The 72,089-nt window shown below is 27.2% G+C and overlaps 3 protein-coding genes across 3 annotated transcripts; 2 read left to right on the forward strand and 1 right to left on the reverse strand.

Moving 5' to 3' along the window:
- The first annotated feature begins 25,814 nt into the window (after window positions 1-25,814).
- LOC145835164 (uncharacterized) lies at window positions 25,815-36,579 on the forward strand. The gene is made up of 12 exons (XM_082942717.1): window positions 25,815-25,931; window positions 26,011-26,155; window positions 26,557-26,716; window positions 27,601-27,730; window positions 28,045-28,187; window positions 28,793-28,908; window positions 29,465-29,588; window positions 31,795-31,907; window positions 32,642-32,823; window positions 33,594-33,753; window positions 34,178-35,451; window positions 36,152-36,579. Exons 1-12 carry the CDS (start codon window positions 25,841-25,843, stop codon window positions 36,253-36,255), a joined length of 2,742 nt encoding a protein of 913 aa, XP_082798843.1. The 5' UTR covers window positions 25,815-25,840; the 3' UTR covers window positions 36,256-36,579.
- Window positions 36,580-54,327: 17,748 nt separating this feature from the next.
- LOC145834264 (U3 small nucleolar RNA-associated protein 25 homolog) lies at window positions 54,328-56,733 on the forward strand. The gene is made up of 2 exons (XM_082941646.1): window positions 54,328-56,089; window positions 56,336-56,733. Exons 1-2 carry the CDS (start codon window positions 54,504-54,506, stop codon window positions 56,598-56,600), a joined length of 1,851 nt encoding a protein of 616 aa, XP_082797772.1. The 5' UTR covers window positions 54,328-54,503; the 3' UTR covers window positions 56,601-56,733.
- Window positions 56,734-63,502: 6,769 nt separating this feature from the next.
- On the reverse strand, window positions 63,503-64,165 carry LOC145833096 (kelch-like protein 7). The gene has a single exon (XM_082940296.1). The coding sequence runs from the start codon at window positions 64,163-64,165 to the stop codon at window positions 63,503-63,505; it is 663 nt and encodes a 220-aa protein (XP_082796422.1).
- Between the last annotated feature and the right edge of the window lie 7,924 nt (window positions 64,166-72,089).

Consider the following 72,089-nt stretch of genomic DNA (forward strand, 5'->3'; position numbering starts at 1 on the left):
TTGTTTTTTTTGTCGTTCAATAGACAATTTAATTTAACTTATAAAGTTTACTTGTATATAAATAAAACAGCTTTTAAGAAGTATGGTTTTTGCAAGTTGCTGATTTATAGTTTAATTTAATGTGTATTAAAGTGCTTATCAAAATGAGTTTATAAGCTAAATAATATATTAAATCTTATACAAACAATTGCAGCCATAATCACTTTGTAGTGTGTAGTTCTAACTAATTCAAGAACTTTTATGCAAAAAAAAAAAACGGGTCTAATGTTTTAAAAAAAAACTAACCGTCTTTGCACTGTCCGTTGCACAGCTCTTTTAGGAGTCGCAGACCGACTTTCAGAGGGAACCCGGATCCGGTGGCTCGGATCAGCCGGGGATCGGGCGTGTTGTGGAACTGCGAGATGATTGCTTTTGACGTCACAGTGTTTAATTTCATCATGTACTTGTGCAAGTTTTCTATTGGCCGATTCGCCGCCGAGCACAGAACCTGATTGGTGCTCGGAAAGTAAGCGTCGTTGCGGACTGCGGAGTTGTAAAACAATTTAATCGATTTTTTTACTCTTCGTGAAAAATTTACTAAACTTGTAAAAATGATAAAAAATTGTTACTCTCAATAAGCTTAAGCTTATTAAATGTTTAGTAAAGCATTGAGAAGACTTTAGCTTTAGCTAAACTTTAAAACTCACACTTTTTCATTTCTTCTTGATGTTGGAAATTTTCATTTTCTGATACAAAACAGCTTGAAAGTCCGAGCCTAGATTTTTCATCTTTTTTTTTTTAACTTGTATTTAAATCTAAGAGTATGATAAGATTAGACCAGGTAAGGGTTTTTAAGTAAGGTCAAAGTATAACTATGTCAAAGTAAACTTGAAACTAAAAAAAAAATAATTACATTGAATGTGTATAAGTGTTTATGTTGGTTGTTGTAGGTTGTTTAATTAGTCTCATTTATTTGAAATTCTAAGTATTTAAAGTCAATCAATTAATAGTATAAATGGAATTGCCATTTTCTTAAGAAAAAAAAAAAAATTACATATAAGTCGGAAATAAAACAAAAACAAAAATTTTACGATTACAAAATGATAGAAGTAGTTTAAAGGTTCAACAATTATGTTTAAATGTAACTTGTAAATAAAAGCATTAGATATGAAGATGAAACAGATTTAACAAAAAATCATTTTAAGATGGATTCGTATATATTAAAAAGTGTTAATTATAAAACTAAGATTTTTTTTTTAATTTAGTATTTGTTTAAATTTTTTGATAAGTATTTTTCAGTAAAACCACTTTTAAGTTATTAGTTTTATAAGTGTTTCTAGTATTTTTAGATACTTTAGTAGTATACTTCACTGTTCATTAAACTATATGAATTACACGTATTTATTATATAAACGTAGTTGTACTTTGATATACTTAAAAAATTATAAAACGATAATAAACATTTAAAACAGCTTTGAATATTAAAGTTTAAAAAAGGCACTTCTTTAGTTTTAAAAACAGTTATATAACATTATGTATATTTGATAGCTTTGGTAGTGAGCAAACACTTTTATTACATAAAAAAGGAATAATTAATAATTGAAGTAAAAGCTTATGATTCAAAACTAGATTATTAAAACTAAAATTGTTTTTAAAAATATATATAATTCTTTCTATGTGGGAAAAAAATAACATCACTCTAAGGATTTTTTGAATTGTACAACAAAACTTTTAGAATTTTTAAAAATAGAATGTCCATACATTTTCAATCAAAAGTATCTTACTTGTACTCATAGTCAAAATTGCCGTCTGAAATATTTTTGGTTTTTGTGATGTAAATATTGCTTGACTTTTTAACATTTCTGGAAACCTGCACCCATTGGTTGTTTACGACATTGTCTAAAACATTATTGAAATAATTAAATTGTTTATAACTTGTAGATAAAAAAAACTGTATTATTAGTCAGTAAATTTTCAAAAGTTTAATGAATAAATAAGTAAAAAAGAATAGAACAGTTTTTAATATCCTAAAAGTATACGATTTTACTTTGGTAAAACACTTTAAAAAAATTCACTTAGTCGTTTTAAAACATCAGTTTTGATTTATTTTAAACTAATGAAGCAAAATTTAAATTATGAGGAGCACGAACTTTTTTCAACAAAGGTTTTCCCGGGATCGGACTTTGGAAGGATGCTGCATTGAAAACAAGTGTTGCTGTCCTCAAGCAATCCTTCGCAAGATTTCTTTTACGTACAAGCTGCTTCGGCTTGCCTCGTAGTGACGTCATCTAATTGTAGTAACGTCAGTAGATTTTTTGTAATATTATTTTTTTGAAAAGTATTTTTTATAAAACAGCAACGACCACAAAAGAAAATGTAGCGACCAAATGAACAGTTTCAAATACTTAAAAATTCTAAGTGCAGATATGTAAGACGTTTTCGTATAAACTATTTAGTGTTAAACTTTCAAACAATTAAATAAAACTTAGTTCCATTCCATTTTGTTGAGATGATTATAATTATGATAACAGTATTTTAATAATTCGATTTGAAAACATTATTTACTTAGCGACCAAAATTTCTTAATAAAACTTGCTACATTAAAATATTTTATGCTTTATTAAAGCATCAACCAACTTAAATGTTATTCAAAATTTTTTCAACAATTTTGGAAATTTGAAAAGGTTTACAAAATGATTAAAAAAAAGGAGTTTGCATATAGTTTTATATTTACAAAAATAAAACACCTTTTGTCGTTGTACTAAATGGAAATGTGGTTGGAATTTCATTTGGTATATTTGTTGTTGTAGAAACTGAAATCGTTGTGGGCTTTGCAGTAGGAACTGTTGTTTTTGTTGTTGTTTTTGTTGTTGCAGTTTTTGTAGATTTTAAAGGAGAAATTGTCGGAGTGGAAATTGTTGTTATAGTAATTGTTGTCGGTGTTGTAAAGGGAGCTAGTTCTATTATTGTAGATGAATGTGCAGGAATTAAGTTTGTTGTAGTTTTTGTTGAAGAAGGAACTAATGTTTTTGTTGGATGAGTTTGATTAGGATATGAAACTTTTGTTGTTGTCGGAATGATTATTGTGTTATTATCTAAACTTAGGTAAGGCAGTCGTAAATATCCAAAGATAGCGAATCCCAAAAGAAAAACTACAACAGGTAAAATTGTGAAAATTATTTCAACTAAGCTTTTGTATATTTTATAAAAATGTGTTTAAATTTAGTTTTAGTTTTTGTCACTATAAAAGTAAATAGAAGTAGCGTTATAAAATTGATTGAATTAACAAAACAAACTATGTCATTTCTAAAACTTCTTATGAAGTAATAAAAATATGTTTTCACAATACATAAGTACCGTTAATTCAAATCGGTTTTTGCAAAGCATTTTATTCTTTTTGCTTTTGTTTGAGGTCACATATAATAAACAAATCTACTCTTCTTAAAATTTTGTATAAATATTATTTTTTATCTAGGATAAGAGTGTTTAGAAAATTTCTACACTTTAACTGATAAGAAATAAACAACAAACTTATAGAACTTAATAAAGTGTTTTTCCATTTTTTTAATAAGTTTGATTTATGCTTTTTGAAAGAATTAAAACCCTGGAATAGTATATTAGGTTTGGTTTGAAAGCTTTCATTTATATTTTCTTTAGTTGCTGTTATTGAAAAATAATATTAATGATTTAATCAGTTAATTAAAAAAAAATTGCTTAACCTTGTATAAAGAGTTTTTTTACAAAATGGTTGCAGTATTTTTCATTTATTACTAGTCTTAATATTAATAGTATTACTAATATAATTTTTAAAACTGGTAAACAATTTAATTAAAAAGGATTACATGACTACTCGGACAACACAAACTCTTAAAAAACGTTCGGTAGGCCATTCCTCTAAAAGTATCATTTTTTTTTTATATTATAAAAAAAATTGTTTTTAGATTTTAATAAAATTATGATGTTAAAAAATAAACTAAAACTGAAACTATTAAAAGATGAATTTAAAATTTACTAAAAATATGTATATTTTAAAACTTATTTTAGCTACATCTCTAAAAATATTCAAAATTTGCAAAAAAAAATCAGTAGGTACTAAATATACCTACATACGTACTTCTTATTCTTTAGAATAAATTTTACTTTATAACCTGTGGCCGTTTATATAAAAAGTTCTAGAATTTGAATTATCGTATTTGAAATTTCAGAATTTAAATTATCGTGCACCCCTTTAAAAGTCATCCTATTTATTATCATACTTGCTAATTCAAATTAAGTTATATAGCAAATTTATGACCGTTTAGCTGTTTTTATGTTAATAAACTTAACAATTAATTAGAATGTATTATTTCTTTGTTCAGTATGGCTTGAAATTTAATTCCTCGTAAAAAAACTTTGTTTTTTTTTAATTCATGTTTAAAATTTTGACGTACATTCGTATTAGTAAAAACTAATAGATCGTATTTTATCTTTAAAATATACTTAAATAACTTTGTCACTTATGTACTCAAAAGTGGAAAATTTAAATCAAAAATTTTAGTAAACTTATCTGAAGTTCAAAATAATTTAGGTGTGACGTCATTATTAGTGCGTATATTAATTCTAAAAAGCTTACTCCTTAACACTTATACAAGTTTTTTGTTTTCGTAGTCGTCCTTAACACTTATACAATTTTTTAGGACTATCAGCAAGCAGTTTTGGATTGAAAAGCTTGACTGTTATAGCTTTTTTTTTACTGCGGCTTCATATTTACTTCATTGATCGACTTACAGTTTAGCAAGAAAGCAAAAAAAAATATAAATCAAAGAAAGTATATTTGGGTTTTATATTTGTTCGTTTAATCACTCCATAATTTTCATACTGTTTGGGCTATCATAAAGTTATAAATTAAATTTTAGACCAGTTTACAGCTAAGTTAATTAGCGTTAAAACAAAGTCATTCTAATATAGTTAGTGGTACAACTTAAGCAAGTCCCTGTTTGAAACTTTTTGTAAGTTTTTTCTTTTTCTTTTTTCTAGGTTGCGGAACAGCGTTCTACCTCACGCATCGCCCCTGGTAGAAAGCAAAACTAAGAATATTTCTATTACACTTACATTGAGTTTCTTCAACCATAAACGAGCTGCTGTTGTAAGATTCTTTTGTATTGTATACGTTGTGTCCATTTCTTTAAGAGTTAACTTTAGTATGCTTATATGTTATAAAAAGCAAATTTTTGAATATTGTTAAACAAAAGCGGAAAGCAAATACAGACATATTTTTTCTTTCCTTACTAATAACTATACGTACATAAACTTCAAAGCTAGAATACTAATAAAAACGTTCTTTAGAAAAAAGACTTTTTAAAAAATCTGAAACTTTTTTATATTAGATGCAATTTTACTAGGAGACATTTGTTTAAAGTTGATTTTAATATTCATCTTATAAGATTAATTTATTTTGTTTAACTTATTCACCTTCCTAATAGTTAAATATTTATAATTAGTGTAGTTAACTAACTATTATTAAACAACTTTAAATATTTATTATTTAAAAGACGTACTTTTTAGATTTAAATATAGCTTTTAATATTCTACACATGTTTTTATATGCTTTAATGATAAGATAAAATTTAGTTCAAGTTTAATTGAAGTTACTTGTTTTGTATTAGTTGCCAAAAAATATGGTATACAACTTTTTAACAGTAAAGTGATTATTGTATTATAAGTTTTCTATTTGTCGTAAACTCTCAAGTTAATTAAAAATTTATAGTTTTTTTGTAGTAATGTATTGACGGAAAGAAAATTATAGATATCAAAATACTAAATTAAAAATATACTTTTCTTCAGAGTTAGCTGACTTTAAAAATATATAGTTATATCAGTAAAAAGTTATACAATTATTATAACTTTAGTTTTTGATGAGACACTCAAAAAATAATAATCAATTTTTTTAAATGAAAGTTTAAAAATATTTTTTCGGAAAAAAGTTCAGTCTTTCATTTTTAAAAATAGATCTTTTCAAATAACTAAACTTTTTAACCTTTTTATGTCTTTCTAGGCTAGCACTTAATAATTTTTTACTTGCACTGAACTAAAATAAATAGAAATTACTACAGAGTTTATCGAAAAGTTTATTTATATCAAATATTTGATTGAAATTATTTTTAACTAATTTGAGAATAAGACAATTTCACAAAATTTTATTATGATAGGAAAAGTTAACTTTAGATAAAAACTGCAAGTTTTTTTTATACAACTATTCAACATTATAAACGAAAGTGCTTGTATTTCATATAAAAAAGAATCTTTTTTGACTCTGAAATACTCGTAAAACGTAGGTGCTTTTGAATTATACTGTTAATATAACATACTCAGTCTTTTAATGCTTTTTTAGAGCTACTTAAGATACCTAATCTTTCAAATCTTCTTGACATGCGTAGTCTTCTTTTTATACCGTAGTTCTTTAAAGCTCTACTGCATTTAATTAATTTATTTTAATCAGTTGAATTTTTACTGATCTATATACTAGTTTAAAAGTTGAGCTTTGTTGATATCACTTTATTAAGTGATAACATTCATTTTAAAAAGTTTGTCAGTGATTGTTGTTCACTGTTGTACGTAAGTGTTTAAAAGATTAATTATTTGTAAGTCACTAACTAACCTTTTTTAAGACAACTTTATACTTAGTTTTAATTTTGTTTACAACAAATTGGGTACTCTTTATTTTATTAAATAAGATCTCAAAAGTTAAGTGAATAATTCAAGGTTTATTATTAAGGCATTCTTGTAAATGCTAAGCTGTTAGTTTTGATATTTTTACTTATTAACCATAAAAATACAACCATGTTATAAGTAGTAGTTTAAACTTTTCAATTTTCTTCGACTCAAGTGTTAAGCAACATTTTGCAAAAAAGAATTAAATAGATTATTCGCTTATAATGTATACAAATGCAAGTTGTGAAAATGTAAATATAATTTCGACTTTGACTGAAAACTAATGCTCATCAAATATTACTTGTTAAATTTACTATTATAGAATAGAAAATAACTACGTTCAAGTATAAAACAAATGCAAAACAAGATTGATTATATGCAAATCTTTCAAAAAAAAACAAAACAGTTTTTTTAACGTTTTTGTAACGCTGATCTTCTTGACAAGTTACCAGGTATTTCAAGGAAATCGCCACACAATTACTCAAGCGTGATATTCTGAGAAAAAACAAGTTTATTCAGTATTCAGCATCCTTCACATATAGACTTCTAACAACCCTGTTTGTTTTGTTCAATAAAATGATTTATTTTAGGTTTGGCTGGTTTCTTGAAATATGTCCTACCTCTGAAAAAGAAAATTTACTATATATTATTTACTGAAGTTTTTTAAATGAAAAACATAATTTAACAGATTTGTTCGAGCCTTGTTTTCTTACTTCTTTTTATATTGAATGTTGAATACTTGATATACATAATTTTTAGTTTGTGAATCTACATGCATGTTTTGTATTTAGTGTTAATAACAGTTAGTACTTTTATAACAAAAATTAAACCTTTTATTAGAGATTAAAAAGAAATATTTATTTATGTTTATTGTATTTTAAGCTATAGTATACAAAAATTGTCAGCACGAAAAAAACACAGTTCAAATTACAAAACAAGTAATAGTTTCAAAAAACTTAATTGCTTGTTACAGCACTAATTTCCCAACTAACTTAAAAAAACACATTGTTATTTTTTGTTATAAAACTAGTATACTCAGCAAAAAATATGCAATTCATAAAAATTTTAAAAACTTTAAGTTCAAATTACATATATGTAAAATTTTTATACAATAACTTTTTTAATGCGTAGTTAAAGCTATTTACAGTTTTTAAATTTGTAGCCTGTAAATACATTAAAATATGTTCAAATAATGATAAAAGTAACCTTTGTTATAGTTACCATTATTTTATTAGTAATATGTCTCATTGATACACCTATTCTAAATTTTTTAACATGGTTTCATTTAATCAATTTTATTTATAATTTATTTATAATTAAGTTTAAAAAAGTTTAGTTTTGCTTTAATAGACAGTTGTTTTATTATTTAATGTTTTTTATTTAAAGCAGATGTTTTGGCAAAATTAAGACTAGAAAACAAAAAATAATACATCATCAGTGTTTTAAATTTTTTTTTAATTATTTATTTTATAAAAAATAGTTTATTACAAATATCATTGTTAGTAGTAAAATAATTGCCAGTACAAAAAAAAGTATTTACATAAAGGCTCATGTTTTAAAATAGTTTAAAGAAATGATCAAATAACATTTTACAATTAGCAATTAGGGTGAAATTTTTTTTTATAAATTTAATTTTCTTAGCTTAATGAAATCTTAAAGTTCTTAAGTTGCTACTATAAAATATTCAAAACATAAGATATAAAAAATATTATGACAACTTGGTTACTGCATAAGTTTGTTAAATCTTATTTAGTAGTTGTACAAAGTTATAAAATAAATATGCTTGTAAAACAAAAGTTAATAACGATAATTGAGTTACTTGCAACAATATATTAATTCAATTTTCATTATTAAATTTTGTTTTACTAGCATAAATTTTCAATTATTTTGTAGAACCACATCATAACTAGTTTAAGTTTTTATTATATAAATATTCAAATTGTTTAACATTTCATTTAAGTTTTGAAAAAGAATCATTTAAAATATAAAATACATTTATGTTAAGTTGCAAATGGTACTTAAATTGTTGTTTAGATTTTTTATATTTTTCATTCTTGACTCTATTTTATAGTTTATTTTGTCAAAGTAACAGCAAGCAGTTGATATCATTTGTTTTTGCATAACTAGCAAACATTAGTTATTAAAGAGTAAATTAATTACATTAGACATATAATAGTGTATTTGAATTAACATGGATTCTGAAGAAACTCACAACAAATCTGAAGGAATGAAATCAACGAACCAGTTAGTGTTTATCAAAAATGAGCTTTTGCCAGATATGAAGGCGCACAGATTCAGCTGGCCGTTCCGAAAGCCCGTAGATGTAGTTGCACTAAACATTCCAGTTAGTTTTTAAAAGTATTAAATAAATGTTGATGTCTACATATCAATATTAAATGAAGTATAAATCAAAATTAATGATAGTAATAATAATGATAATAATAACAGTTATAATGATAATGATAATAATGATAATGATAGTAATACATTCAAATTTTGATATAAATTAGTAAAACAATGTTGATCATCGATTGAACAAAATTTGTAATTTCTTTTATATAAACATGCAATAGTACATTAGAATAATATCTTAAATCAAACTAGCTTTTATGTTTAAAAGAACAAAAAAAAGTTTAAAGCTATCAATTTAGAAAATCATATTATTACCAGATTAATTAATGTTAAGGTTGGAAAATTTAAGCTACCTAGCAATACTATGATTTTTTAAACTTAAGCAAATAAATATATTTACATCTAGCAGGCTTGTAAAATGTTTGAACGAATAAAACAACTCAACTTCTGCAACTAAAACACTAGTCTTAATATCTGCTTTTACTGTTTAAAAAATGTCACCTACAGTATTGAGACGTAATTACAAGTTAGGCTTATAAAATCTAATAGCGCTATGTGTTTGAAATTGTAAAATTAATTACTCTTTTTGCTTTTTATATTTGCTTGTAGAAGTTAAAATAGTTATGTACTTATCAAGTTTTCCTAAGTCTTTAAATAAGCTTATTAAATGAACATAAGAACTTATTATATCGTTCCTTTTTAAGAAATTTCCCCGTCAGCGTTCGCTACTTCCATTTTCTCGTAGGAACAGGTCATGCAGATTCTCTGTGGATTCCTTATTTCTCCAACTTGATGTAAAATGTTCTAGTAAATGTTGTAATCAGTATTATTGTTTTTAAATTGCAATGTGTATTTCGACGGTACGGTGCTATTTTCCTTGTGGACTTTCAAATCTCTGATATGGCCATAACACCTTGATTTAAAAGGTCCCCCAGTGTTTCCTATGCATTGCTCAATTTTTTTTTGTGGTAACCATAGCAAATTACATTCTTGGTGAGGCATTTGTTTTTGAGTGGGCATAGGTTAATGTTTGTGCAGTTGCAGAGTGACTCTTCTGTGTCGGTATTTTCGTTTTTTTCTATATTATCTAAAGTTTAAACTTTCATTTTTATAACGCTCATGCAACTATACGACAACTTGCAATTTATTTTATTTGTTAAACTAATTAGACTGTTGTTTTGTTTTAAATGCTTGTTTATTAATTCAAAAACTTTTTTTTCCAACATTTGCCTTTACTGATTCGCAAAATGGTTGATTGAAACAAACAATTTTTCTTAACCTATTTCTTTTATTTTTCTGTTTGTTAAAATTTTCCGTTTAAGTCAGTGTGTGTTTAAAATCTGATTTTTCGAACACGTTTTTGTATGTGCATTTATTGTCGTCAAAAATGTGTTTTTTTTTAGACGATTTAATCAGTCTATTTTCTATCTTTACGGGTAGTTTTTATTTTTAATAACTTTAGAATGATTGTATTTTTGTTGATGCATCTATATTCTGTTTTTTTCTTTTTTGTACGGTTTAAATACATTGTTTGTAATGTCTAATGTTACGTCTAGAAAGTTGCATATAATTGCATAGGTATATAAAGTTACTTTAAAAATAATGTCTTTGAATATTTTAATAGTTATTTTCTTTATGTTTTCAAAATGTTGCTTGTTTTTTGGTTTTATAATAACAAGATCGTTGTCTCTATATAAATCTATTTCTTTAAAATCTAAAAGATATTCAAGCTTGCTTGGTGCGCACAGCCCGATTAGATGGCTAACTTGGCACCGAAGAAGAAGCCCATGGGAACGTTGAATAGATTGCTGTTGGTTTTTTAAGATAAAACTTTTTCGTTAAAGTTAAAAATTGTTATACATGTCTGCTAAATTAATTTAATGCCCCTCTTCTCTAATGTACAGTATTTTTTTTTACAAAATTTTTAGCGTTTATCAAATGGTTTTCAGTTATGCCGGGTTAAAATTAACAATCACAAAATTTATATACCTTATATTTTGTCTTATTTTGGGTATTATCGAACCATTCGATTATTTCAAATGAGTTTTCCAGCGGACCAATCTTGACGCGTATCTTATCTTCCTCACAGCTCTTTCCAAAATATTTTTACTTATCCTTCCAAGTTCGTTTTTGTCGGGGTAAAGAAAAGGTACTAAATAAAACAATTAAAATGGAAGAGATCAAGAAAATTGAACTTAAATATAGCCTAAATGACATCCTGTTAGCAAGCAAGAAACCTGTTCAACTGATGATCTCGTTTTATTTAATTCAAACGAGTGAAATATTGTTTTGTTAACAAATGATAAAATTTGAACTGATTATTCTCCATACTATAAAGTCAAAAACTTTTATTGTGATCTATAAAGTAAATAGTACATAATAACAATCAAAATAATAACAATAACAACAGTAACAATATTAACAATATTAACAATAACAATAATGACCTGAAAAACAATATCAATAAAAATTATAGCAATAACAATAATACCAATAAAAGCAATAAAAGTAATAGACTTTAAGATAAAAATAATTAATACTTCTAATATATTATACATATTTAGTACAAATCTAATATAATTAGACTTAATTTTAAGCATTAAAAGTTAGTTCTATTTAAGTAAATTTTTATGTTGTACATGTTTTTGTACGTTTTATAAAAATCATAAAACATACAAGTTATAAAACTTAATTTACTTAGATTCTTCAGCTTATTATTTTATTTCTAATTCATATTACTGTTCTACACATAAGTAGCTGGTTTATCCAAGTACTTTGAATACTTTTATTTAAAAGTAGATTAAAATATTTATTTATTTTCTAAACTTTTGTTCATTCATCTCATAGGATTACTACACCATCATCAAAAGGCCCATGTGCCTACAAACGGTAGAAGATAAACTCAACAGAAACCAGTACAAAAAAGCAAATGATTGTATTGAAGATATTCAACTGATATTCGATAATTGCCACGCTTACAACCCTGTTAATTTTTTCATTTGTATTTAAGTGCATAAAGTTTTATTAGCCTGCTTAGTAACAGAAAGGTAAAAAAAATTATACTGTATAAAAAGCTTGATGAACAGTTATCAAATAAAAATCTGTTCAAGCTTAACCAACTGTACTGGTATAAGTCTTTATATTATGATATTAATTATAAAGTATTTAAAGTATACTTAAATAATAAATACATTAGGTAAATACCAAAGTTTCTGATTTGGGACACAAACTAGAAAGTTTCTTCAACAAAAAGATGAAAGAATTACCTAATGTCGAAAAAGAAATAGCAGTAGAGAAAAATAACGAAAAAAACAGAAAAAGAAAATTTGATCCATTAAAAATGAATGAAAAAATTAAACCTTTGGAGGTATTTTATTTTTTTATTGTGTTCATTTAAATATCTATGTTACTTTTATAAAATACCATCAAATAACTTTGCAGACGCCCATGCTTTTTAATTTTGTTTAAAATGATACTTCGATAGTTTTTTAAAATTTATTTCACTTAAAAATTTAAATATTATCATTTAAACTATAAGAAAAAATAACTTTAGATGAAGAACAAAAGCAACAAGAAAATAAAACGAAGTAATGAATTGCCGCCTAAGAAAATGTCATCTTCAGTTTTATCGCCAACAGAAATAGAGTTAGAGTTTTTTTATTGTTCTAAGTTTTGTAAGTAAAAAAAGTTTAATGCTATTTATTCTATTTTTGTTTAGAAATCAAACATAAGCATCTTTTTTTTCAGTAAACTACCTGAAATATTTTGTCGTTCATTAAAATTAGGTAAATAATTAGTTATTAGCAATGAATATATCAGAATAAGAAAACACTATTATTTCGTAAATAGTTCTGAAGCTCTTTCAAATAGTTGTGTTTACATTATCTTTTAAACATTTCCCAAGTAAAACAAATAATTAGATTTAACAATTTAACTTCTTTTTCATTAGCCATGAACGGCGTACCAACAAAAAACTCAAAGTTAGGTCCAATGAAGAAAAAAGATCAATTATTAAGAAAGTAATAAATTTATCAGCCAATCATCATGAACAAGCGACCAAAACAATTATAGTAAGATATATTATTTAACATGTAATAGTAAATAAAACTAACTGGTTTCAGACCGTATTGAAGGATTTTTTACATGTTAATTAGCGAATGCTCTTTAACTCTTTACTCAATTAAAACATCAACATTAGAGGTTTTATGTGAAACAAAAAGTAACTTAATTTTATTGATAAGGTATCTAAGGGTTTAATTGAAATTTGAATGGTTATGATAAATGTTTTTGTTTAGTTATTAACTACTTAATAAATTTTTTGAAATTTATTTTACGTTTTGTCGTAAATTAATATTGTTTACAACCTTATTTTATAGAAACTGGAAAAAGATCTTATGGATCGCAAGGGGGATCATGTTGAACAAGATGAGGTGTTCAAAATCTATCCAGAAGAAGTTAGTGAAAGTACTTACGACGAAGTTGAAAAATATTTAAAAAGATTCTCTTCAGTTGTAACAAGTATGTTTAGTCTTTAAATTTCTTTAATAAAGTAAATCTTAAACCAAGTTAAATAATTCTAAAGTTTGTCTATGCTTCAATTTAATAGCATCAAAAATGAATGCTGAATTTACTAAAAACCCGAAGTAACCTTATTTAATATTTTCCAGATTTAAGCGATTCCAGCTCATCTTCGAATGATTCTTAGGCCTTAAAATGTCCCGAGTTCCTAAAAAATTTTTGAATAAAGCTTTTGAGTTCAAAGCTTCTTCAGTTACTGAAAAATTTTCCACTCAAGGTTCAAACACGGTGGACTAGTTTAATTTTTCTTCGATTATAGTCTAACAGCATTAATAAACTTTTTGAAACACTTTCTTTGTTCAGTGTGAAGTATTAATTTACTTGTAGTACAGCTACTTAACGTTAAAAAGTAAAACTAAAAACCTTTCTATAAGTTTTTATTTGAATAGCGTTTTCGTTGAGTAACTTTAAAAAATATACATTCAATGTTGAATTATATCGTTATAGGTTACTTCTATTATCAGCACAACTATTTCTAATAACATTTTTTTGCTTATTTGTTTTTTCTGATTAAGCTAATAAATATTAAAATTTTTGATTTGTTTGGAACTGTTATAGCTAATTACAATAAAATGTACAGTTTAAAGCAGCAATTGTGCTGGAGAACAATAATTAAAATAAGTTTTTCTTAGATTTTAGATTGTTAATTTCTTTAAGTTTTAGTATAATGTTGGTTTTTTATTTAAATATGAGTAAAACGAGTTAATATAACTCTTATGTTTAAGTTTTAACACATCAGTTTATAGCAATACAAAATAACTTCATACAGACAGAGCACTAATTTATAAGTTTTAAAAAGCATTTATAATAATAATATAATTTAACATACCTGTTTCTAGGAATAATGTTTGCTTATATACGTAAATAAAATGAAAAATTTTTATTCAATCGGAAAAGTAGCTGTATAGAGATCGTTATCTGCATATATTAGATATTTAGTAGCCTATCTTAATATCTTACTTGCCGTATAACTAAATTATTTTAAAAAATGAAAAGATAAGCAGTTTTAACGCTAAACAATATATAAAGCGCACACTTGTTTTCTTTATTTAGTGCATTTTACTACGTGGTAAAGTGTGGTAGATGTTTTTTGACTTTAAAATAATTTTGGACTACTTTTTTTCTTTCTAAGACGTTAGCGCTGTAGGACCTACTTATTAACCTACTGATTACCATTGCTTTTTTATCTGAAAGCTAGGTAGCATGGGCCTAAAGCCTCAGTAAATTATTACCATGCTCTAATAGGCTGGAAATTTATTTCCAATAATAATCAAACTTTCGGTAAAACTTAAGTAAACTGGATACTTAAAACAAAATGTACGAAATTTCTTACAAAAAGATAAACAAAAACGATTTATTTTATTGCAAAAGTAAGGAGAAAAACTAATATAACAAATGTTTAAAAGCCTAGTTTAAAGTGTTAAAAGTGTTTTTTGACTTTATGCATTTAATATTTGTGAAAAAAAATACTTTTATATTATAAAAATCGTTTAAGAACCTTGCTTGTTATTTTGCATTAACATTAGTACTATTACCTGCGTTGATGTCCATTTGGTCTCGAGTTCTGTCTTTTTCATTACTTGTTGCTTTAGTGACGATTGCGGTACAGAGAATATATTTTTTGATTTACTTGATATATTGCGAAGGCCAGAGTTAGACATTCAGTATCTATTTTGTTTAAATTCCTGGTTTAATTAATACAAACAATTTCTAATAGTGAAGTAAGTGCACAAAATTTATACTACATTAGGTGAAAGTGACTACAACAATTATACAATATACACAAAAGGTTCTTGATTAATATATTCTTTTGAAGCCTGCTCGACTATGTGTTGAGCTTCAAACTTTTAAATTTCTATCGTAGCAGCGATAAATTGATTTTCGCGTCTCTTATTTTCAGAGAATAACTTTTTCCAACTTTGCTTCGACGGACGGAAATTATCAAATTAAAACTAATGGAACAAATCAGAGATTTGAATCAGCCTCAGCAAATATCGTATAGAGACCAAGGGTTTTTAAAAAGTAACGCTATTTAAATAGCAACCGCGTATATATACGAACTGGAAATAATTTATTTCCCTTGATAACCAATGTTGTCTTGGGAAACAGGGGTTTTAAAAGCGTTGTTAATTGTTGTTTCTGTTTTAAAATAGATTATTTCTAAAAACCATATACCATCGGCCAAGTATATTTTGCTATATCAAGTATTTTTATTAATTTCAAAATATAAAGTTCAGACTTTACCTTTACTGACACTTTATATTAGTAAAATAGCATACTTGCCATTATTTTTGTAAACTTAACGATTATTACACTAATGTCGTATAAGTCTAGCTTAAATAAATCAAAAGTAAGAATGAAGAAAATTTTGACAATCTACTTTAAAAAGCGTTCCGTGGAAGGCTCTATTTAAAAATCAATATTTTACCACAATAATAGTCAAAAACTAAAATACGACGTAACTGTTTTCTGATTTGCAATTAACTTTATTTGTGGTTATTGATTAGTAATATTGTTCAGTGTACTTAACTTTGACAAGTAAAACCGCTCAGCTTATATTTATATATATATACATTTTAATTAACTACTTTAACAAAAGAGTACCAGATGTTTTTTAGATTTTTGGTAAAGCAACCGTTGATGTTATTATGAGTTGAAATTTTTACTTTAAAACGACAAACTGATTAAATTTTTATTTTGTTAGTACTTTGAAGTATTAGTATAACTTAGTTAATACATTAGATACATCTTTTTTGTAGTAAATTTTGGCATTCAACTTTTTAAAAAACAGCAACTAATAAAAAGTTTCGCTCATAAAATTTCTAAAAACAGCATTTACTTTAAGAAACCACTACAGTTTTATTGTATTGTTTTACCTTTTGTAACTTAATAGCGTCGCAAAAGGCTTTTCTGGTAAATATGACCCGTCAACTAAAGTGTTTTTAGAATAATTTTTAAATATGTTGAGAAAAACAAGTACTTTAGTTCTCCATTAAAGTTTTATAAATCATAAATTTACTTGATTCGGATCCGGTCAGATCTGAACTTAAAAACAGATCCGGATCTTTCTTTGAAAAAATTTCCGGACTGATCAAAAAAATGTAAATGCGATATTTGCAATTAAAATTTTAGTGTATAATAAATAGTTGACTTCTTTAGTTTGGTCTATTAGTGGTTTATTAGTGTATCTCGACTAGTAAATACATTATAAAACACATTGAAGAATTATTATGAAAAACTAATTAAGAAAAAAAAATTAAAACTAATATTTTTTTTATCAGTAGTTGTAGTAATTTAGGAAAGTATAACTAGATGTTTATTTTTAAACTTTGCAAAAGTAAAAAAAAAATCTAAAAATTTTGTAATATCGTTTAAACTAAAACTTTTTAAAATAGTGTTTATTTATTATAAAAAAATTAATTATTTATAATCAACGTTTTGCATATAAAGTATCTAAACTACAGATAATTTTAGTTTTTTTTTTGTTTTAATTATAAAATATTTGTTTTAGTATTTTAGTATCAAAAGCATTGACAAGTCGTACAACATTGTTTTTATTTTTTTTTATTATCTTTAGTTTATTCTATAGAGTTTATTGATTTTTTTTTTTAGACGTACATCAATCTTATTAGTTAATACGAATGATCACATATATAATTTGTTAAAAAAACATGAACAAAACTAAAAAACAAATATATTAATCAGTGTTAGTTTTTATCACTCTAGAAATCGGAAATTTGTGATTAAAAATAAATTTAAAGATGTTAAAATTTTGAACATGTTCAAAAACAATTTTTCTTACATATTTTTAAAACCACAAACTATGTTTTTTCACATTAAATTAAACATTTTGTATAAATAAGCGGAGAAAAATTGTTGAAGGTCACGTTTTTCGATAAATCATAGCAAAATGTTAACAGGTAGTCTATTGAATTTGTTTTATTAAAGTTAAAATTTTTTATTAAACAGTTGCTAAAAGTGGCGACGTATTCTGTTTTTGCTAGGGATGCAGAAAAGTTACAAGTGTTTGAACAATCCCTTTATTTAGTACTTTAAAACTAATTAAATGCGATAAAAATTCTAAAATTACAACAAGTCGTTTGCAAAAAAAAGCTTATATTATTAGTTTTACCGTTTTATAATTTTATAAGTATTCTGTTTTTTGAAACCTGCTCCAACGCTCCACTCCCGCGATTCCCCTGTTTTTTAAATAAACTTGCGTCTTTAGCTTAACAAGTTATTATTAAATTTCTGTATTTTATTAAAAATAGTTTTATGATTAGTCCTAATGTTAATATTAAAATTGTTGTGTTAATTGCAGTTATTATTAATTTGTTCTAACGATAACAGTTAATAGGTTTATAGCTAAAGATATTCTAAGAATACATAGTCAAATATAAATTATTAAGTTAAACTTTAGTCCTGAATATAAATCTTTAAAAAATTAAGTTTTTTAACTATTTCTAATAGTTTTTAACTTACATTTGAAAAAAAAAGGAAGTAAAAGTACACTTAAGAAACATCATTGACGAAAAAATTAACTTCTAATTTAACAATTAATTTATAAAAATTTAACTAACTGTTAAAAGTTATAACTAAAACTTAAACTCAGAAAATTTTATGTTTTAAACTATTATAAAAGCAAGAAACAAATCAACTTTTCCCATGTCGGTAGAATTATGAAGTTAAACAGTTATAATAATACCTAATGTACAATTTATAACTTTTTTTACAAAACTTAACGTTTCATGTAATGTCCTGGACAAGACATTAAAAGGTATCCGTGGTGTGCGACTTCATAAATGAAAGGTGTTTTTGTGCACCAGGTCCTAAGACCAGATATTTTGAGCGTATTTTTTGTCACTCAATAAACTATATATATATATATATTGTTTAAGCATATAAACAGTTTATTTTACTTTACAGCATTTTTTTAATTTTTTAATTAGCAATAACTTTCTTTCAAAACAAAATTAACAACTAAAAACTTTTAATTACTATTTTAATAAAATGTATAAAACTTAGACTTTCAAATTAAAACATTTTTTCTAAGCTTTTACTAGTATATATGAAAAGCATACCAATTTAGAATGTCATATCACGATTTATTTTTTAATAATTCAATACTAATTTTTGATAACTTTTTACAAATTAATATTTGAAGTTGTGTAACCTCTTTTATTGAACACCACTAACATTTAAAGTCCGTATTTTATAGTTTTCTTCAGTTAAACTAGTAGAAGTTTAGTTAAAAAAAAATAATAATATATTATGGATCTGAATAAACATGTGTAATACAAACAATTCATTTTTAAACTGATTGTAGCCTATAAACGAAGTTAAAATTTTTATATCATACTCTAATCAAAAATACACAAATAAACAGTCATAAACTTTTGAGCTTATAAGGCTAAAAAGCATAACTTCAATAAAGTTTCTGTATGTGTTTAAACTATTTTGTTTCTTTTAGTTATAAAACTCATTTATGTAGATATAAATAAAAAATAAAAAAGAATAATTAATTTGTGAAATTAAACATTTTTTCAGAAAGAAAAGTTGTTTAATTTTTTGTTTTTATGGCTCATCATAGATAGTCCAAAAACGCTTAACTCTCGGAAACGTGAACCCAGAAACTAAAATCTTCATGATCTGAATCTTTATCAACTGAACCAAATGACCCTTTCTTATTTACTTCTTTTAACTCGCTGACGTCACGGCCGTCATCACGTGTAACTATGACGTCATTACAACAAATATCACACGAAATTGGAAACGACGCTGCATTTTTATACAACTCTGCGCGTTTCAAACTCACATTTGTTGTGACGTCATTCGTTGTCGAAGCGACTTTGTTCGGCGTGAGGTCATCATTAAAAACGTCTAACGAAGTTGGAAGCGATACCGCGTCGACTTCTACGCGTTTCACTGCTGGTATGACGTCATTCTTTTTCGCTGTGACGTCATCAAGCAGGCGCTTATCAGCTGGCGAGTACCGGATTTTCAACAATTTCTTTTTATTCTTTTTATTGTTTCGTTTGTTTGTCTTTTTGTAACAAATGTGAGCCGTTAAAAGAAGTACAACGATAAAAAGAAAGCACAACGCAATACTCATCCCAATTAATGAAGAATTATTGTTTACAGACACACTAGTGTGTCCATCAACGTTTGAAACATTACTTGTTTTTGAAGTGTTTGTGTTTGTAGATGTATTAGCAGAACCTGTTTTAGGTTCACTAATTGCATAAAAATATTTTTTGTTCCTTAAACCTTACTTGAATATGAAGAGTACGACGGTTGCGGCTTCGCAGTTGGCGAATCAGTTGAGCCCACCGGTGCAGCACTTTCAGGTGATCTACACAGAAAGAAGTATATGCCGATAGTATGTGTTCCTTCGATATCAAGTCTCTTTTTACCAGCTTACCAATTAAGGAGTGCATTAATTTAGTTGTGAATGAACTATTTAAATATAGATTAGCTCCAAAATACCTAAAACCAGAAGTCTTCAAAGAACTATTAATATTAGCATGTTGTGGAGTAGAATTTAGCTTCAACAATCATATGTATAAACAAATTGACGGTATATCAATGGGGTCGCCACTTGGTCCTATTCTCTCAAACATTTTTGTTGGTTTCCATGAACAACAACTCATAAAAGATATCTCTCCCATTTATTACAAACGTTATGTAGATGACACGTTTGCCATCTTTACAGACGATAAAGACAGAGATGAATTTCTATTAAAACTGAATAACATGCATGCAAACCTCGAATTTACTATGGAAACAGCAACTGAAAACAATTTAGCATTCTTAGATGTTATGGTCAATAGGGAGAATCAAATGTTCTATACGAACATTTTTAGAAAAAGTACCTTCAGTGGGGATTATGTCCCTTATAACTCATACAGTCCAATGAGACAAAAACTAAATCTAATCAGTTGCCTTGCATATAGAGCAATGAAAATTTGTTCTGAAAAATATTTAGAAACAGAATTATCAAATGTGGAAAGAATCTTTGCGACTTTAGGTTACCCTCTAGACATAATAAAGAACACAATACAAAAAACAAAGACAAGGTTTGAGTCAATAAAATATGGTCCAAAAAAGTGTCCGGTATACCTTAAGTAGCCATACAATCAGAATACAGTTTTGCATAATAATTTGAAGAAAATAGTAGAAAATGGCTATAGATCTGTTAATTTACGAATAGTATACTCAACCAATAAACTGTTTCAGATTAAAAACAAAGATAAATTACCCACCCTAAACACCAGCAATGTAATTTACAAATTTGTATGTTTATGTAAAAAAACATACGTGGGTAGAACGAGTAACAATTTGATTTCAAGAATTAACCAACATATACCAAAAAACCTTTTAAACAAGATAAAGTCATGTAACGAGGAAAATAAATTTGATGATTTGGAAAAACTAAATAGTAGTTCAGCGATTGGCCAACACCTGATTACTAATCCTAAGTGTGTCGAAAACTATAAAGTGGACAACTTCAAAATAATATCAGTTGCTCGTAATGAATTTCACCTAAAAACTTTAGAAGCTATATACATTTTAAGCTTAAAGCCAGAGCTCTGTAAACAAAAGAAATTTGTTTATTCGACCATTTTGTTTAATTCGTTGAACTTAAATTAGTTGATTAGTAAAGTTGTGTTACATTTATATTATTTCTGATTAAACGATTGCCTTAATTTGTTAATTATTACTATTGTGTTAAATTTAATTTGTTTTCTTAAATACTTAGTTTTATTAGTTTTTATCAGTTGATCATTATTTCAGCTTGTTTTGACACGAAAAAATACTGAAGAGCGTGTCCGAAAAGTACTTCTATTTTGTATTTTTGTTTGCAATAAACTTTAAAGATAATGATTGTATAACTAAATTTTCTCTTTAATTTGAATAGTAAAATACTGATAAACATCCAATATTAAGTTTTATTTCTTAGTTAGCACTATATAAATACGTTGCGATGTTTAACGTTTTTAAGATATTTTTTAAGGGTTTAGAATATAATGAACAAATCATTTCGAAGTTTAGTTTCTGAAAAAATTAAGATATTTAAGTAGTTTTGATTTGTTAACTTTAACTTATATAAGCTATTATACGAAAGTTTCTTATTCAAACTTGTAAAAATTGTAAAAAAATAAAAAATAAGCATAAAATAGAACTAAATCAAACTTTATTTACGCTTCAAATAACTATAGAAACCAAAAAACTTGCTAAAATACATTTTTAAAGTAAAAAAATGCAAAATAGTTGTTAAATAAAAAACATCAAATAAAACTAATTAAACTAAATCTTTTTATAAAAGTGTACAGTTTAAAGTGAAAAAAACATAACTTTATAAAATAATAAACTGTTTTTTTCTGAAACACCTTTAAATGTTGTTTTTTTATATTAAAAAAAAATCGTGACATGAATTTTAAAATGAAATTTAACCCTCATATATCGTTTAATGTGTAACAACATTTTGCTGTCATATTCTAAAAACCTTTTGTTTATTCAAATTTGTTGTATGTTTTTAACTTGTAAGTATTTAAAACACTTTTAGTAAGTGCTTCGAAAGTTTCTAGAGCTAGCAAAATAATACTTTAGTTAGCTTTTCTGTTCTTTTATAAGGTTAGATACAAATGTATTATAATATATAACTTAACTGATACGAAATATAAATATAATAATAAATACTCTTAAACAGTATAACAGTTATAATGATTTTAGAAGTTTATAAAAATAAAACTACAAATTAAATTTGTTTTTTTAATAAAAAAAATGTTTGTACTAATATAATTTTTATGTGTTTTAAAATTTAAAGCTTAATATTTTATTACAAACTTTTTTAATATAAAATTTCATCTTTAACCTTTTTTTGTGAAAAAAATTAACAAATACTTAAATTCTAACACTTAAGTACAATTTTAAGTCTAATATATTCTTATTTAAAATCTAGCTATAAAAGTTCTTCCATAAGGTTGTTGTATATGCATGTAGAAATAGAAGGACTTTTAAAAGGTATAATTGCATTGCTCTTGATAAAGCTAGAGTTAAAATATAGATAAATAAAAATCACTTTTATTTTGGATTTAAATCAGTATTAATATAAAACATCTAAAAAGTAGCACAAAACGAAAATTTTTCGTAGGTATGCATGTATTTGAGGTTTATGTGTCTTTTTTATCTAATCTTTAAGTGTTTGTTAGATAAAGGAGGAAAAATTAAGGAAATTAGAACATTTTTGTAATTTATTAAAGTTTTTGAAAAAAAAAATGATAAAAATAAGTTTTAATTAAATGGTTTCCTTATGTAAAAAGAAGTTTAAATAATTAAACTAGTTCTCATCGTCTGAAACGACTTTGATTTTTTACTTTATTTTATTAAATATTCATTAAAAAAATATAGAACTTTTCAAAAAAAGTTAAGTCATGATCGAAAAAAATTAACTTTTTTTCAAGTCTACTTTTATACTTTTTTAATCGGTTTTTTAAAGCAGACAAATTTAACAAAAATTTATTGGTACTTTTAATATCAAGTAGTTTTTAAGTGGAATTAACTTTTATTTCCTTTGAAATGAGTTGTTTTAGATACAACATGTATCAGTCATTTACAGCGGTTAGATTTTTTGAAAAATTAAAGTATTAAGAGTAAAGTTTTGTATTTTCAAGTTTTTGTAGTAAAGATTTACAAAAAAATTGTAAAAAAAAAAAATTAATACAGTTGATTTACTTGTTAAATAGAATACTTTTTAAAGATTGTATCAGAGTTTGAAATTCTATGCATAATGTATTTAAATATACTGCTTTATACAATAATAATAATAACAAAACAATAAAAAACCTAATTTGTTATTTTAAATAACTGTTCAATAATCAAATTAACGTAAGACATTTCTTTTTACGTAAAGTTTTATTATTTATATTAAAAATTGTATGATTAAAACTGGTAGTTGTAATTAGTATAAGTTAAAAATAAAAACTATTAAATGCATTAAAAAAAATTGAGTCAATATCAATCTATAATAATAATCTATGGTCAATAATAACAATTTAATATTTATAAAAAATAAATACGAAAAGCAATTAATAAATTTTAAGTATATAACTCTAAATAAAAGATTAAGTATAACTTTTTAATGATTGTAAAGCTTTTTTAGTTTTATAAAAAACTAAAATTTTAAATACTATGTAACATATTTAAAGCTTAAAAATTGTAGAATAAAATATAATGGTTAAAAATATCTGTTAGAATTCATTGTGTATCTAATAGTAATGTGTTCCAATAATTTGAGCTGCAACTATACTAAAATATGTTTTGCGTTTATTCTTTTAATTCTAGAAAACATTATGTAAAGCTTTCTTTATTTTTTTTAATCTTACATAAATTTAGTAACGGGTGCAAACTTTAATGGGGATTATGTTGAATTTAATAAGCTTAAGTGACTCAATAAACACACAAACTTTTAGCTTTTGTTCTTGCACGCAATCTTCGCAATATGTAAATATATGCACAGACGATTTCTTTACTTATTTGTAATTTTTATTATACTTATGTTGTGTTTTATGAATATTGTAAGCTTTTTTTTGTATTTGAAACTGTTTATTAAATTTAAAAAAGTTTTGTTTTCAACTTAAAAGTAGTAAAAATAAAATCATAAAAAGTATATTCTATCAAACAGTATCGAAAAATTTTCACTACATCATTTTAAAACCTTAAAAAAATATTTGACATTCTAACGCACACAGCTTTAATATTTTTTATTTTTCCCAATGAAAAAAATTCAAGAAAATAACTATTATATGACTTATACTAAGTTTATATAAGTATCCATATTCATTTTTTATAATAAAATATGCATTTAGACATTGTATTAGTGTAAAAGTTAATTAATATTCTTTATCACAACAAATTTTTCCAATGCTGTTATTTAACTTGTAGAAGGAACTTTTGAACAAATACAATTTACCAGGTAAAATACTTACAAAATCAAGGTCGTATTATGTCCACTAGACTAAATTAGTGGTCCAATAAGCTATTGTTTATTTTGCAAACTAGTATAAAAAAAAAAGTAGATTTTTTGTCATAAAATCGACAAAGAGTTAAAGCTCACGTCTCCAAAATAAAACTTATACTAGTTTTTAAAGTCATTTTAATAATAAACCTAAACTAAAACATTTTTTACCGTAAATTGTATAAAAATGTTTAATTGTTAATCGTAGCTTTAAGATATTTAGAAACTATTTTGTTAAAAACTACTAATAATAAAAAATTTTAATTATTTGTTTAACTTACAGATTATATACATATGTATTGAAATAAATATAATTAAGTTAAATTCCATAGAAATTAGTCATTGTAATTAAATACCTAGAAACAATTCCAATATAAAAATACCAAATCTGAAAATCATCGAACAATGTTATGTGGTCGACATTAAAAATTTTTCAAATTTTCACTCAAGTCACAAACTTAGTGCGTTACAAAATAAGTACGCATCCCTAAATCAAAGTTGTTATACTTTCAAATCGAAATCATTATTTTTTTATATAAGTTTTGGTTGAGCAAAAATGTATTGAAGCTTTCCAGTGTGCCTAAACAAGTACTTACAAGCGTCAAGTACAAAAACGTAACAAGCAAAAGAAATTAAACCGAAACATTTTTGTGCGGTCGGCTTTAAATTAAATTGCACAACCAAACACGCAAGTTCAGTTACAAAAACTCGCACGTAAAAAGCCATTCTAATTTCACATTGAAACACGTGAAGTAAGGGTGTTGAGAAAGAGCACGCGTGTCACGAGCATTTTGCGCACGAAAACTGCTGCATTTTTGCCTCCGGGTGGGAAACGATGACGCAAAGGCGACGCGCTGATGAGATGTATAAAAACGCGCGAAATGTTTTGTTTGCATCAGTGCAGGTTTCGAGTCTGCAGAGTAGGGCAACCTAAAGTAGACGCTGCTTGAAAACTCAAAGCCTGATTAGATAAGCTCAACAAGTTTTTCATTTTTGAATAAAGTTTTATGTATACTTTAAGAACTTGTTTGTGATATTTATCATGACAAAATATGTTTTTAATGTTTTGCTAAAACATTTGATTATTAAATAAACAATGGTTTATAAGTAAAAGTTAATTTATCTTATAATTTAAGTTTTTTAATGGAGAACTTATTAATAAAAACATTAGTTGCTACATGATTAATATTTTAATTTACAGCTTAAAAAATTAAAATTTAAAACATGATGAAACTGGTTGCAATACTATTTTTGTTTACTGCGGCCAAGAGCAAAGCACAATTTTGCAAAACTAAAAATGTCATTCCAAATTTAAGTAAGTTTTAAAATTAACAAACTTTTGTCAACTTGCGATTTTTGGACGATATTCGAAGTTAATTTTTTTTTTAACGCAGATGGAACATGGATTTGCAATGGCACATGGTTGACTGACGTGGTTCCGACCCCCATGGAAGGTGTCAATTTAAAGCTGATGAACGATGGTGATGACACTACAACTTCTAAGTTTTTTGCCTTGCCCGGCATACCCGGAATCAGCACGTCAGTTTTGCAAATTATTTAAATAAATTATAAAAAAACGAAATTTAACAACATAGCTAATATAAAAAACCTTAAAGTTCAGATTAAGTGGTTTAAAACGGCAGAAGTTTGGCTTAAACTTTTTGTTTATCATGGAAAGTAATTTAATTTATGTAGTAGATCAAACTTTAAAAGAATAATGTATAAAGTTTTGTTTTGTTGCATTTTCGTTGTTGTTTTTATGTAAAAAATACGAAGCTGATATGTTTGATGAAACTACAACTTTTTTAAAACTTTTTTTTTTTTTGCAGGATATACTAACTGTATAACACTTTATCACAAAAAAAATATTAAATAAAAAAATGAAGCAGAAGCTATAATTTAGTTTTTAATATCAGTAAAAGTTATTTTGTCACTTTCAGATCTCGTTCGTTCGTGTACAAAATGCCAAAGTATTACGTCGTGAAAGGCGTAAAAATAGATGCTGGTAGCAATGAAATAAAGAACGCAAAACTTTATTACTGGAACGACACAACTTTCGACGATTACAACAGAACCAACAAGCGTTGGCACGGCATAGCAGTGAGTTTTTTTTTTGTACAAAAAACATCAATCTAAAAAAGCTCCGAAAACAATAAAGTAACATGCAAGTTTTCCAGGAGCTCTTTTATGCACTGTTTCAAATGAAACAATGGTAAAGTAATAACAACTATTTTAAAGGTCTATCTGCAAATTTTATTTAGATATAGATAGATTATTTTATAATCTATCTATATTATAAGATAATCTATCTATATAAATATATAAAGATAATCTATCTATATTACATATAGATAGATTATTTTTCAAACCAAGTTCTTTTTTTTTTGTAGCTTTAAAGTAAAACACTTTGAATTTTTATTGCAACACTTTGTTTGTGCACACGGTACTACTAAGTGATAAATACAACAATGACACATGAATTTGAACACGACTGTAGGAAGTGCGCATTATAACGTATTCAATTTAATAAATATACGGAAGCTTTTTATTTAAGAAAACTTTAAAATATTTTTTTTTTAATTTTCAAAAGTAAGTGATTAAAGGTAAAAATAAATTCAACAACAACAAATTTCTATCAAATCCAAGTTTTAAATAGCTATTTTTTTAAATCATTTAAAAATCTAAACTAATTACAAAATCCTAAACATAGCTGACGTTGATAACGAAAAAACATCAAAACTTTAAAATAAATTATAGAATTTTAAGTTAAACAGATTTCTAAAGTATAATTAGATGAATATCATCAAAAGTGAACTTAATTTGTATTATATTATCTATGGAATACAAAATAATTTTAACTAAAAAAAAAGTTGTAGCTACTAGCTAAATAAGTACTAAATAAACAGATAATAAAAAAGTTAAGCATAAACTTGTCATGCATGCAATAACTCAAAAAAAAAAGTTATTTCATAATATAAAAACAGATAGAAGACTCAAACAAAAGTGGAATTATTGAGTTTTCTGGTTTTTCTAGGCTTTCTAAATACTGGAAAATTGTCTTGCCAAATAAGAAAACTATTTCAATAAAAAATATCGCTTTCAACATAATTGCAAGTAAGTTTTACAGATAAAAATAACTTAAAAATCTGGTGTTAGAATAAAGTAGGGTCCTTTAAAAAAAAGTTTAAAATAATTTGGTAAGAATTGTTGCTTTTAATTCAATACGTAATAAAAGATTAAGCTAAAAATTTCATAAAAAGTTAAAATTTACAAATTACATTTGCAAATCCTTCAAATTAAAATTTCACGTAACGCTTTTTTTTGTTTCGGACCGTCAAAGAGCAAAAGAATGTGTTCTTTCAAACTCACTTTAAAAAGTCTTCAATCTTAGTTTCTAGGTATTTTTTAGTTTATTTTTTTATTTTCAGGGATAACGTCGGGATCGGATCTAGCCAACGACTACGACATCAGCTTCAAATCGGAGCTGGGCCAGGAAATCGAGCCGGAACAACTGGATCCCGGTTTCTTTGCCAACGTGGATGCGGCTCCCACTAGCAACGAGTGCAACTACGTAAGTTCTGACGTCATATTTATAAATACTAAGCTTTAAGTTTTTTTTTTGTAATAAACTAATAAGTACTATTATTAATTAAAATTTAACTTGCACACAATAATTGCTCGTTCTTAAAAAGTTCACAGTAGAATTTTGATACTTTTAAGTATTTGTGTTATACGTATACTGTACGTACAGTGCAAAAGTTATATCAAATGTCAGATACTAAGGTTATATTAATGTTAACAAAAGTATACACACATGTTATTTTCATGGTTTAACTACCTCTGATAATCAAAAGAATATTGAAATATGTTAAGTAGTATCCGAATAAAATAAAACTAAAACGAAGTTCGAGTACAAACAACTAGATTAAGATTAACATACAAATCTCAACTTCAGTAAAAAACATATTATAACACTAATCAGTTTGAATTCTGTTATAATTTATTCTTAAACGCTTAGATATGTTATTATCTAACAACAGTAACAAAACAATAAAAAAGTGTATTGGTATGGATAATATCACACTAATGAAAACTAATCTTATGAAAGTTTATATTTTTAAAATACTTGGTGAACAAAAAAAACTTAAACAGTTTATTAAAAAAAAAAATAAACAGGTAAGACGGCCTCCAGCGGACATAGTGAGAAGGCACAGACTGGACACTAACTTTTACACGAAGTACACGCAAGCTTACGGTGTGCCCATACTAGCCAATTATGTAGTTGATGATAGGTGAAGTTATTTTTATAATTAGCTAACTTTAAAATAATGTTTAAATGGAAGCAGAGTAACAAAAAACTTATTTTTCAAAACTACAATGTTTTTGTACAAGTAATTTTTCTCGCTAATATTACTTATCATCTGAGATGTAATCAAAATAGAAGTTTATTTTTTCATTGGTAAAAAAAACTTACCGCTTTAGACCAGGAATTTATCTAGTAAGGCGCTGTATTGTTTTTATTTTACAAGTACTTATTTTTTTAACACTCTCAAATTGCTTCTCTTTGAAAAGTATCCCATTAAATGCCTTCCAAAACTTGCTGAGTGTTTTTCGAAAGCAAGAAACGCACAAATCCCAACCAATCAAATCCGAGAACCGCTTACCGACTAAAAATAAGGGTTAGGGTTAACAGTGATTCTAAAAAATTAAGTAAACAAAAACAAAAATAAATAAAATTTAAAAGTTCAAGTAAAAAAGCTGGGTGGGAATCATGCGGAAATTGTGAGTACAATGCGAAAGCGGTAATTTGTTTTCTAATTAAATTTGAAAACTTCAAACTTCACACAGGGCGCTGAAGAGAGCTTGCTACACGGTCAGGTTCATGCTTTCGGACAACAAAGGCATCAGGGATCACATGTATTACAACAAGGGAAGAGTCACCATCATCGGCAGGCACCAGCAGGTTCCCTGGGTGAGTGACGTCACAATTGCTTGTTTTTTCACAGGGTAGGTCTTTTTATGGGTAGTATTTTATGGGCACTATTTTATGTGTAGAATTGCTGCAATCAATTCTGCTTATAATTTGATGTGATGTCATTAACATTATGTGTATTATTTACATGTTGCTGCAATTAATTTGCTGCAATTAAATGAAAAATAAAATACTGTCCAGGCCTTATATAAATATTATGGATAGTTTTTGTAGTTTTAAATTTATAAACAAACAAATGAAAAATAACTTGAATACACATAAGCCAATAGTTTGGTTTATTTGTACATTTATTTAAATTATATTTTGTAAACTAACAGAAGTATAGGCTAGACTTATTAAAAGATTATGATTTTTTTTTTATTTAAGATTTAATAAAGAAAAAAAAACTTGAATACACTTAAACCAATTGTTTGATTTAAAAGTATATTTATGTAATTTATATTATTTTTATTAACAGAAGTATGTAATGGCTCGGCATATTATAAATATTTTGAAATTTTTTTTTACTTAAGATTTCATAAACAAAACAAGAAAATAAAAATTGAGCACACATAAACCAATTGTTTGATTTGTAGTTGTATATATGTAATCTATATTTAGTAAACTTATAAAAGTAGTGGTTTGCTTTTATGTGTACTATTTTATGGGCACTATTTTATGTGTAGAATTGCTTCAACTAACTTATGTGATTTCATTTAAATTATGGGTAGTATTTAGATGTTGCTGCAATTAAGTAAAAATAAGATGCTGTCTACTTTTAAATCAAACAATTGGTTTAAGTGTATTCAAGCTTTTTTTTTTATTAAATATTACATAAAAAAAACTATCCATAATCTTTTAATAAGTCTATCCACTACTTCTGTTAGTCTACGAAATACAACTTAAATGAATGTACAAATCAATTAAACTATTGGTTTATGTGTATTCAAGTTATTTTTTATTTGTTTGTTTATAAATTTAGAACTACAAAAACTATCCATAATATTTATATAAGGCTTAGAAAGTATTTTATTTTTCATTTAGTTGCAGCAACATTTAAATACTACCCATTGAATATAATTGATTAAAGCAATTCTACACATAAAATAGTGCCCATAAAATAGTACACATATGAGCAAACCACTACTTTTATAAGTTTACTAAATATAAATTACATATATACAACTATAAATCAAACAATTGGTTTATGTCTGTTCAATTTTATTTTTTTTATTTTGTTTATAAAATCTTAAATAAATAAAAACTTCAAAATATTTATAATATGCCAAGCCATTGCTTCTGTTAAAATAAAAAACATAAATTACATAAATATAATTTTATATCAAACAATTGGTTTAAAAGTATTCAAGTTTTTTTTCTTTATTAAATCTTTAAAAAAAATTAACCATAATCTTTAAATAAGTCTAGCCACTAATTTTTTAGTTTACAAAATATAATTTAAATAAATGTACAAACAAATCAAACTATTGGTTTGTGTGTATTCAAGTTTTTCTTTATTTGTTTGTTTATAAATTTAAAACTCAAAAACTATCCATAATATTTATATAAGGCCTGGACTGGACAGTATTTTATTTTTCATTTAATTGCAGCAACTTAATTGCAGCAACATGTAAATACTACACATAATGTTAATGACATCACATCAAATTATAGGCAGAATTGATTGCAGCAATTCTACCCATAAAATAGTGCCCATAAAATAGTACACATAAAAAGTCCTACCGTTTTTCACACATAAGCTTTAATTTTTATATTTTAAATTCGAAAGTTTTGTTACTTTGCTGTTTTTTCCTCGGTGAAATAAGAAAACGGTTAAAATATGGTGAAAAATAATAGTTTTTACAGCGAAATATGTTTTAATCAAATGACCAGGCCTTTTTTATATACCTCACTTCCTTTAGTTAGAAAAATCTAACAATTGATTTAAGTGATAATCTAGAATTAACTTTATTAAGACAATTTTTACTTATACTTCAATACATATAAATTTTTGATTAAACGATAAAAAAACGCTCAACCTGTTTGGTTTGAGGACCTGGTGTACGAAAAATCTTTCGCTTATCGAGTCGTACACCAAATGCCTTTAAAATTTCTTACGTGTTAGTAAAACCTATTCCTATAATTTAACCTTTTAAACTTTAAGAAACAAACCAATCAATAAAACGAAAGAATAAAATCTCAACAGACGCCAGAGTACCGGCACTTGCGGGGATGGACGCACAGGGCGGCCGGTGGAACCTACGAGATACCGGTGACCGTCGGCGCGGAAGAGAACGTTCTGTGCGAGAGGGCCGATCCGTTAGTTGTTGAAATTTTTGAAGTAATTTTTTATTTATGGCGAGTATAGTAAAGAATAATTGACATACCTAAAAGACGTCTTGAAAAACCTAAATGTTGTAATATTGTTACTGTTGTTAACAACATACGTACTAGCTTTAGCTACGATAAAACTAAAAGAATATTATACTTATCTTGAATATTTTTATTCAATTTCTTTAATACGAATGACACACTATTTTTATTTCAATATTCCAAAATTAACTTACTTTTTTATCAAATTATACATTTTTAAAAAAGTATAACTAAAAGTTAAGTGTTTTAAAAATTAAAAATATTAAACTATTTATATTGCGTACTTTTTACTTTAAAGATGACAATCAAAGTTCTCAACTTAAATATAAGGAGATTAATCAGTTATAAATTCTAAATTTTATTAACAATACAATGTTTCACTAGTTTGACTAGATTTTTTTTTATTATGCTTCTTTACTAATAATAAATTAAGCGATTTTATAAGTTTGTGTTCACATGCTTAACGTACAAAATTCACTGCTCAGCGTATAACATAAAAAAAAAAAGAGGCTCGTTCAGAAAATTAACATTTACATTTTTTTAACAACCTTACTATGCACAAATAATTTGTTAACTAACAAAAATTTTTACTTAAAATGCGCAAACTTTGTTGCTTGCACGCGTTATTGCTAACTAAGATAGTTGAACAGCAGAAATCAAACCACCGTTTGTTTGTCCAGGTTCGGACCGGCCCAGGACATTCTGATGCACGAGTTCGCGCACGGCGTGCAGCTCATCGCCGCCAGGACCGCCATCCCCGACTTCACCAGCAGGCTGCAGCGAAACTGGTTGTACGCCAGGAGCCAGGGCAAGTGGAGGAACACCTACGCCAACACCAACAACATCGAGTACTTCGCCGAGTGTGAGTTTTACTTTGTTAAACTTATACAAAGCTGTGCAAAGTATTGCGCAGGACAAGTTATTTTGAGCGGTTTTTTGTCGTTTGTAGTTTGAAGGTGAATTGTAGAGAGTATTTTGCATTATTTCACCGAGTGTGAGCTACTTTTATTTTGTTTCGTCATAAAATTTTGCTTTTTATAATTTTGTTCAGTTGTTAGGACAGATTTTTCTAAAATCTTGGAGATATAGTTTTAGCCAACACCAGCAAGTAGAGTACTTTGCAGAGTGTTAGTCGTACAAAGCAGTGGTCTTCATACTTTTCAAAACCTGTGTACACTAGCCGCCATGAGAAAAAAACACTATTTTAAAAACACGTACAGATCAAAACTTTGAAGAACAATTATAAAAGCGTGTTCATGCTTGAGTAAGTTATCGAAAAATACAGTAAATTATCAGTTCAGCTGATCTGCAATTTTCATGACAGAGTTGTTTAGTTTGTCTTTGAAAACTTTTGAATGATACTTTCAGTGTTAAACCAAAAACATATCACACTCACTTGTACTTTGCTGAACTTTTACCAATGAAACTAGTTTAAAAAACTTTAATTTTTTACCATAAACTTTTACCTTTAAAGATAACAATTAAAGTTCCAACTCTTGATAAAGAGTATAATACAATTTCCAACAAAATTCTAGTTTCAAAAAGATTGTTATACTCAAAATAAGAGATCATCAGGTAATAATAAAATCTTATCCAAATATAATTTTACAATAATTAATAATTTCCTCACAGGCACGCAGGTGTTTTTCAACCAGCAGAGGTTGGGGCCGGCAGGTGGCGACGGAATACAGAACGACATCAACACGAGGGAGAAGTTGTACAGGTACGACCCGGGCATGTACAAGTTGGTGCAGGAAATATACCCGTGCGCTTCCACCGACTACATTCACAGGTGATGAAAATATTGCTGTGTTGCAGTCTATCGCTGCATAACGAATAAAATCATTACGTTTTGCTTGTTTTATGACGTCATAAAGTCAATTGTTAATATTGTTAATGTTTTTTTTTTGAATATCTCATATACTTTTGCGTTGTATTCATAGCAAGTTTTAGGCATTTCTGTGTTTTTACAGTCACTTATTTAACGTGTATTCTTCCACCTTTTAGATTAGTCGTTCGCTTTAAAAGATATTTCAAAACAGATGGTAAAAGATATAACGGTTTGAACATAACGAGTGTGTTATGCAAGTCTACCAAAACAACTTTAAATTTTTTCTTTTTCTTCTTGTATTTTCTGTTCAGGCGGTTCAGGTTTTGACGCCTGAGTTCAACATTGCTCAAAAAACGATAAAATAAAACTTAACAACTCGTTGCAGATGCGAGGACAAGGACCAGACCAGGGGCGTCAACCAGCAGTTCAAAATGAACTGCAGTCCGGGCGGAGGAGGCGGCACAGGAGGAGGCGGGTGCCAGGACAAGCAGGCCAACTGCCAGTACTGGAAGGAGCAGGGGCACTGCGCAGGCGGGGAGTGGGTCGCGTACATGGCCGAAAACTGCCCCAAGTCATGCGACAAGTGCACGAAGACCACAGTGAAGCCGACTACAGTGAAGCCGACCACAGGTGGATGCGAGGACACCAAAGATAACTGCGGTTACTGGCTCGGAGAAGGGTACTGCACTTCGGACGAGTGGGGAGAATGGATGGCCGAGAACTGCCCTAAATCTTGCGGTAAGTGCGACAAGGTTACCACGACAACTAAAATCATCACCCCGCCCCCAATAACAACCACAAAACCGAATCCAGTTGAGTGCAAAGACCTGAAAGAAAATTGCGGATACTGGAAAGGCGAAGGTCACTGCGACTCTGAAGAGTGGGGTCAGTACATGAAAGAAAACTGCCCGGTTTCGTGCGACAAATGCACGACTACCACTGTGAAACCGGCGACGACGGAAATTGCCACTCCACCGCCGATAACCTCCACTAAACCTGACCCCGTGGACTGCGAGGACACCCAGGACAATTGCAATTACTGGCTTGGAGAAGGGTACTGTACATCGGATGAGTGGGGAGAATGGATGGCCAAGAACTGCCCTAAATCTTGCGGTAAATGCGACAAGGTTACCACGACAACTGAAATCATAACCCCACCACCCATAACAACCACAAAACCGAATCCAGTTGAGTGCAAAGACCTGAAAGACAACTGCGCTTACTGGGAAGGAGAAGGTCACTGTGATAGTGATGAATGGGGTCAGTATATGACAGAAAATTGTCCCGTTAGTTGCAACAAGTGCGGTACCGTAACCAAGACAACCATCCCAACAACCACCGTTGCCACTACAACAACCCCGACGACCACTGTTGCAACAACAACAGCCCCGACGACAACCGTTGCCACGACAACGACAAAACCGTCAGAGTGCGAGGACGTTGAAAAGGACTGCTACGCTTACTTGAACCAGGGCTACTGCACCTCCGGCGAGTACGTTGATTGGATGGCGGAAAACTGCGCCAAGTCTTGCGACAAGTGCGGAGGAACCACAACGAAATTACTCACCCCTCCGCCCCTGACGACCACCACCGGGGGCGTTGTCACGACAACGAGCGTCACCCCTCCTCCCAACACCACCACCAGGCCGACCACTAGAAGTTTGTTTGTTATAAGTAAAAAATAAAAAGTTTAAAATAAAAATCACAAACTAGTATATATGTAATGATATTTCTTTACAGCAGAAAATGATTCAATTAGCAGAATACGTTTTTATTTTAAATGCTACACCCACTTTAAAGGGCTTTCGAATAAGTTTATTGTAAACTGCAAAGTTTTAAAGAATAAAAAAGTGTCTTATGTTGCTAAACTTCAGCTGTTTATAAAAAAACTTTTTTTTATGCATTTTAAAACAAAACTATACATATAATATCAATATAAACTAATATTTTATATATTTTAGATAGTAATGCAGTAGTATTAAATCTATATACAGGCTTCTTAAAACAAGGCAATCAAATTAGGTTAAATATAATTTATTTCCTAACTAAAATTTAACTTTAAACTTTAATGCTAACAATAACACCTATATGGAATTTTTTAACGGAAATTGAAAACAAGTTTTAATATTTTCAGTTTGTTAATAAAAAAGAGTAAGCATCGATTTCAAAACAAAGTGTACTTGCCATAAATATTTCTTGAGTAGTAAAGTTATTAAACTGATGGGTAGATAAGCTAGAGCTGTTTACTTTCATGAAGTTGAAACAGTTATTATATAAAAATACTTAATATAAATATACAATTAAGAAATACCTTTTTCGTCATAATAGTTTTCTTCAAGTTGTGTAATATTTTTATCAGGACAATGTGAAGATAATGATGCCAGCTGTGTTAATTGGAAAATATACTGCAATTCAAACCAGTATGTTAAGAACAATTGCAAAAATACTTGTGATAGTTGCTAGATAAAAAAATTGTATTTCGATGGACACTTTCACTTCTTTTAAAATTGATAGTTTATTACTGTTTTAAGTTCGAATTTAAATTTTTTTTTTTACTTCAAAAATCTGAAATGTAAGTTTGTACAAAATGAAAAATCTCAGACTTAAAAGATAAACATAGCGTTTCTTATAAATAACATCACTCATGTTAGTAAGTGCAGAGAGCTACTATACGTTCTATTCTTTTCTTTAAAGTTTCCTTTAAAATTTTAGCTGCTTGTTTTGTAAACTTTAATTTTCTTTGTGTATGTAATAAAGTGTTTCTTCAAAACTTGTTTAGTTATAATTGTTTTTTATCTAAAGACTTGTTTATAACTTAAACTATTTAAGAAGAATCTAAATAAGTTATAGTTTTTGACCTTGGTAATCTGTAGTAACAACAAAATTAAAAAAATAGCATGCCATAACTTATTTTATTTGTTTTATTCATTTTAATCAATGCCTTGCGTAAACTACCACATTAAAATTGTCTAACCAATACGCCTATAAAATAAGCTCAAACTAAAAAGCATTGTAGATTATGTCTAGCCAAACTGTCTAAAATTCTTATCATTTGAGGTTTTATAATTTAAAACAAGTCTGATTTATCTAGACCTAGAAAAAAAAAGTAAATATTAGGTGATATAGTTGCCATTTAATCAAAACAAAAGAAACTTTTTTAATAGATTTCGTTAGATAAGTTTCTCATTTGCCTCCTAAACAATCTGTGAAAAACTATTGAAAATGCTTACATATTTTTCATTGTACTACAAGTATAAAAAAATGACTATAAATTTTTATTTATCATATAGTAACAACGACTGTATTAGATTTTGTTTTTTTACCGAGCAGTGATACTTTGACTAATATTGAAACAAATGCCTTAGAAATTTGTTTCTAACTGTTTATTATCATCTTTAAACTTCACGTAATTTACAAGTTATAGTTTTAAAAAACTGTAATTTACACAATTAATCTACTAAATGCTATTAGACATTGTGAATACTTATGTTATCTAGTGTTTAATAAATATATATTTTTTAAAACTTAATTAGCTTGTTTTTTTTTTATGTTTTACATTTGATAAGCAACTAATGTTTTTTAAGTTTTAAAGTAGGCTTAAAAGAATAAAAACTGTCAATAAAGGAGTTTTTTTAAGTATAAAATAATGTTTTATTTTTTTATTTTGTTCAAAGTAAATTAACTTCCACACTTTAAAAATTATAAGCAACTGACATTGCAAATAAAAAAGAATAAGCTTAAATGCGTTGTGCTTAAAAAAAAGCTAAAAATCTAAAGTTATACAAAACTTTTTTTGATAGATTAAAGACTTTTTAACAAGACTTCGTACTAGTTGTTTTAGTACACTAAATAATTTTACACACGTATTTATTATTCTTTATTATATTGTTATTAATCGAACATTTTGTATTACCTTCAATGAAGCTTACATAATAGTACATTCAAATTTAGCAGAATTTAATAAAGCTAAAGCATAACAATTATTGATAGACTTTTAAATGATAAAATGTATAAAATCAAATTTGTTTCTTTAATTTTAAACTTTTTTCAAAAAGCTACTACTTTTTGTTATGTTGTTACATCAAAACTGTATTTACACAGGTACTCATAAAATTATTGTTAATAGATCGTACTAAATTGTTTTTAATTATTTTTACAGAACAAAATATAAGTAATATTAACAAATTTAATAAAACATAATAATTAATGATAATAGTGTAGTACATATTAGGTAAATTTGGTAAAAATAACTACAATCGAAATTTATCCACAAATTTGACGTCACTATAAAGCTAAAAACAGCCTGAAAATGAACTAAAGATAAAAAAATTGTAAAGTTTTCAATTTTTGAATAAAAGGCAGAGTTTGCTTACAAAATAAATTAGTCAAAAAGACTAATAAAAATCAAGTGTATAGAATTCATAAGGCAACGTCTTAGAGGACACTTTTAAACTTGAAGCTAGTAGCAATATAATTTCAGTCAAAAATAAATTTACATTATGACGTGAAAATTTAGCTGAAGATATTTGAAAAGGTGAGAGAAATGTGAGGTAGAATTTTCAACTAAAACTTACTATTTATAAATTCAAATAAGCGCTCTCATTAGACGGGCCCCGTGGCCCAATGGATACGAATGGATACGTTGCCTCCGGCTACGAATCGTAATATTGGGGGTTCAAGTCCCATCGTTATTAAAAAATGTAATTAAGTATTCTTTTAAAACTAAAATTAAAGCCTCATAATAAAATATTGAGCTGAAACTTTCTTTATACAGTTGGATTTTGTATTGTATTTATAACAGCTTTATTACCTTGCTGTCATCTACAATAATAGCGGCACTTACTTTTACAACATACAGTTTTTTTAGAAGATTTAAGACTTTTTTATATTGTGTGTACCCTAAACATTATAAATGCCATTAAAATTGAACAATAATAACTTAAATTACAATAAGTTTAAATAACAAAAAAAATATTTGCATTTTTAACATATGTGTAACCTAACCATTGACTAATGATTATTTACTTGCAGCAGCTCACTAAGCTTGTGATTTTTGTGCAACTTTTTCATACTTCTTTTATGAGAGATTTCATGTTCAATTAATGATAATTTTAGTCAAACGTACATGGGTCATGTCTTACATAAAAACAGTTTACACTAAAAAATAGCGTGGACCATTTTTAATAGTTACAAATAAGAGTATTAAATTAAGTTTTTTTTTTTTTGCTACAGTGACCGTTAGAAAATTGAAGGTTTTTAAACTTATAAATTGAAGGTATATTTGTATATATTAATAAAATATTAGAAATTAAAAAAAACAAAGACCCTTGAGAACAGAGCAAAGTAAAAATATTAAAATACAAAAATAAAAGTAATTATGTTTTTTTGCTCAAAAATCCGTTAAAGTATAAATTCCAAAAAAAAATTCTAAGGGGCCCCACCCAAAAGTTCAAACCCAAATCCAATGAAATTTTTTAAATAAAAGGCAAAGGAGCATTCTCTAGAAAAAAAATCTTAGTTAGCTTTAAAAGTAAAGAAAATAATTGGATCTAAAGTTTGGATATTATTTAAAAACTGCAAAAAAAAGCTAATCGAGCAAAGTTAACGCTCGTAAGTAAATGTTATTCAAACATATTAACTAACAGCTATTATAAACAAAATCTGTAAAAGTATTAGAAATATCCTAAGCAAAAACTTGATAATACAGATGTTATACGTCTTTTTCGTTGTTTTGTTTTTTTGTAAAACAACACCGCAGCAATATTACTAATAAAAAATTAAATAAGATAATTCACAATTTTATATTTATAAGTGAGTTACATTCTTCGTATTGGGTTTTGTATAACGTTTTGTATAACATTGTGACTGAGGATCTCCTATACGCAAGTATAGGAGTAAAAATTATCATGTTTTTTTTATAAGGTCCAATGTTGTTTAGCTTTTTTATAGTACTTCTTAATGCAGTTAAATTGAAATGTAACTTTTTAATTTTTTTAAAATATAGGTGTTTTTAATCAATCTAAAAACTCAGTTTCTTTTAGAAACTTATATTTTAATAGATAAGGTAGTTTATTTCCATTTAAAAACTATATTCAGAAAAATTGCTTATAAATTTTGTGTTAGTTTAAAGTTTATCGTACAAATTAAATCAACTTATATTAAAAAACATAAAGGTATACATCATGCATATAAAAAAAAATATACGATACCACCATTGTACTTTCAAAGCAAATTTCGTAAGCTGTTATTTTGTAATAAACTGCATAAAAATCAAAAAGTATCCTCTATTTATTACAAACAACTTTTAATTTACATGCAAACTCAATTAAAATTAAATATAGACCACGCTGGGACTTGAATTCGGAATCTTTTGATAAGGAATAAAAAGCCTTAATTGGGCCACGCAGTCTCTTGAGCAATAAATTACTATTGCTTTTATAAAAGCAATTGTTTTTTTGCCTGCTGGCCCAAAGTAGATTTAGTAACAAAAATATAAAGCCTGAGAGAATCAAACCTTTTTTTTTTGTAAAAAAACACAAACAATCTAAACTTAACTAGAATTAAAAATCAATCCAAAATTTTTGATAACTACGCAAAGTTATTTATTGAATTACTGAATAACTGATATTCCATTTGTTAAAAAACGCTTAGAAATTGTTTAAACGGTTTGATATATTAAGTAAAAGAAAAACAACTAAAACGATTATAATTTTCATTGACAAATATGATAATTCTACCGCATAACAATATTGTATAAAAAGTTATATAAGTACCTTTTCAATTTTTATAAAAGTTAATCAACTACTTTTAATTAAATGACATTTTTTTTAGCGTTCCCATATCTAATTAAGGTTATTTTTATACACTAGTTAAATGAATTGAAAACCTTTAGCGTAGCTTAAATGTAACTTTAACTTATTCTGTGTATTTTACCTTACAGTATCTATTTTTTACAGAGCTTCGTTGAAGTATGTCAACCCGTTAAAACACAGGAACATGTGTGATAAGTGTAATATTGAAAGAATGCTGTGTAACTTTTTAATATTATATATATATAAAACAATAATAAATGCGTTGTAGAAATAATTGTTAAGTTAAAAATAAAATCAAAATAAAAGAATATTTTGCTTGGGTTATAATTTAAACGTGTCCCAACGAAAAAGTACACCCATCAGTCACCAACAATTAAACTGTGTGATCACTGCTATAAAAACAAATCAACAATCACGTGTTGTTGAGAGTTAAATTAAAACTGGTAACATAGTCTCACGAATATTCTGATCTGAATCATTGCTGAGAAATATTATTAAAATGTTTTTTTAAAACTAGTAAATTTAAGTTAAAGTTATTTTAAAATTACATTTAAGTTGTAGAAGATTTTTCATTTTATTTTATGTTATTAAGCTGTTTTTTACCTTTTTCCAAAATTAAATTATTTTTTAAGTATATCGCTTTACCTTTTTGCTTAGTATAGAATCAACTTATTTTTTTTTATTATGCTATTTTCTAAAAATTTTCATCATAAACTTTATAGTTATTTGGCCCGAAGAGACTCCAAAAGTCAAACAATGAAAAAAGTAACAAAAAAATATCTTATAACTTGGTCTGATTAATTTGTTAAGACAATTTACACAAAAATATTTATGTTTTTTTTTTTGATGTAGCCAAATTAAGACACTTAACCTGGCTTTTTTTGACTAAAGTTTTGTTAATGTTTTAAAATTTAAGTTTTATAACTCTGTTTTAGTTTTGATTCTAAATACATTTAAATTTTTAATTTCTTTTTTATATCTAAAAAACATAGTTGTTTAAGTTGAAATCCGTTTTTTTTTTTTTCTAATTTGATAAAGTTTTCATTTTCATTTTATTTTATACATAAATTTCATTTTTATTATTTATCAAGCCAATAATATATATTTCTTTATCATTTATCTGTGCTGTTTAAGCACAGTTTTTTTTGATACATTTATCTTACTTTTTAGTTTTATTTGTTATTGTTTTCTTAAAACTAATTTTTAAAACTCTTTATCATACCTTAGTTAATGTTATTAAATATTATTTTAAATTATTAAAATTTATATAATTTTTTTTTACCAATTTTGTGTTTATTACTGATTATAATTTTTTTGTCCAACATAATACAATATAAATTTACTAGTTATAATTTAAAAAATGGTATGCTTACAAGTTCCACACGCGATCAATTCCTATCTCACCTACCTTTACTTTCTTTATTTTTTTAGTTTGTGTTTTACTTTTTTATATTTACATTTTACTATCACTTTTACCCTGAAACCTTACCTTTGATCGGTAAGCGGTTTTTAGATTTCATCGGATGGGAGTTTTGCAGAATAGTATAATTAAGTATTACATTAAATACTATTTATAACATCTACAGTTAGAGTTTTTGTCCGTGATAATATAGTTTCAATTTACTAGTTAAACATTTGAACTTATAGTCCCTGATATGATAGTTCTAATCTATTAACTAAAATAGGGGATTCACATTTTTACTACAAAAATTCTTTATTGCTTGCCTGATTGTGAAAAATTCTGAATGTAAATGTTGAATGATCATTGAAATTTAGTGGTCAACACTTTTATGTAGGCATTAAAATGTTCACCAGGGTTTTTGTTTTCCAATTTCAAAGTATAACTTTTAATGCAATTTATGGAGATATTATTCAGATTAATACAAACCATTTGAGACTGATGTTTTTTACCATAAATAATCAATCTTAACCATTTGACTATGAGTTTAGCTTACTTTCTTGAACTCTTTAAATATATTGTAGAGGGAAGAGTAAGACTGATGTTTTTCTATGTTAAAAAGTATTTAAAACAATTGAAAGAGTTAAAATTTGAAATACATTGAATACCAAAGTGTAAGTATTTTACTGATAAAAGTTTGATTAAATTTTAGTTTTTTAAAATCAATATCTTTAAATGCTAAAAGTTCATTGTAAAAATGTATGGAAAAATGTTGAAAATTTACTTTTGAGTTGTACTTGGTTTTTAAACTATCAATTTTTTATGTACTCTTTAGAATAAATGCTAATAAAACAAACAGGGTTGCCAAAAAACTATGAAACCTGAAAAAACCTGAAGAAACCAGGAATTTTGAACAAAAATTAAAAAAAAAAACAGGAAAAATGTGGACTTTTAAACAATTTTTATATGTTAAGTAGAAAAATATGTAAATACTAAGGATGATGTTGCACCAATGTCAAACTGAAAATATATCAGATTCATTTATACTTTGTTTTAAACAAGCTATATAAAGACATACTATGGATTAAATTTATTTATGATAAACTAAAATATTTAATTGACTTTATTTTACAATATAGCAATCAAAATAAATTATTTTATTGATAGAATCGCTTTATATTGTCAAATAAAAGAGATCAAATATTTAAGTTTTATTGTTTTTTTTTTATGTATTTATAAAATACAAATTTTTAGCCAAAAAATATGGTTAAAAAAGACATCAAATATAACATATTTTCTGTTAAATTATTAAATTATAATGATTATAATTTTAATTAAAAAATATGATAAATTCTATTGTTTAACAATACTTTATAAAAAATTAATTAAGTACCTTTTCAATTTTTTATATAAGCTAATCAAATATTTTTAATTAAACGACATTTTTTTAAGTGTTCCCGTAATTAATTAAGGTTATTATTATATAGTAGTTAAATGAATTAAAAGCCTTTACTGTAGCTTAAATATAACTTTAACTTATTATGTGTATTTTACCTTACAGTATTTATTTTTTACAGAGCCGTTGAAGTGTTAACACAAAGGAACATGCGTTGGAATACTGTTTAATTTGTTATTATTATATATTTAAAAAATAAAATTAAATGAGTTGTAGAAATAATTATTAAGTTAAAGAAAAAACAAAGTAAAATAATATTTTGCATTGGTCGAAATTTAAACAAGTCCCAACGAAAACGTACACTCATCAGTCACCAACAATTAAACTGTGTGATCACTGCTATAAAAACAAATCAACAATCACGTGTTATTGAGAGTTAAATTTAGACTGGTAACATAGTTTCACGAATATTCTGATCTGAGTCATTGCTTAGTAAATAAATATATCTTTCTTGGTTGAGTTTATTCACAAACTAATTACAAGAATGATAAAGTCTGTAATACAAAACATAGTTAAACTAGGTAAATACTTATACATCTCCCCCCAGATTTTATCTACGAAGGAGATAAAATGGTAAATTTACCTAGCGAAACAAAATTATTTTAAAACAATTTGTTACAACTTAAACACATTTTTCAGGTCTAAAATTCAACGAAACTAAACTCAAAAAGACAAAACATTTAAAAAATTACGATTAACTTAGTTCACTATTAAATGATTTGTTAAAACAAACTACAACTTAAACAAACAAACAAACTGTAACAAAAATTTAAGACTTGATTTCGCCAAACTTAGAGAAATATTTCTTTATTCCGAACGCGTTGCCTCTGTTAACTTTCAACTTTTTTATGAGCACAGAGTTGAAATTTTTATCGTCTGATTCGTTGTCACTCGAGCTACCCTCTACATCAGAGATTTCCGAGTCAGAAGATTCAAAACTTTCATTATTCACACGTTCAACGTCTACCTTGACACCACGTATTTTGTATGTGAGATTGGCAAGAACAACTTGAGCATCTCTGGGATCAGGAAACTCTAGGTAGGCGTCTCCGTACCAACGACCTTCTTTCGGCACACAATCGAACAGCATCTCGACTCTTTCCACTTTGTCTTTGCATCGCAGCTTTTTGAGCACGTCATTGGCGGTTGTGAGAGGGGAAACACCCTTGATAAGAACAATATTTTGCTCCATGACTGCAAAGATTTACAAAACTTATTCAATATTTGAATATAGACCATAAAACATTAATTTACAGTTAGCATTCCAACTTGACAATAAATGAATATCAGCAACATTGGTGTCACGAAGCTTTTGAAAAGCATTATAAAGTCTTAGACGGAAACGCTGCAAATAATCCGATAATTTCACACACTCATCCCGGACACATTATTGTTCGCAAGTAAACTTTGGTGGTCTGTTTGCTTTTCTGTATAAAATATAAGTCAAGAATATATAGATCTAAGCAAATCCGAGACATTCCGGTTCAACATCATTATTGAAGAAAACCATTAGTACAGTGAGAAATTACTTAATTCTTTTTCAAAAAGAATCTTCCTTCTGGAAACACAGAACATCAAAATTTTTCTTGAAATGTTTTTACTCAACTTTACCAGAAAAGACAAACTTTTACAGTGGTATGTTTGCTTTTCTCAGATAAGGGATACTACTTAGACATTTGCAAACAGGAGGGGTAAATCTTCTTAGAAACTTACGATTTTGAACAGTTAAGCGACCTGATCCATCAACTTTGACAACACATTGATGACAGTCCTTCACTTCCACCACCACTCCACTTTTCCCCCACTTACTAGGAAAGTTACCTCTTTGATTTAATATCACGACATGATCACCGCAATTCAAAGGTGGCAATGATTTTGTGTTCTTTCTGACGTAAGGTAATGACTTCTTATCATTTGGAGGTAGGTGAGGATTGCTTAGGGATTTGTGCGGTTTCCGTTGCCATCCAGTGTGTAAAAATATATTTTTCTGTCCCTGTACCTCCTTTTTCTTCTTGACGTTTTTACGCTCGAACATATTTTTCCTACGACCTCGACTGCAAATGTTATCAATGTTTTGTGTATACAATCCACCAACTAGAAGTGCATTTGACTCATCAGCATAATTTTGGTGACTTTGATAAACTTTTTTACGGGACTTTATCCAGCATTGTTTGCAGGCAGAACACTCAATATACCTCATATTTTTACTGCTCCAAACAAATTTATCAGTTGATTTATTACATATGCCACAAGTTGTTTTACCACTTGGTTTTTGTGTGGTTTTCTTTGAGGATTTGTATGAGAAAACTGAGGCTGTAACATCAGGTTTCGACATTGCATCACGTGCCATCTCTTTTCCTTCGATAAAACCGATTGTCTCATTGACATTTTTCTCATCTAGGTTTTCCCATCCTAGCACCTCTTTACGGATATCCTCATCGGCTAAACCTGTTACCATGACATCTTTTAGGATTATGTCTGTAAAATCTATCATTTGATTACAGCCATCCTTTGGGCATTTACATGTATACGAGCATGTGCTGGCTTTTCCCTTTAAACGGGCGGCAAATGATCTAGTATTTTCAGTCAAATCCTGTCTTGCACTAAGAAAGTCTGATCGTCGTACAACAACTGAAACAGGAATAACTGCAAGCTGCTTGATCATCCTTAAAAGCTCTTGCTCATTTAAATTTACTACATCTTTATGTCCTTTTAGAATAGCATCGCCTAAATCTTCCTCACAGCACTGGTACAGTTGACGGCGTTTTTCTACATCTGTCATCTGCATGCTATCTTTAAACATAGTCCACTTTTGTACAAATATGTTCCAACCCTCTTCACTGCAGTCTGTCCCTATTCGAGGACGGTCCATCTTTGGAAGCTTTGGTTTTGAAGAATTTGCATTAATGTGAACATTATTGTGAATGATAAGTAAAGCGGCAACTACAGAAGCATCGAAGTCTGGTGTTTCATATGTGCAACTCTCAAGAGGGCATTTAATCACAGGCATTATTGATTCAATTCAGCTTGACTTTATCATAAATAAATATATCTTTCTTGGTTGAGTTTATTCACAAACAAATTACAAGAATGATAAAGTCTGTAATACAAAACATAGTTAAACTAGGTAAATACTTATACACTTAGAAATATTATTAATATGCTTTTTTAAAGCTAGTATATTTAAGTTAAAGTTATTTTAAAATTACATTTAAGTTGTAGAAGATTTTTCATTTTATTTTATGTTATTAAGCTTTTTTCTACCTTTTTCCAAAATTAAATTATTTTTTAAGTATATCGCTTTACCTTTTTGCTTAGTATAGAATCAACTTAATTTTTTTATTATGCTATTATCTAAAAATTTTCATTGTAAACTTTATAGTTATTTGGCCCGAAGAGACTCCAAAAGTCAAACAATAAAAAAAGTAACAAAAAAATATCTAATAACTTGGTCTGATTAATTTGTTAAGACAATTTACACAAAAATATTTATTTTTTTTTTGATGAAGCCAAATTAAGACACTTAACCTGGCTTTTTTTGACAAAAGTTTTGTTGTTGTTTTGCTTGTATTAAAATATAAGTTTTATAACTCTGTTTTAGTTTTGATTCTAAATACATTTAATTTTTCAATTTCTATTTTATAGCTAAAAAACATAGTTGTTTAAGTTGAAATCCGTTTTTTTTTCTAATTTGATAAAGTTTTCATTTTCATTTTATTTTATATATAAATTTCATTATTTTTATTTATCAAGCCAATAATATTTAATTCTTTATCATTTATCTGTGCTGTTTAAGCACAGTTTTTTTTTGATACATTTATCTTACTTTTTAGTTTTATTTGTTATTGTTTTCTTAAAACTAATTTTTTAAACTCTTTATCATACCTTAGTTAATATTATTAATCATTACTTTAAATTATTAAAATTTATATAATTTTTTTTTACCAATTTTGTGTTTATTAATGATTATAATTTTTTTGTCCAACATAATACAATTTAAATTTACTAGTTATAATTTAAAAAATGGTATGCTTACAAGTTCCACACGCGATCACTTCCCATCTCACCTACCTTTACTTTCTTTATTTTTTAGTTTGTGTTTTACTTTTTTAAATTTACTTTTTACTATCACTTTTACCCTGAAACCTTACCTTTGATCGGTAAGCGGTTTTTAGATTTCATCGGATGGGAGTTTTGCAGAATAGTATAATTAAGTATTACATTAAATACTATTTATAACATCTACAGTTAAAGTTTTTGTCCGTGATAATATAGTTTTAATTTACTAGTTAAACATTTGAACTTATAGTCCCTGTCATGATAGTTCTAATCTATTAACTACAATAGGGGATTCACATTTTTACTACAAAAATTCTTTATTGCTGGCCTGATTGTGAAAAATTCTGAATGTAAATGTTGAATGATCATTGAAATTTAGTGGTCAACACTTTTATGTAGGCATTAAAATGTTCACCAGAGTTTTTGTTTTTAATTTCAAAATTTAACTTTTAATTTAATGCAATTTATGGAGATATTATTTAGATTAATACAAACCATTTGAGACTGATGTTTTTTACCTTAAATAATCAATCTTAACCATTTGACTATGAGTTTAGTTTACTTTCTTGAACTCTTTAAATTTATTGTAAAGGGAAGAGTAAGACTGATATTTTTCTATGTTAAAAAGTATTTAAAACAATTGAAAGAGTTAAAACTTGAAATACATTGAATACCAAAGTGTAAGTATTTTACTGATAAAAGTTTGATAAAATTTTAGTTTTATAAAATCAATATCTTTAAATGCTAAAAGTTCATTGTAAAAATGTATGGAAAAATGTTGAAAATTTACTTTTGAGTTGTACTTGATTTTTAAACTATCAATTTTTTATGTACTCTTTAGAATAAATGCTAATAAAACAAACAGGGTTGCCAAAAAACTATGAAACCTGAAGAAACCAGGAATTTTGAACAAAAATTTAAAAAAAAAACAGGAAAAATGTGGACTTTTAAACAATTTTTATATGTTAAGTAGAAAAATATGTAAATACTAAGGATGATGTTGCACCAATGTCAAACTGAAAATATATCAGATTCATTTATACTTTGTTTTAAACAAGCTATATAAAGACATACTATGGATTAAATTTATTTATGATAAACTAAAATATTTAATTGACTTTATTTTACTATATAGCAATCAAAATAAATTATTTTATTGATAGAATCGCTTTATATTGTCAAATAAAAGAGATCAAATATTTAAGTTTTATTGTTTTTTTTTTGTATTTATAAAATACAAATTTTTAGCCAAAATGGTTAAAAAAGACATCAAATCTAACATATTTTCAGTTAAATATTGGTACAACATCATCTCAGGCAATTACAGAAAAATTTTGATAGGATACAAAAAATCTACCATATAGATAATTTTTTTGTCATCATCAAATTTTTTTATTTTAAACTCATTTCAAGTAACTTTACAGTATCTTTTCAATTTTTAAAATTTAACTCAGTTTTTTACCTTAAACTTAACTTTAAACTAAGAATAGACCTTAAAATGTATACTTTTAAAGACCTGGAGAAAATTTGCCAAAACAATTGCCAACCCTGAAAAAATAATTATTAAACAAAATATCCAAAAAGAAACTTATTTACATTTCATGATGAGAATGGTCTTTGTTCCTATGAATACCAGGGTAATAAGCTATTAAGTATGACCATAACCATCTTTGAAGGGTTCAGGGATTAAAAAAAATAGTTAAAAGATAAATACTTTGGTTGGGGATTTTATTTTCATGTGTAATAAGATAATGCTTATGGTTTCTTTTAAGTTTGAAGTTGTTTATTATTATTTATGCTGGTTTGCTTCAAGTTACTTAGGCCCAGCCTAGTTTGTGAAAATTTTAATTATGCTTTAGTTAATTTATAGGGTTCTTTACTTATTACTTTTTTTTGTAAGTAAATTTTCCAATTTCTTTATTTTTTTCATATAAAGTAAGTTTACAACTGAATAATTAGTTAAATTTACAGTTCAATTTTAATATTAATATTAGAAATTAATTAAAAAATATTTTGTAACATGTTTAATATTTTATTGTATTGTTTTTATTTTTTATAACTATAGGTTTAGATGTACAAATGTAAATAATAAATTATTTATGAAATTAGTATTCTGAATGCACATAGTTTTGATTTATTATTATATTTTGTTTATGTGTTGTCCATGGGTTTTGATTTTGCAATGTTCAACTCAGAGAGTTTTCAAAACAGTCATTAGCACCCTATGCATTTAGGCCACACAAGGCTAAACTCTATTAATGTGATATACTTAAATTTGTATTTTTGACTTTAATAGTGTTACTAAACTCTCAGAACAAATTGGGCTAGTTTGAACACCTTTGAAAACTCAAGCTTGTTTTTTAAACTAAAATCTTATTTTTAAATTGTGTTTTTAGTTTTATTGTTACAATTTTGGTACTTAGGTATATAAGCATGATAAGCTGTAAGTTTTTTTGGTTTCCATCTTAAACTCTTTTTTTGTAGACCAAGGCAAACTTAGGGTAGCTTGGTGTAACACAGATTTTTGCTTTTTTGTCTATAAAGAGTGGTAGACCTGACACAAAAACCATTTTTTTGCTTTATTTTGTTTCTATTTAAAAAAAAATCAACATGAAAGTCTAAAATTTGGAGATAGTAAAGATTAAAATTCTAGCATAAAAAGAAGATGTGTAGACCATGATTTTGATGGTTATTAATCGCAAAGATGAGTTTAAAAAACATGCTTTTTGAAATATCAGAATTGTTTTCTTAGTAGTAAATGACACATTATTTTCTTTAAGATTTTATTTTATTTTCACATCATGTTGATTGACCATAGATGTGAAAGCTCAATTTTTTTTCTATAAGGTAAAACAGTTCAATTTTAATATCTGAAACTGTTTTAACATTTTTTCTTAGTTTTGTTTTTTGGTAGTTAAACTTTGAAGTTTTGTTGAAACTTAAATATTAAGTAAAATTTAGTATCACTTTAAACATTAGTTAGATATTTTGAAGTTATAAAATAATGGATGCTAAAAAAACTTATTATTTTATTAAATGGTGGTAAAACTTAGATATGCTCATTGCTCAGTGATTCACAGTTAGATACAGAGTTGCAACTTCATATTACTACTCAACTCATATAGTTCAAAATTTTAGATAAAGACCTTTTTCATGTTTTATTTGTAAATCTCACCCTAGAGTTTCAGTTCTGAAAGATTGTATTAAGGGTACAGGGGTGGATAAACACCTTTTTTTAGTATTTGGTCTTATTTTGTTTAGTTTTTACTAAGCTACAAAATTCTTTTTACAGATTTAAAAAATTCAAGATAATTTTTGAGATATAGCCGGTCAAAGTCGGAGGCAACAATAGGTGCCTTATGGGAGGCACAAACTAAAACGGCAAAAATAGACTATTTCACTAAAAATCTATCTTCTCCTATGTTTTTTTAGATAACTACCTCATTTTTCAATGTCTCATTCTTCAAAATTTCAGGAAATGTTCCAAGATATATTAAGAAAACTCTGTAGGAATTAATTTAAAAAAAAAATTAAAAATTAAAATTTTATATAAAAATAAACAAAAAGAAACAGTTTTTTTTTTTGTTATAAAATTTTAATTTTTTTAAATTTTGTTCTGACAGAATTTTCTAAATATATCAAGAAACATTTCCTGAAAGTTTGAGGTAGTTATCTCAAAAAACGTAGGAGAAAATAGATATGCCCTTAATTTTTTGTTTTTATTTAAATTTTTTATGAGTTATTTATAGTTTTATCATTTACTATTTCTCCTCAAATCCTTTTATTTTAAAGGCTCAATTTCAAGTTGAAGGTTTCTTCATGGGTTTCTACCTGGATTATTTTTAAAAAATATTAATTGTACCTAAAAAATTTAATGTATATTAATTACATATAATGTATTAAATTTATATCAGTTTAGCTATAATTTATTACCGTGTTTATAATTTATGCAAACATTTTTTTTTGCCCAATAACTGAGGCAACTGGGTGTAAAAAATTTTCTTTGACAGAAATTACCATTGGCTTTAAACTAAAAGCATCTATACACTATAAAGTACTTTTTATAAAAAAAAAAGAATAATTTTAAAGATAAGTCAGTTCTTAAAAAGGTTTCTGATACCAAATTGTAGAAGAGAAACTTTTCTTAGCTAAAATTATCCAACAAACAAATGTTTACTAAAAATCTATCAACACCATTATTTTTAAAGCAGTTTACTTCAAATTTTTATGAAGCAGATTTTTTTTCCTTCTCAATTTTACAAATAATTTTTAGGAAGCAGACACAAAAAAAAAGGAACTGAAATAAAAAAATTTTTTCTTACACTTAACACATAAAAAACCTTTTTTTTTTTAAGTTTTACATATATGATAGTCCAAAAAGATTCTGCAAATTAAACTAAATTTGTTTATAAGTGATTTCCCAATTATAAAAGTATATCATTTCTATTAGTTTAAGGGCATGGGGGGTAGATATTTTTTCTCCGTCTTATTTTTTTCAATACTTACTAACCTATAAGTTACCTCTACATGTCATTTAAATTTTCAAAAACTTTTAGACATAGGCAACCAAAGTGTGATAGTTTTATTAGTACTTTAGTGTAATCACAAAATAGAAAATGAAAACTACCTCTTTAAAATTACAACTTTTGAGTAATATTTTTCAAAATTTCTAACAAAAAATAAATTATTGGTTAATATAAATTTAAGAAATGTCTGTGCAGAGAAATTTAAGTTTAATAAAATAATTTTACAAGAAAGATCTTACACAATTTTCAAAATATTTCAAGCAATACTTTCTTTAAATTTAAGGCATTTAGCATAAAAAGTAAAATTCAGGAAATATTTTTAGTGAAATTTCAAGTTTCCAAAAAAATTAAAAAACATTTTTTCCGTAGGTATATGTCAAATTTATTTTTAATAAGTTTTCAATAAAACACTACCTTTTTGAATTTTAATTAAATAAGTAGGAAAGCTAAAAGTTCTTGCATTATTGTCCAGTAAGATTATTTGTAGTTCATCCAATTTTGTTGCAAAGTTTGATAACAGCTTATATATATTAAAGTCTAGGTAATAAATATAGGTTGCTTTTTACAGACTAAAAGCATAAAAAAGTCTTCAAAATATAATTAATTTTGTAAAAATATATCACTCTAATTATAAAAGCAGTTTGTTTTATTTTTTTTCAAAAAAAAGAACTTACTTATTTTGAAACTTTTTCGTTTTCTATTATACATTTGTTTTTAATTTTGCCCAACTCTTTCTAATTTATGTTTATTTAAATATAAACAAAAAAAAATCTTGTTCTAAATCTGATTTCAAAGCAGTTAAGCAATATGTAAATAATTTTCAAAGTGGTATATATCTATAAAAACATTTTTTGTATAAAACAGTCCCTTGTTTTAATTTTTGTGTTTAATTTTTTTTAATACATTATTTAATTTTCTAACTTTGGCCAATTTGTATATTAATTCAAGTCAAAGTAATCAAGTTTTAGTGAAGTATCTGTACTACAAACTTAATATGATTAGTGTATGAAACTATAACTGTTTGGAGATAATACTTTTTTTACTTCATTAAAAAATATATAGGTAAAATTACTTAGTTTCAACAAATGAATTTGTTATTAAGTCTTTAATATATAGGCTTGTTTTTTGCACTGACATAAATTATTTATGGTTGTTAAAAACCAGGAAAAACTTGCAAATTGACAAATAAGCCAAAAAAACTGGACTTTTGAACAAAAATCACTAGACAAACTGGAATTTTAAACAACTATTGTATCTAAAGTGACAAAATTTTGATAATGTACAAAACATCATTCGTATACAGTTTTTTTTCTAAAATTTTATTTGTTTTAGTATTATAAAAAAACCTTTAAAATAGACATTTTTATATTATTAAAAAAAAACAGAGTTTATTATTTTGTAATCATTAAATTAAGCGCATGAAACACAGTATTTAATAATTGATAAACTTTGAATTTAAAATTGTCTCATTGATATTTAAGTTGATTGATGTTTAAGATAGTTTTTTACCTTAATATTCAATTTTATAATAAAAATGGACAAAAAAACTTGTACTTTCAAAAACCTGGAAAAATTTCCAAAGAACCTTATTGTAAATTTAAATTTAATTTTCAACTTATATGCACATACAAAAATACTGTTAACAGAAAAAATTAAAAGTTTAAATTTCTTTTTAAAACATAAGTAGAAATATATTTTTTTAGTTTATGCTAATTTGTAATAAGTGTTGTAATACCTCAAGTATTAAGACAAGTTTAATATTTTTAGTGTTTGATGTAAAAAATAAATAAGTTCTTACAATCTTATTAAGTTTAGAATCTATATAAAGATAAGAAAATTTATGTGGTTTAGTGTTAGTCATTTATGTATAAACTCACTTATTCTTAATAAATTCTTAAAGTATTTTGTTATAAACTACTACTGTATGTCGAACTAATAATTAAATGACAAGATTGTTATAAAATAAAACTGGACGGATATACTGTGTTTAACAATTTTTTTGTTTCTTTTTGTAATTTATATGAATTATACTAAGAACTAAAAATAATATTAACTTCTTAAGTGGATATATAGTGTTAAAAAAGTTTGACATACTAAAATGTTTGTTTTGATATTTTACAGACCTGGTTTGTCTTAGTTTTTATTATAGAAGTTAATAATTTATCTAAAAAATAATTAAAAGTTGTATTTATATGACCAATCTAATTTAATTAACAGGTTATATAAATAGGTAATTAAGCTTCTATATAAATTAAACATACAAATATACAATGGATGCACAAGATTTACTGCTACAACTAGTTGACAAACCAAAGCAAAGTACAAAAGAGATCATATCCACAAAAGATGAACCAAAAAAATCTCATAAAAAAAGGAAAAGGAAACCAAAGACTACTACAACTTCAGAAGCCATTACAAAAAGAAAACTTTCTAATGAAACTATAAAACCTACCAAGAAAATGAAAATAACAGAAGAAGGCAGTTCAGAGGAAGATGAAGTTGAATGTTGTGTTGATGAGAGCCAAGGAGGTGGTGAGTCCAGTTTGTATTGCTACCTGCAGCACGAGCTCACTGCCAGGGAGGACCTTGTCAACCTAAAGTGCAACTACAAGTTAATTGAGGAGGAAACTCCCTTCAGCAAAGGAACCAGTCTCAGCTTGTACAAGCGAGTTGAAGACCCTGAAACTGTGAGTGAAAAAACCGACTTGTTTGAGGAGTATGAAAATTTTGAAAAGCGTTTGGTTGAACACCACGGCGTTGATGCTTTAATAGCAGCAGGGCTGGCGTCTTTTCTCAACAAGAACACTGAAGAAAACAAAATGGTCGCCTGCAAGTTTGCCGACGCCTTGTTCAGCAACATGAGCGTTGTTGACATGACGAACCGGCGCCCGTGTGACTCAAAACTCATCAAGAAGTTTGTTTACATGGCCAAGATTCTCAACCTTGCAGTGAAGAGCAGGGAACTGCAGAAATCAAACAACAATAAGCTGAAAAGCATGACTGAAGATGAAAGGTTTGAAGCTGATTTCAGGGATAGGGGACTTGTCAAGCCGGCCAGCCTGATACTTTTGCCCCACAAAAAGGATGCCTACCAGCTTGTGAATGACGTCTTGCTGCCGCTGATCAAGAGCAAGGGAGGCAGGACAGTGCAAGTTGAGAACCACAAGAGGTTCAAGGAAAGGTGTGGGCTCACCGCGGAAGAAGAGGAAATCTTCAAGGAGCTGCAAAATGATCCTCAGAGGAGCAAGAAGCCTGAAGACTTTAAGGAAATATTTGGTGGAAACTGTGACGATGACTTCATAGTGCCTATCAAAATAAGCCCTAACAAGGTGAAGCTGTACACCTCCTTCTACCAAGCCGATATCATAATTGCCTCTCCTTTGGCGCTCAGGCAGAAAATGGGCCACAAAACAGAGAAGCACCACGACAGCGACTTCCTTGCCTCCCTGCAAACAGTGGTGGTTGACGAGGCTGACGTCATCAACATGCAGAACTGGACCAACTTGCTGCAAATATACAAGCTGTTCCACCTGAAGGTCACTAAAAACCACAACACCGACATCAACAGGATCCACATGTGGGCGCTGGCGGGCCACAGCAAGCACTACTGCCAGCACGTGGTCATGTCTGCTGTTTGCAGCAGGACTTTTGGGTGTTTGTTGCTGAAGCACTGCCACAACCACAAGGGGTTGATGTTATTGAAGCCCGACCACAGGAATGGGTCCATTTCTGATGTGACCAGGCCGATACTGCAGCACTTCTACCAGTTCAGGTGCAAACCCAACACTAGCGTGATAGACGCCAGGTTTGAATTTTTCGAAAGCAACATCTTCAAGGACATCAAGGAGAAGAAGCTGAACAGGGTGCTGGTGTACTGCAGCGCGCTGGACTACTTGAAGCTGAGGGACTTCTTCAACAAGAAGAAGAAGGCGGCCGAGGGAGTGGACTTCGAGTACTTCAACGAGTATTCGGAGGAGAAGCACGCCAACAAGCTCATCAGGAATTTCGTCAAGGGCAAGACGAGGGTGATGCTGTACAGCGAAAGGTCAGTGAATACAATATGAGTGAACATTTCGCATTTGTTTGGTGAAAGTTTATTTTATTTTTTTGTATTTTGTACATATAAGTTTTGAGTACACTTATGTTGGATGAATACTTGAAATGCTTCATAAATTAAAATATAAATTTCATAAAAAGTAGGTGTTTTTGAATGTTAAGCCTTGAACATGTTTCAACGCCAAAATGTTCTCTCATACTTTTGTCAGTAAAGTGTTTCAAATATTTCAAACAGGTACCACTTCAACAAGCGGCCCTACCTGAAGGGAATCGAGCACGTGGTGTTCTACAACGTGCCCGCCTACCCGCGCTACTACAGCGAGCTGACCAACATGATCAGGAGGACGGACGTGTGCGAGGACGGCATGACGTACCCGAGCGTCAGGCTGCTCTACCACGCCCACCAGCACATGCAGCTCGAGGCGGTGCTGGGCAGGAGCAAGGCGGCGGACATGGCCGCCGAGGACAAGGACCACGTCATATTTTGCAGCAAGAGCTGATCTGAACATTTTTTTTATAGTTTTAGGTCAATTGTTACTTTTTGAAAATGTTTATCGCTTCTTAAAGTCGTTTTGAAACTAGAAATAATATTTGTTGAATTTTTTTATGTTCGAATAGATGAAGTTGTTTGGTTGGAGTATTTTTAATAAGTCACGTTAACTCTTGTTTTTGAAAATGGTTGTCACTTTTTTAATTATTATTTTAGGTAATTGTTTTTGAAAACTAAGTTTTATATGTTGCATATTTCAGTAGACTGTAATTGAGTATACAAGAAAGTTTTAAACTTTTATGCATTTAATTTTGTAAGTTTTACTTTGAAAAGTAACTTTTGATTTTAATAGTTTCACTCGTATGTTTATTATGTGAAAGATTTATTTGTTTTTAATATTTATATGGAGTGATCAAAGCATAAATTATAGTTTTTTAAGAACTACTTAATAATAAAACTTAGGTTTACTATTTTATACTCTTAAAACTTGTTTAAATATTAGATAATTTCTTTATTTTTAGTATAATTCGCTTATTTTGCTTTTAAATGTTTATTCCTTTTAACTGCAATGGCAACAAATGTCTTAAAATTTTTACTTAATATTGTTTTATTAACAATAAACCATCAAAAGTTCAAAAAAGAGTTTTTAACCTTATAACTTCATATATCAAATCTTTTATAAAAACCCCTAATATGCAACTCAGAAATTTGTGCGGGGTCAGTGAAGTTGATTTTTTCGATTGCACATTTACATTTTGGTAAAAGGTAAGTAGTAAGTTTTCGGAAGGATGTGTAATTTATATGTTATCTTAAAGGGGCTTAACTAAGTGATCATAAAATTACAATATTTTTTAAGAATAGTTTTATAACTCTTAAATGTTTAAAATGATTATAATTTAGAATTGTATAAGAATACTTTGTAGCAGGTAAACCTAATTAAAACCCTAACCAAGTAACATAAAGTTAATTGTTGCCTGTGAGACAATTGTTTATATAAAGCTGAAACAGAAATCTAATAAAAGATCAAAATACTACTTATACTAATTTAATCACAAGAAAAATAGACGAAGTTTTTTTTTATTACTTTAAAAATAACATTTCTGCCCATTGAAATTTAATAATCTATGCAGCTTATTCAGTGTTTTAACACAAATAAGGAGACTTATACTGTTTATACATTTAAAAAATCATATAATCGATTAAAAGTTGGCCATTTAACTGGAACAGTTTGCAACAATGTCTACTATAACTCGATAAAAGATCTTGAGTGCTCTTTTAGTGGTATTTTGATATCAGATCTACTGGAGTAAAAGCATCTCATTATAGTTTAGAATTAAAAACTGTCATTAAAAAGTTGGGTAAATTGTAGGTTAGCTAACAAAACACAAAAAAATTGTATGATGTAATTTACTAAACAATAAAATAGCAGTAATTATGTCCTTGAGTTACTATGCAGATCATCTGAGTTTTCTTTGTATATCAAGTAAGTCCACTTCATGTCCTTTGATTGGTCTAAACTTATTGCTCTCCGTCTTGTCGTTGAAATCATGTGATGTAAAATCAAAACATAAAGAAATTGGGCGTTAATTGTAAATGATTAGCGACATACTCAAAAAAATGGTTGACGTTTGTGAGATTTCAAAAAAGCAAAACTTTAAGGCTTTTGATCTTGAAAAAAGTTTTCTAAACTTCTGTTTTGATTGCAATGTAAATGAATACATAGTTAAAACCTTTTAATTGTTAATTTCAGGATAATTTTATTTAAGTATTAAAATAGGATATTTGTACAAGACTAGCTTTTATTTGTAACCTATATATGTAGGTACCTTAAATATACAGTAACATCTCGCATCCTTACGCACTTGTTACGTTGCGCACTCTCGTTTAGTTACGCATTTTAGATTTCTAAACAATTCAAAAATTAAAAGCCTACTAATAAGAGCCTATTGAATCTATGGCTTTGACCTTTATAGCTTAGGTGTCTTAAAACCTCTCCTTTTATACCTTTAAATAAATAATTTCTAAATTCTTGTGGCATGAAATTTCATTCCTACTCAAAAAATCCATTAATATATCTTTAATACAATGCAAGACAAGTTTATCCTTATGTGGGCAAAAGCCAAATTAAAAAAAGTTCTAGTAAGATAATCAATTTTTATTAAACGTTTTTCTTATGTTTTACATATTTTTGTTCAAAAGAAGAAATCTATTATAGCACCAAATGTATATTTTTGTAAAAGGCTATAGAAATAAGTTTTAATATAGACACCACACCATATCTTAGTTGTAAACAAATGCTTAATTATAAATTGAATATTCAAAGTAGAATAAAATATAAATGTTTAGTATCAAATAAGTCACATATTAGTACAAAGAAATATATAATCTACTTATTATTAAAACTTTTTTACAAGTTATTTCACATAGATTGAAATTTATTTATTTTATGACTGTTTAGTTTTACCTTTTGTTTTCATATTTAAAAATAAAGTAAACAAATTGTTAAAAGTGGAAAAGTCCCCAGTCTGCTTTTAACTAGAAGCAATATAAAAAAACAGCCATTATGGTAAGTATAAATGGTACCTATCGTATCTTTACGCATTTTTTCTGTGGATATAATGTGCGTAAATAAGCGAGAGTACTATACTAAACTTAATCTATATAAAATCACTCAATATTAATTAGGGCTACTCTATTTAAAATTAGGTATGACAATGAATGAACATGTTGTATTAAAGAACAATTGCGAACACAAATAAAAATATATAAAGAACATCATACTTTGAATGTAGTCAAAACTTTACACAAGAATCAATCTAACAGGAATATACTTTAAGAATGTATAAAACAAAATAAGATTCAACTACTTAGGATTTAAATAAAAATTAGTATACAAAGTCTAATATACGTTGTTAAACAAATACTTTAAATAACACAAGAAAACAATACAAATGTCTATTCAACATGAATAGCATGTTTACTGCAGCAGGCTGTGGCTAGGATCTCTCACTACTTTCTGTGGCTGGTTTATATAGCAGCGTTCTTAACTTTTTGCAACATTACATCAGTAATTTCTTATCTGCATTTTATTTTCTCCTTTTGTTAAGTGTATTAAACTTGCATCAGTACAAAACTTGACCTTGCGAGCTTTCGCTTAACCGCTTGAATGAATAATGATTTAAGCTCTAAACTTTCCATCAAATCAAAACAGTAATCAAGTGCAACTTGATATCCTGTTGCATATTAATGAAATATAATTTCGTGAAAACAACCTTCAAAACAAAGATAAAAAAAAACCTTGTTTGTAAAATCTAATAAAAAAACTATAGATACTTCATAAGAAATATTAGACATTTAAAAAGAAAATAAATTTAATGTATTTGAACTTTTTTTTAAATACTTATTGTAACTCAAAAAACAAGTTTAAAAAAAATCGAATTCTATTGAGACATCATAAAGTTTTCATTAATTATTATTAAATTTCAATTAATTTATAAAATCGTTACTGCGAAGTATTATAAAACTTAATTTTTTTATAAGAAAATACCTTACAACTCTTCTTATGTAAAGAAAATGCTTTTTATTTTTTCAAACATAAATATATACATTAGCATCCTTCGGTTATAATTTTTTCTAAATATCAGATCATAAACTTAAAAAAAGATTTTAAATTAAACAAATACTTTGGTTTCTACTTTAAACATATCAGTCATTTTTAGTTTGTATTTACTTGTTTAAGAATAAATAAAAAATCTAGAAAAAACTTTCGAAAAAAATAATTGATAACGAATCTAGTTATAACCCCCTGATACCTAGTTCAAGTTACACTACATATTCGGAACATTTGTTAACTTTACACTCAACCATCAGTTACAAACGCTTAAGTTATGTTGCTGTTCAAACTAACTTCAACTAGAATGACCAGTTTGTGTTAATAAAAAAAAAATCTTAGTTTAGTCTACTTCAATATTCTTATTTTATATTTAGTAGAAAACATATAACTTTCAATATTAAGAAAAAAAAATTAAGATAAGCTTTTTAAGATAAACATTATAGATAAGCAATGTTGTTATGTGCAGTATACAATTTTAGTTTATAATAATTGAAGAGGTCGCAATTCTTTTGTCACTGAAACCTGGTTGAAAATAAAAAGTTTAACTTCTACATCTCTATTTAATTAAGACAAACTAAAAATCATAGCAGGTGCTAGTTTTATTTACAACGTGACCTTTTTAGTTACAAGCCAAATAGTGTCCAGTGTAAACTTTATTTTTTCTTTCAATTGTCCGTCAGACCTACTTGTTACTGTTTATTACAAACACTGAAAAACCGAATGTAATTTTTAAATCTTTTGTTCGCTACACTTTAAATTTTTGTTTCTCATTGATAAGTATTTTTAGTGTTTAGACAAAATGATATAGCATAGAAATTACCTCAAAATGATTTACTAAAATATTATATTAAAAAAGATTTGTTTTCCTTTTATTTTGAACACGAAGCTATAAGATAGTAGATATATACTGTAATCTTATTTATCAATCTCTAATTCTTTATAGTGACCTAATTCCATAAAAATTCTACAACTAAATGATCAAAAAATTTACTGTGATATGATTAATTTAAACGGGTAAAAAAGAGCTCGCAGTTAAGTTTGTTTCAAAGTTTTTAAAAAACTACACGTTCACTTTATTAAAATTTGGCATTAAGAGAGTTTTCTATAAATATATTTTTCCAATGAAAAAACGTTGTAAATAGTATCTGTAGTCTTACTTGCTATTATATATGACAAAGCAGTTGATTTTATACAAAAATGTTTTGACTAAATCAAAAAACTATCAAAATTTATGGAAGAAAAAAATGAAGAAAAATAACATCATAGTTTCAAGCCAAGTATTTTTTTGCAGTGGCGTGCTATTTTTTTAGGGTGGGCAGAGAACTTTTTACTGTTAATTATGGAAAGTTTTTTATATTAACAAAAATTTAGTTGGTTTACTTTTGATATCTGATCCGCAGTTTCTTAAGAATATCAAATAAAATTGTTCAAATTATTAAGGTATCAAATATTTTAAAGGTATTTTTAACTTAGCGAATTTATTAATAATATATAAAATTCTAAATTAATTTTAAACATTTTGTTAGCAAATGACTTTTTGAAACCAATTCAAGTAATTAATTTCTAAGTTTAATAAAGCTTTGTTTTCAAGTTATCGATTTAATATAAGCTTGCTAAAGTAAACGATTTCGGTTAACAGGCAAAAGAAAGATTTCGCCCGGAAAAAAATTAAAAAAATTGGAAATTCTTTTTCATTAATTATATATTAGTATAAATAATGCTCGAAAAACTGCTTAAGATATTGAATCTGATTGTCAAATTAATATTATGTTAAATTTATCAAGTAAGAAGTAATTTTCAGCTGGTAACCTTTTTCTTGAACTTACATCTACTTTATTTATATTACTAACTTATTTTAGTATATTTTTCTTTAGAAAAAGTGCACTTTCTTGTATATATAATTGAACATAACTTATAATTAAATCATAGGAAATTTAATTTCGAATATAATCCGAAAAGTTATCCAAAAATAAATTAAGAGATACTAAAAAATTTTTTTTACTATCTTTATTATAATACAAACAAAAGATAAACTAAAACACTATTGCAAAGACTATACTAATAAAAAAACAAATTAAATTATAAAAGTTATACTATATTATTATATATATAAGTTTGAACTATAAAAATTAGTAAATAATAAATCCAATCAAAACCGTCTTTTGTAACCTATCATTACTAGAATACGAGTTCAAAAAGGTAAATGTAACAAATACATCTTACTTATACGGCCTAATTTGACAAGAGAATGTAAATGCTATTAATTAAAACTTTAGTAAAGAAAACCTATGTTCAATCGAAAGTACTATTTGTGACATCGGGTCAGTATATACATTAAAATTTTTCAAAAGTAAACTAACACGAAGCTTATGCATGCTGTTAACTTTTATCTATTATAACGAAGTCGCGTAAGCCATACAGCAAAGCGACACGTCCATTTCAAACACGCGTTTTAAGATAAAAATTTCAGAGAAGGCACTTTCAAGCAAACAAACTTCTGAAGCCTTTTTTCAGTTTCAAAGGAGTTTACAGACCATTCATTCGTTTCAGTGTCGTAACAATCTACCATTTGAACTTCGTCTCGATCCAAATGGTCCGCACGAAAAACAATAAGCTTGCTGCCATTTGAAGTGAACGCTTTGAAGTCCGAAAAAACATCCTCCGGAATTCTAACAACAACAAACAGGTCGGAGGTTCTGTCGTAGACTTCCAACGCACGTCCTTGTTCGTAACCCCCGAAAGCAAATAGCTTGTTCTTAATGGTGACCAAATTAACTCGTGTGTCATTTTTTTTCGTACTGGCCATGAAAGACCATTCGTCAGCAAAAACGTCATAAGATTCAACGCTGTTTTTCCTATCGCCACCGGCAATCACTACTTTCCCTTCGAAAACTGTTGAACCATTGTCCATGGGAAGGTACGATCTTGCAACTTTCATGCAGGACTTCTCCTTCAACTTGTTTTTTTTCGTATCGAACTCCAAGCAAGAACTAGTCGGACTGCTGATTCTTCTTTCCGGGACAAAGTAAGGGGCGTAGTCGCTGTCACTGCTCTCATCGCTCTCATAACTGTCACTGCTCTCATAACTGTCACTGCTCTCATCGCTTTCGTAGTTTTCATCTTCACGCCACAAATCTCCCCCCATCAAGTAAACTTTGTCCATAAACGCACAAACGCTAAAGCCAGAATGGTCGTCGCTCAGTTTCGTCACGACTTCCCAAGCATCGTTCACAATAGAGTACTTCTCAACTTGCTGAACGAAATTCATTCTCATATTTTTCCCGCCAAAAATAAACACTTCACCCCTGACCGAAACAGCTTTGGAGTGCCTTCGGAACTCTATTTTTAAGGAAAGGTCCCTTATTTTTTTTGTAACTGAATCCATCAAAACAACCAACATCTTTAACGGCTCTAAACTTGGGACCTCGATGCCAATGGCCTCCAAAAACTAAAAAGTTGAAATGTTTCTCCTCACAATGTTTCCTTTCGCGAAAAGTACTTGATGTGTGTGAAAGAGCAACTTCTTTATTGTCTAAAACACCTTTGATAATTTCAACACACTCAAGACTTTTAGAGAATGATGTAGAATTTTTTAAAACATGAGTCAGAGCAGATTTGGATAACGATGCAAGAGGAATTTTCATTAAGATATTTTTACTAAATTTCACTCTTTCTTTTTCACAGTGACTGATCCACGAATCTCCCGCGTTGTCAATTTCAACGACTGACATTACTTCCAAGTGACTACTTGACAATATTTTTGAAACGAGATGAAAACTCAATTCAAAAAAATCTGGAGTATCTACTACCATTGTGAAGTAACGCTCTATGTAAGAAGCCGTGGTTTTTGCTAACTCAGCAATTTTAAAGGTATTAGCCAATTGATAGTACAAAACTACTTTCTTATTCTTCACGGACTTTTTCACGTATTCATTCAGTTTGTTTTCTATATCTTCATTCATAATTAGTTTGTTCATTTTTAGTACTGAAACGAAACTATTATTGTCCGGAATAGCGTACCCTAAAAGTTAAGTAATTGGTAGGCTTTTTAAAATTTTTAAATTAAACTTGGATTACAAGTTAAAGTTAAGTTTTAAATTTAAACTAGACTTTTACAATCAGTTGTCTCAGTTGTTGTCGTCAGTCAATAATAAATTCGTAATCTTATTCTTATCATATGTACCTTTTTCCTTAAAGTAGTTTACAATTTTAATAAACCAGTCAGGCAATTTAAATTAATAAATGGAAATTTAAAAATTCTTTTTTATGTGTAAATTAATTTTGTATTAATTAAAGCCAGCGTTTCCAAAACTCATATTAACAGACCTTAGCAAAAAAAAGCAAATGTTAGAAATTATTAGTTATAGTCCATTCAATATATGTTAATTACTTAGAAACTTTTTAACAGTCTTGCTATTTTATTTAAAACGAAACGTTTACTACCAGACTGGTAAGCCCTGTTCTTAGCCAAGTATGCAAAACTATCTAACTAACTTTGTTAAAAAAACCGATACCTACAAAAAATATCACTTTAAATTTTCTTAAGCCTCTGTTACTTACTTAATTGTCATTGTGTTGTTATTTTACAGATGTGTTCACGGCAAAGTTTACGCCAGGGTTTACCTAAGGAGGCGAAATGGTTCTTTTTTGGGCGATTTAAGAAAGTCAGGAGACAATGACTAATAAAAGTGCGAAAGAAGAGGGCCGTTTCCAATTTTTGTCACGTATAAAAATTTTGCTCATAGCTTGATATTTTACTAACTCTAGCTTGATTTTCAATATTTAACCTGAAGTAAGATTTAAACCAGGGTTTATAAAAAGGAAAAATTGTTAAGAAAGCAATAAAATGAATGAGCAAATTACTAGTAAAGCGGCGATTGTGACATTTGGCCAAAGGGAGAATTATTATTTTATTTCTGCCAAAGGGGTGATTTTGATAACGACTGACCCCAGTTAAGATTTTTGAAAATGAAAAAGAGTTTGCAAAGTACTATACTTTTAAAACTAACTTGTAATCTAAGTAACCTTTTGTTTACTATTAAATTATGGTTTATGTATGCTGAACACAAAATAGTATTCTTTTTTATATAAATCTCTTAATATATTAAACTTTAAAATCAATTCTGAAAACGTATCAAACATGCTATCTTACAAACAATACATTTATTTTAAAATATACAAAGTATTTACCCGCGTGAAATTCATGTGATATGTTTTTCAAAAAACTTTTTTTGCAGTTTTTTTGGCAAGCTATTTGAAATTTATGAGTATTGATAGTTTGAAAAACTTTCTCACAACCAATGACATTTAGATCTTCTCTTACACTTTCTTCATTCTTTTCATCAGTTTCAAACTTGTATTTTTCTCCCATCAAAAACTTTTAAATTCTGCAAAAAAAAAAACTTATTGCTAATTTAAATTAATTAAATCAAGAATATACATAAGTGTCAACGAAAGCGATCGTCAATTATCATCTTTAAGTTGTTCAATAAGTTTTAGTGAATTTTTCTAAAGTATAACCTAAACACAAAAATATTTTAAAATTTTGCAAAAATTATATAAACAAAAATCTTTTTTTTGTTTGTTACTTTAATTAGTATTTTTAAAGCTATTATACATAAATTTAGCTAACTATAGTTTACTCAAAACTTTAATAAACAATTTTAAATTTTAAAGGACTTCAATGTTAAAATCAGCAAGACGGGTCATTTATCTACAAAAACCCTTTGCACGAAGACGCTTTTGCACGAACAGTAACTTTTGTACAAAGTCACACACAAAGATTAGAAATGTTCAAATTATGGACAGAGAATTAAAAAAATGTCCAAACAAGCCTATAATTTCAAACAAAAAATAGCTTGAGTCAGTTCGAATTTTTATAAGAATTAAAATTAGCTTGACTTGTTCTCAGAAACCTGACTTGAGTGCGTAACAAATTTGATATAAAGCTTTAAATTTTGTACTTATTTGAAATATTTAGTTTTACTTATTGTATTAAAACTACTTTTCACGTTAATACATTATCAAATTAATTGACTATAATACTATTTTAAATTCTAGCAAAACCCTCAAGCTGAAAGATTTGAAAAAGTTAAATATAAATTTAATACTTACCTTTTCCAAATGTCCACAAATTCTTTTGATAATTTCAACAATTTCAAAACTTATAACATTAACTTTGTTGCATTAAAAACTATTAGATAGTACAAAATTGGTCGTTCAATATTTCCAATAAACTTAGAGTAAAACAAGTTGTCAGGGCGGAAATTAGCTTGAACAGTAAACATTTTTAGTTGAATATTATAAATTAATTAAAGCTTTAATAGACGCTTGAAAAAAGTTTGGTATACATCGTGAAGACCACTAATATTAGTATCATTATTTATTGTACAACAAAAAAAGAGGCTCAAAAAATTGTTCCGTGAACTGTTGCACGAAGAACCTTTTGGTTATCGAGTCATGCAACTTCCAGTGCTTCCCAAAAAGAGCCAAGTGGCCCCCTTAGGGACAATGACAGATAATCAGGGGGCCATGAGCAGCAAAGGGGTCAAAGGGGGTCATGATCAGTAAAAGAGCCATTAGGGGGGCCATGAAGTCTATTTTGAAACTTACAATAGATACTCTGGAGTGCTAAAGAAGAACAGAAAAAAGGTCTTAGGTGTTTGTTATGGTAGTTTTTGAGTAATCTTGGTACAAGGGGGCCATAGGCTTTTTAAATTCTTTAAAGGGGCCATTTAAAAAAGTTTGGTGTACTCTAGTTTAAACGCTAGTTTAAATAGTTTATTACTAAATAATACGAAACAAAACTAATCATAAGAAAAAAACTGTTTTTGAATTACATATGACCTTTAAAAACGTAATATAATATTAACAATTTACTTTCACCGAACAAAATGTAAAAATATTTGAACTATTGTAAACTTTATACACAAACAAACTTTTAAAAGTTCTAGTAACTGAAGCCTTACTTTATATACTAGTTATTTGTTTAGGAATCCGTATACATACAGACTGTGTCAAACTACAACTTAATACTAGAAACGGGTTTAAATTGCACGAAAGGACAAAATTGCACGAGGGGATAAAATTGCACGATAAAAAACTTGCACCATGGGTCAACTTTGCACGAGAATAAAAAAAAACAAATAAAGAATATACAAAAATTAAAAATCAGAAAAAAAATAAAAGATAATTTAATAAAAAAACAAAAAGAAAAAAATGCTACCGACCTAGGCTAAGAGTTAGGGGTAAGAGTGATAGTAAAAAAGTAATTAAAAGAAAAATATTAAAAAAAAAGTAGTAATAAAAAATAAGTTACCGATCGGAATTAGGAGTAACAGTGATAGTTAAAATAAATAAGTAAAAAATTAAGCAGAACTAAATAAAATTAATAAATTTTTATAGAAAAAAAAGTTCGACCCATACAAAAATGTCTCCGTGCAAAATTGTCTGCTCGTGCAAAAGTGGCTGTTCGTGCAAAAAAGTCTTCGTGCAAAAGTATGTTCTTGCAATTTTGTGCTTTCTTGCAATTTTGTCCCCTCGTGTAACAGTTACTCCTAAAAACTAGTCTGATGATGCAAACTTATGAACTTTATTCTTTTTTAATTTAACTGTATATAAAAAATCTCCTAGTAATTAAAAAATAAGAATTGTTGAAAACAAAGGAACTTATTTCAATGCAGTTTTGAGTAAAAATTTTAAAACACGTCCTACCCGCAAAAGGCTTTTTTGTTGAATAAGACCGTTTTATAGAAAAGTTTCCGGCAATCCAACATAGTTTTAATCAGTTAAAATGTGTTATAGATTTTTAAAAACTTTATCCGAATTTTATTAGACATGTCCGGTGGATATTGCCTTTTTAGGTCAGGCTCCGGCAAGATCTCAATAAAAAAATTGAACCTAAATTTATAAAAGATCCTTATTTAGTCAGACAAGAAATTTATGGATCCGGTAGATCACTAACTTCAATTATGCTATAATTCTACTTTATTTTTAAGTTACTAAAATAAGTAGTAAGTAGACAAAAGCTACGCTTAAGCAATTATTTTCCTCTGCACTACACTAATAAAGGATTACATGTAAGAACTAGATTTAATAAAATCTGAAGGTTTTAAATCAAATTAATTTTATGGGTTTTATATGTTTTACATAACACAACTTAGGTATTATTTATATATTCTTATTTTGTCCACAATATTCTGTACTTATTTTTTAAATAATTAGCACCATTAAAATCTCCGAAAACGGTCAGTCTAAATTAGCTAACTAATTTGTACCAGATAAAAAGTTTTTGTTTTAAAACTTGATATCTTGATTATGATAGGTTCTAACAAAGCGACAAAACTCCAAATATTCTTTTTTTATAAATTTCAACTGATAAAATTTGAACCCTGCAGCTGTTTTCTACGAACACTGTTGTTTATGTCTGGTTTGCTTTTTTTATTATTTCAGATTTATGAATCGTCCTTACTTATGTTTTTAGCCTCCATACTAAAGAATACTAAAAATGTTTAAACGCTTCTCACCTTCTAACTTTGCAACATAAATTTATTTTGTTTTTGTACATCCAACTGTTGTTAATGATATCGGTTTTTAACTGAAATCGTCATGATTCAAGTGTTGAAAACTCAAGTATAAAAGTCTAACAATTTACCGCTAGCACAGAAGAAGCTTCACTTATTATGATTCCACAACTTTTTTGTTTCTGCTTTATTTCATCGTGGTCAGGTGGCATGATTTACAAAAACTACATTTTGTTGTATTTATACATTTTAAGTTTTTTTCGTGAAAAAAACAGTTATACTTAGTTTTAGTTTTTTAACGAAAAATTTCTGATAAACTGAGTTTTAATTTAATGATCAATTTGGTCTTCATGAATAACTAACATTTACAAAGCAGCTTTTTATAAAGATTCAATAGCTTTTTTGGTCTATAGTTTACTTATATAAGTTATATGCTGTTTAATGAAGTTAGATTATTTGAATAGCTTTTCTCCAGTGCATAACTTATTCAAAAAGTATAACAAAACACATCTCATTTTTCTTAAATTTATTTGAGTACTTTTGTATTAAGGCTAATCAGAATTTGTATTTTACTAAGTTTAACTAAGTTGAAATTAAAAGAAAATTATACTGTAGAATAAAGTTTTAAAATATAAAATGACGTAATAATCGAATGTTAAAACTATCTTAGAGTAATTAATTCTAGAAATATATAAACACTCCCTTCTTTTATAAAAATATTTACTTAGAATAAAACTACTTTGTTTTAAATGCTTCATTTAGTAACATACTTCTGTAAAATAAATGTTAAATGTCTAAAACTTATTTTGCAATAAAATAAACAAAGTCATGCTTGAGTCGTATATCAGTGAGCTAATAAAAAAAACAATCATTAATTGTCTAGTTAAACGAATGTGTAATGTATCAAATAAAACCACCTCTACGAACGAGATGTTTATACAATCATGCAAAAACATAATGATGAGTTGGTTGCAGCTGTTAAAAATTCAAAGTTTCGTTTAGAAGTTTAAAAAACATATGATGTGATGACTTACATTTTTTCGAATAGTTTTTTATCAGTATTATAAAGAAAAATTCTAATGTTTTTATGAACAGTGGCACTAGTTCACAGAGATTTAGTTATTAAAACTATCAAAAGTCGAATTTTTGTTCTCGGTAGTATTTTATAGAAGTGTTTTAAATAAAATAGATCCATTACAGTTCAAAAATAGTAATTTAAGTAATACTTTTTTTAATACATACGCCAGGGACGTAGCTAGCTCAAAAAAGTTACGAATCTGCAAAAATCAAAACATGTGAAATGACGAGTCATAACGTCTTAGCGGGAACACAGCAATTAAAACTACCTCTAATCTTATTGAATTTAATATGAAAATATGCAGTTATGTTAATACTTCAAAATTGAATGTTTAAGTATGGTTGATAACTGTTTACAAGGCAATTTATTTTGCTTAACATCCCCTATAACTTTTATTTTGCTTTATGTGTTGCCACTTGTGTAAACCCATGAAACTTTTATTGAAAGTTCATTGAAAATGAGTGTAAGAAAATCACAAATTTTTATACTGTTTTCAAAATCAAACATTTAAGGTAGTCAATAGAAACTAGATTAAATTATGCAAATTTTTGTAAAATAAAATTGCATAATTTTAATTTAAGTTAAAGCTACAGCTACTATTAGAGTCAATTTTGCAAAGTAGCTTTTGACAAATTAAATCTTTAACGCGCTAAATGTAAAAATGTCGTTTAATTTTTACGACACTAAAAGTGCTAAAGAGTATATGTCAAAATTATTTTTCAGGAGTGCATAACTAAGTATAAATTATACTTAAAGCTAAGAAATCAGAGTATTTTCAAGCTGAAATAAAAGCAAGTAAGGTTTTTCGCACATAGGTAGGTATACGTTTCTGTAGACTTGCAGAAACGAACCAAGCTACTTGACTGCAATATGCTACTAGTCTAAAAATGCCTTTAAGTGAATCTACAGATGTTTAAATTTTATTTTTAATCTTTTTAAAAGTCAAGTATTTTCGTGAATTATAACAAAAATTAAAGAATATTTTTTTTATACATCGATGAATACTTTAACAAGTAAATAAAAGTTTACCTGACTAAACAAACGTTAAACCAGTATATTTTTAGAAGCGATTTGTAACAAAAATAGTTAAAAATTGACATGTTTAATCAGTTCGATTGGCTTAAAGTTCAACTGCTGATAATGAAGAGTAACGTTCTTTTATTTAGGTGTGTTCTAGTTTATAAGGGTTCTACACTGAAGGATTAAGTTCAAAAAAATTTTAAAGTAGAACAATAAATCGTTTTTAGACGAAAAAAAATTATTGTTAGTGAATATATGACCACTTAGTTTCCAGATAAAGTCTAATTAAAATGTCTTTGATATGACAGATTGTTTAAATATAAAAATTAGAAATATATAATGTTTTCTTCTAAAAGCAACCTTAAAAGTTATGAAAATTTATATTCTATAACTTGTTCTATTTAATTTAAAAATTGAATTGTTTTTTCCAAATAAAAATAATGTTTAATCTTTATTACAAACTTTTACTAGAAATCTATGCCTGAAACTTTTTAATTTTTGATTAAAGAAAAACTTTTGTTTTTATACTATTCGGAAATTAATCACTAATCGGAAATTTAAATAAAGCTTTTTAACATCTGATTACATAGCTTTAAAAGAAACTCGGGTTGTTAAGATATGCATTTATTTGTTACTATACTTTAAAATTAAAGTATAAGTTTAAAATATTTAGGTTTTTTGAATATCATATTTTTTCTGGGAACCGTTCAGTTCCAACCCGCGCACAATTCCTACCCGGATCAATTCCTACTCAAATCAAATCCCATCCGATCATTTCCAACCCGAATCAAATCCCACCCGATCAAATCCTACCCAAATCAAATCCAACCCGATCAAATCTTACCCGATCAATTACCACCCAAATCAATTCTCACCCAATCATTTCCCACCCGAATCAATTCCTATCCACATAATTCCTACCCGGTCAATTCCCATATATTATCAAACCCGATTATATTCATTCTTGTACGAGTTAAAAATTTTAACACGCTTGGATTAATCACATTAAAGTTTTAGTTTTGGTATTTTTAAAAATCTTTTAAAATATGAAATTAGTAAGGTAAAAACTATTTTTTTATTTTAGCTAAAATTGTTTTTGTTGCTTATTTTATCATTTTTTTAGTTTAATGTCAGTTTTGTTTATTGATAACTACGATAATTAAATAGTTACGACTTGCGAGCAACAGAAAGTTGGTCTGTTACTTCTAAAATGCTATCATTGTTACTAAAGTTTAATCCAGATCAGGTTTAAATAATAATTAAGTT

Source organism: Thalia democratica, chromosome 4 (genome assembly GCF_965202585.1).
Source record: "Thalia democratica chromosome 4, ktThaDemo2.hap1.1, whole genome shotgun sequence".
NCBI classification, from domain to species: Eukaryota; Metazoa; Chordata; class Thaliacea; order Salpida; family Salpidae; genus Thalia; species Thalia democratica.

Excerpts from the sequence above, each read along its gene's own strand:
- LOC145833096 (XM_082940296.1), bottom strand. The coding sequence starts at position 64,165 with ATGAATGAAGATATAGAAAACAAACTGAATGAATACGTGAAAAAGTCC.
- LOC145835164 (XM_082942717.1), top strand. The coding sequence starts at position 25,841 with ATGATGAAACTGGTTGCAATACTATTTTTGTTTACTGCGGCCAAGAGC. Across the intron at positions 25,932-26,010 it reads AAATGTCATTCCAAATTTAA|ATGGAACATGGATTTGCAAT; the intron begins GTAAGTTTTAAA and ends TTTTTAACGCAG. Across the intron at positions 33,754-34,177 it reads TCCACCGACTACATTCACAG|ATGCGAGGACAAGGACCAGA; the intron begins GTGATGAAAATA and ends AACTCGTTGCAG.
- LOC145834264 (XM_082941646.1), top strand. The coding sequence starts at position 54,504 with ATGAAAATAACAGAAGAAGGCAGTTCAGAGGAAGATGAAGTTGAATGT. Across the intron at positions 56,090-56,335 it reads GTGATGCTGTACAGCGAAAG|GTACCACTTCAACAAGCGGC; the intron begins GTCAGTGAATAC and ends TATTTCAAACAG.